Source organism: Triticum aestivum, chromosome 5D, assembly GCF_018294505.1.
Source record: "Triticum aestivum cultivar Chinese Spring chromosome 5D, IWGSC CS RefSeq v2.1, whole genome shotgun sequence".
In the NCBI taxonomy this organism is placed as follows: domain Eukaryota; kingdom Viridiplantae; phylum Streptophyta; class Magnoliopsida; order Poales; family Poaceae; genus Triticum; species Triticum aestivum.
In genome coordinates, this window is record NC_057808.1 from 397,740,965 (window position 1) to 397,813,053 (window position 72,089).

General features: G+C 45.8%; 1 protein-coding gene across 1 annotated transcript; it reads left to right on the top strand.

Moving 5' to 3' along the window:
* Positions 1 to 16,787: 16,787 nt before the first annotated feature.
* LOC123122093 (endonuclease 2) lies at positions 16,788 to 21,299 on the top strand. Its single transcript, XM_044542229.1, has 4 exons — positions 16,788 to 19,188; positions 19,334 to 19,505; positions 20,841 to 20,906; positions 21,050 to 21,299. Exons 1-3 carry the CDS (start codon positions 19,057 to 19,059, stop codon positions 20,858 to 20,860), a joined length of 324 nt encoding a protein of 107 aa, XP_044398164.1. The 5' UTR covers positions 16,788 to 19,056; the 3' UTR covers positions 20,861 to 20,906; positions 21,050 to 21,299.
* The last annotated feature ends 50,790 nt before the right edge of the window (positions 21,300 to 72,089 follow it).

The window sequence follows — 72,089 nt, forward strand, 5'->3', positions numbered from 1 at the left end:
AAAATTGATTCAAATTTAGTCCATATGGTAGATGACAATATATATGTTCACATGGTGGACTAAAATATTCATATATGACGGAAGATCAAAATGTACGACTACATCAATTATAAACCGCAAGGTCATCTAACGATATATTCGAATTCAACATAACCTGGATTCAAAAATTGAAATTCGAGATCATGGCATCTGTAATCATATAAAAAGGGACATTACTCTTTCTTTGGTGGGAATTGATTTATTTTTTGTTGTTGTTGAGGGAAGTGCGAATCGATTTGGTACTATGCAGGGTAATCTTGTTCTCCCGATTTTTTACATTTTTCTTGTAGTTTTTTCAATGGCATCTATAGCAATATAGTAAAAGGGGACATGACTCTCTTGTGTCTTGTATGAATTCGTACACCGAGGCCACCAAAACCAGTGAAACCCCACGCTCCTCCGTCGGCCTCCCGACCGCCGCCCAGCCGGAGACTCTTCCCCGACTACGTCGTCCACCGCAATAGCTCGCCGTCCCTCATCCACCGCACCGGATGAGGATCCGTTGTCGATCTCGTCGTCCCCCCGGATCAGCCACCCCGTCCTCCAGCTCCAAGGAGCTGCCCCGACATTCGCCTCGTCTATCGCGCCACCTTAATCCCCACAGCGCCGTCTTGACCTGCCCCACCGGAACCGCAACACCCTCACTAATTCCTCCGATGAAGCCGAGGCCAACTCGGCGCCACCAAGGAGGTTCTGCACTCACCGCTGCATTTTATCTTTTATTCGATCTCACGGGGCTGCCGGTGCTCGATACCGAGCAGACATGGCGTGTCTCCATCGGCGGCGCCGTCGCCGGCCACATCATCCACGGCGTCTCTCCCCCATGTTGTTGCTTCCTCGGCGGCGACTCCCACAACGGCACTAGCTGCAGCTGCTCCGGCTCTCGCTCGCGCTGCGGCTCTGTTCTTGCTGTCGGTCGCGCTGCTGCACTGCTCCTGCTTTCGTTCATGCTGCTGCTCTGCTCTTGCCCTCACTTGCGCTGCTACTGCTGCTGCACGACCTCCGGCAGCTACAGGAGTTGCTGCTTTAGCACTCGCTCGCGGTGCTACTGCACGACTTGCTCTCTGCTAGTGTGTTCCCTGCTCGAGCGTCTGCTGATTTAGATCACTTCTTCTCTGCTACTAGTGCTCGAACGCCCTAAACATCTATTGCAATGCTCTGTTACTAGTTCAGTCAGTTTCGACAGTAAAATTCAGTTTCGACTGTAAAGTTCATTTTCTTCAGTTAAGTTCAGAGTGAACAGTACTTACAGCATCTGTCGGAGCGGCCGTGGCGCGGCTGATGCGTTTTACATCTAGCACTTTTTGGTGATGTATTTTACATCATCTATTGCAGATGATATTAGGGTCCCACTTCAGATTAACGTTGTCTGTCTTGTCATGCTTCAGCCTCGTCGCCGTACACTCTAGCGGAGCTGCTCCAACGACGGAACCGTCCATCACAGCGGAGCAGTACCCTCAGCGCCGTTTCCAGAGGCCTCGGGTCTTCTTCCCCGCCTCCGACAGTCACACCAGCATCATCACCATCCTCCACGTCCAACCCAATGATGCTGAGGTCCACAAGGCTATGCCAAAGAGGTTGTACACTCGCCGCATCACTTTGTTTCTCCATTCATGTGTTCTTCCCATTCATGTGAGCCAAACACCCAGGTTGACTGAAATCCTATGTTTCCAAATGCTCTGTTTTGCACGTGCATTCCTATCCTATTCCTGTGTTTTTCCTGTCCCTGCGTTTATAGAATCCTCCAATTCTAAGAGCCCTTACAGATTTACTTCATTTTCAGATAGGCGTCAAAGAAAACTCTGGGTGTTATGTCCTGCTCCTGCCGTGCCGTCATCCACCCCACCTGAGGTGCACCATCAACAGAAGCGTTCACTGCAGCAGAGATCCCCCCTGCAGACTTTCTTTCGCCACCTCAGATCATCTTCCCCGTTGCCAGCAGCCACGCCAACTACATTACCATCATCGACTGAGCAGATGAACCTGAGGACTACACAGTTCCGGAAGAGAGGTCGCAGTCTTTCGTGTTTGCTTACGTTATACATAGGTTATTATTACCTGCTACTTTATCGTTCAATCTTGAGTTTTGAATTGCCCATGGGTCTCATATCGAGCCAGCAACGAATAGTATCTGTCTACTATCTGGTTCATTTGGGGTCTTCTATGTGGTTCATGTTGGGTGGGCAACAAACAATAGATGATCCATTGTCTATCTTTTTAAACTGGAGCTACAATCTACCTGCTATCATTAGTTTTGGATCCATCTACTCGTTTGCTACCATCAGTCTTGATTTTTGCATGCACCCCTTAGGCCTTACAAAATCTAACTATTTTTTTATTATGCATGTCAGATATTGTACACAATCGTACTGAACATGTAGAGAAAAAGAGAAGACCGTTGCGTGGGAATATAATGTCATGCTGACGCCGCTCCATGGTGGGCGAAGTGCCCCCCCCCCTCCTGCATTTCCAGATTGTATTCCAGAGGAAGATAACTGTTCAGATGGAGATTCAGAAGGAGCCGACCACGCCTGTTTACCACCTGAGGTGTTTGCTCTAACCTGGCATGCTGATGTTGGTCATATCATGCAGATTTTTGGAGTGAAAACAAGGTCTTCTAAGCAGTCAGTGCTACCTGTCGATGCAGATTTCTTGTTGGTTACAGATAGCTCCTCAGAGGAGGATTCAGAGACAGATGACCAGTCGTATTCCCCCCCCCCCGAGGTGCATGCTCTAACTTGGCTGGGTTATATTGCTCATATCATGCATATGGTGTCTTGCATTGCCATGCCATCTGCTTAGATTAGACATGCTTTGTGTGAATGCCTCCTGTTTGCTTTCTATATCAGATATGTGAATTATGCAATGCCATGTTTTTCAGCCAGTTATCATATATGTGAATTATGCACCGCCATGGAGCCAGGCATCATATATGTGAATTATCTCATGCCATCTTTTTTTCATTACGTATTCCATTTGTCGACAATCTGTGTATATTGAACTACTCTTCATGTGTATCAGCCATTTGAGCCGGTTATGGAAAAATCTGGAGTGAAAACAAGGTCTTCAGAGCAGGCAATGGTACCTGTTGAAGCATATATCTCGATGGTTACAGGGAGCTCCTTAGAGGAGGATTCAGAGACAGATGACCAGTCCTATATCCCACCTGAGGTGTATGCTCTAAGTTGCAATGTTTATATTTCTCATATGATGCATATGGTGTCTTGCATTGCTTAGTTTAGACATCATATGCACAATATTGAATTCTATCTGCTTAGTTTAGAGATCATACATGCGAGTGCCAGCTGCTTAGTATATGAATCAATTATGTCAATTATATCATGCCATCCTGTATACTTAGACAACATGTATGTGAATTATTTCATCCCAACCTATTTTAGAAAGACATCATATAGTTTTGTCATGTCATCCTGTTTAGGTACTCATCATATGTTGAATTATGCCATTATATCCTGTTAAGTTATCCATCATATATCTGAAACTGTGTCATGATATCCTGTTTAGTTAGGCATCATATATGTGAAATTGTGTCATGCTGTCCTATTTGGTTAGACAACATATATGTGAATTACCACATCTGTCTATCATACAATGTCTGTACGTTCAATTTCTTTTCTTGTTTATTAGCCATTTGAATTGGAGGGGGTGATGGCAGTATCTAAGGGAGCAAAAACCCATTCTTCACAAAAGACAGTGCTACCCGTCGATGCAGATAGAACCATGGTTGTACTGGCCCACAAACTAGCCCCACCACACATAATTGAGACTCTTCCAGATTGCACACATACACCGTTGGGCAGAGAACCAGCTACAACCCATCTAACCACAACCCAGCGGATAGTAACCCACTTCTAGTTGACAAAGCACCATGTCCACCACAGAGTACCCCCACACGAGCAGTTTGTAAAGCTACTGCAGTGCCCAAAGCACGAAGACCACCACAGCTAACCCAAACTCCATGTTTAAAGCAGAAGAGCAACTGTTCTCAGGTCAGATTCCGTAGCTATGGTCCATACTCCTTTGCTGTTGCATCACTGTATTTACTCATACCAACTACTTTCGAATTTGAAGGATCCAATTGAAACTCCAATGGCGCAACATGTATGTTTTAAACCTATTTCTTTAACTAGATTGTTGTTCTAACTTCTTGCTCTATGTTGATTTCAGTTTAAGTTGTATAAACAGTTATGTTCTCATGTGATGCACATTACAAGTGCTGCCAATGCTGTGTAATTTCTCACACTTACATTCGGTCTATGCTGTTGTGTCTTAAAAATATATGAGTTGAACTGTGTCTCTATCTTGATTAGGGAACATAAACTAGAATGATATGGACAATATAGTGACCATAGTACATAGATATATGTTTGTTTCATGCTGTTATCCTGTCCACCTTACTACTGAACCGGTTTACCAAAATGAGTTTCGTATACTACAAGCTAAACCTGTGATGTGTCTGCTTGTTTCTCTTGTAGTATGCAAAAAAAATATTGGAGAAGAGCACCCCACTATGCAATGGTAGAGAAAGTAATGCAGATAAGGTTCAAGATAGTGAGACAACCCTGTTGGTCTCCAAGAAAGGTGATAAAAACGATCTTGTAGATAGTGAGAAAACCCCACAGTCCTGCGTTGATGTAGTGTTCGAGTTACTGGCCAGTACCGCTGGCACAAGCTCTTCGAACTCGATGCCTGAATCACTTCAGCTTCTTCAGTCTCAGCTACAAGCTGAAAGGCATCAGTCAGCTGTGCTGCGGCAAGAAGTCGAAGGACTGAGGAAGTCCCTGCAGAATTCAGATGCGTACTTTCTTGTGCAATAGCAAGCGCTGGAGGATTTAAGCGCCAAACAAGAGAAAGTTAATAAGCTTGCTAAGCATCTTGCCAGCATTATGGGTACCCAGGATATTGTTTCTTGAACTCTTCTGAAGTGGTTTCAGTTCTGGACTTGTTTTGCTGCGGCGTTTATATGCTGCTTTGTTCCCTATATTTGCACTGGTGGCGAACTTTGATGCCCAGTGGATGTAATATGTGTAATAGCCGTGATAGCCTAGCATAAGTTGCTTGCTTATTTATTTCCTTGTTGTCTTGTTTATTTGTTTGCTTGTAGTTAGTGCAGTTCTTTTTCCGCGGTTTGGTAGTGGCTGCAATAACCTATTTTTTAAAACTAGGCCACAATAACCATGGGCTAATATTTACTGTAGTGACACTGGGCCTCCTACGGGCCGTAGAAACAGTGGGCCTTCTACGGGCTGTAGAAACACTAGGCCTTCTATGGGCCGTAGAAACAATGGGCCTTCTACGGGCCATAGAAACAATGGGCCTTCTACGGGCCGTATCATCAATGGGCCTTATACGGGCCGTATGATCGATTGGCCAAACATGGGCCAATAACAGGCCGCATTATGGCCGTAAACGGGCTAGAGTTGGAATCGTCCGTTCATGGGCTGACCATAACGGGCCATCGTTAATAGGCCGTATTTGATGACGCTATGAAAACGGCCCAACGTATTAACGGACCACAAACGGGCCGACTGTAACCACGGGCTGAATTTGGCCCACAAGCAGAAAATGACAGTAATGGGCCGTAATTAAACGAATGCTGGAAATCAGCCCAAGAATAAATGGGCTCTGAGAAGGCCGAAAGATAACATGGGCTGGAAACGGCCCAACGGAATAACGGGCCGTTAATGGGTATAAAGTGATACACTGTTCATTACAGGCCAGTTTCACCACGGGCCGTTAATGGGTGTAAAGTGATACACTGTTCATTACGGGCCAGTTTCACCACGGGCCGTTAATAGGCCAAGAGTTACATAGGGCCTCATATGGGCCGAAAGACATCATGGGCCATACATGGGCTAGAAGTGAAAACGGGCTGGAATCATATTGGATGGCCCAGATGAAGCTACTGGGCCTAATTCGGATAGGGCGTAACGGGCCTTGGGTTAGCGGGCTATAAATGGGCTATATGCGAACAGGCCGTTAACAGGCTTTCCATGGGCCGGCCCGCCACCTTTTGACCAAGTCAAACGGGCCGGCCTTTTCACAGGAATGGGCCTCTGTTGGGCCGTGCCACGTGTCGACGTATCATAGGCGCCTTCTGTCCAATGAGTGGATGACATCTGTCCCAACGATGAGCCGACACGTGTTTCCTCCAGCCAATGGTGATTTTACATGTGGAAAATCCCCATTGGTCGGGGCTGTTAACGGGTTATTGGATTTGAAACCTGACCCGGTAGCTTAACGGTGTTCCGTTACGGTGGATGCCACGTGTCGGTCACCCTTGACGAAAGCACTTCTGTGACGTGCGATTTATCGTCATGGAAGTGGACACTTCCGTGACGATAATTTTGGTAATGTCATGGGACACTTTTACGACAGCACAAGTATGACTATCTTGATTCTGTCATAAAATCGTCATGGATGTACATGCATGACAAAAAACGTGACCTACTGTGACAAACACGTATCATCACGGAAGTGTATTTTTTTTGTAGTGAGTGTGGTCTACAAAAAGTTATTTTGGACCTCCTATCGCATGTCTGCGCCGCCCGTCCTGAGGGGGGATCCATAACGGAAGTAGCCCCTTAGGTGAGTGTATGGATCTGAACTCCGATAGAGTCCGTTGTAGATGCTGTCCTTTTCGTCACCTGTTTCTTAAGAGATAATAAAGAAAGAAAAACAGAAAACAGATAAAAAACGTTACGGGAATGCTTGCAGGGTTGTCCGTATTGTGCTTCCGTCGACGCCCATGGTATCTTGAGTGCGTAGTGATGTACGCGCGGTGTAAATCTTGCCGGTATAAGAGGTGGGTGGCGGAAGCCGAACTGCTATTTCCGTTCCGGGAGTGGTCGAACTTCAGAGGGAAATTGTTTCTGGCCCCTGCTATTTGCCTGGTGAGCCTCTCTATCGTCTTTATCGCCTGGAGGCCTCCTCCCCTTGTGTTCGGCGTTGAGCTTGCCTGCCCGCTTGAAGACCCAACAATTTCTGTTGGTATGATTAGCTGGCTTATCAGGATGGCCGTGAATCTGGCAAGGTCGGTCCAATATCCTGTCAAGGGTGGATGGTCTGTCTTGGTTTGCCTTCAGTGGCTTCTTCCGTTGACCGGGTTTTGGATTGTTAAATCCGGCGTTGACCGCTGTGTCGCGTGATCTTTCGTTGTTATTGCGACTGTTGTGTTCGGTTCGTCGTGGCTTGCCGTTGCCGTCTCGGATTTCGGAAGTGCCCGGGTAGCTGGCGTTATTGCTTTTACGAGCGAGTCAGTTGTCTTCTCCCGCACAAAAGCGAGTTATTAGAGCGGTAAGGGCTGTCATGGATTTGGGTCCTTCCTGGCCGAGGTGACATGCTAGCCATTCATCCCGGACGCTATGTTTGAAGGCCGTGAGGGCTTCGCGTCCGGACAGTCGACAATTTGGTTCTTTTTGACTAAGAACCTAGTCCAGAGCTCCCTGGCTGACTCGCCAGGCTACTGGACGATATGACTTAAGTCATCGGCATCTAGTGGTCGGACATATGTTCCTTGGAAGTTGTCTCAAAAGGCGCCTTCGAAATCTTCCCAGCTACTGATAGAATTTTCTGGCAAACTGTTTAGCCAGTACCGCGCTGTCCCTTTGAGCTTGAGAGGTAGGTATTTGATGGCGTGAAGGTCGTCTCCTCGAGCCATGTGAATATGGAGGAGGAAATCCTCAATCATATCGCGGGATCTGTTGTTCCATCGTATGATTCGATGTTAATGGGTTTGAACCCGTCTGGAAATTCATGCTCCATTACCTCGTCGGTGAAGCAGAGAGGGTGTGCGGCTCCTCTATGTTGGGCCACACTGTGGAGCACCTCCGGTGGATTCCGTTTGCGGTATTCGGACCGGGCGTGGTCGGGTCTGTGGCGTCCGAATAGGTAACCATCATCACCAGTCGGGGCATGTCCCTGCGATCTGTACATCGATCTTGTGTGTCCTGCTCTGCCCTCCAGGTTTTGTTGGATGTCGCGAGTGTGCCCCCGAGCTGTTTTGTTCTTTCCTTGACGGCCGAGTGGGGTGGTATGGTGTTCTACTTGGGCTGCTGCTTGATCCAGACCGAGCTATGGTCGGCCTGCCGCATTGTGCGATGGTGGTGCGGGCTCCAGCGCCTCGCCTTCGTATTGAGGGAGCCACCTACACTTGGGGTGGCTTTTGTCTGGGCCGCTAAGGTCGTATTCTTCGGTGGCCAAAACCTTGGTCCATCTATTATTGAGCAAATCTTGGCTCGCTTGAAGCTGCAGCTGCTTCTTTCTTAGGCTCCTTGCAGTGGTTATTAGCCGGTGTTTAAAGCGCTCCTGCTCGAGAGGTTCCTCAGGCACGATGAAATCCTCGTTGCCGAGGCTCTCCTCTTCCCCGGAGAGTGGAAGATAATTACTATCCTCCGAGTCTCCATATATGGCCTGTTCATCAGGGCTATCTTGCCCACTTTCCTGTTCCTCCTTTTCAGACCCTACCTCAACAGGGTCTTCAATGTCCGGAGTGTTCTCTTCTTCGGTGCTAGTATTGTTTTGTCTTGGGAGACGCGACTTGGAGCGGCGCCGGGGGCGCCGGTGTTCAGACTGTGTACCAGGAGGTTTATCCTCAACTGGATCCTCCTTGTCATCGTCGGGAGTGTCGTTGGGTGTCTCTACCATAAACACGTCATACCAGGAAGTGGTCGTCCCGCGTCTAGTGGATAGCGAGTTCTGGCCTTGCCCCTCATCGTCGTCCATGCCGTCGATGTCTTCGGAGCCGGGGTCAAGCGTGTTGGTTGGGTCTTCAACAGTGGCTATGAAGTGGGTGGCGGGTGGGAAGAAAAATTCTCCTTCATCCGCCGCAAGTTCGAACCGGGCATAGTTCGGCGGCGAGTCACCTGCCAGGGATAGGCCTTTTAGTGAGTTTAGTACGTCGCCCATGGGCGAGTGTTGGAAGACGTCTGCGGCGCTGAACTTGAAGATCGATAACCGATCGAGTTCGGTATCGGCGGACTCGCAGGGTTCGGAGCTTGTCGCCAGAGGCGAGTCCGGGGTTCCGTTGATGCAGATATCATGCGAAGTAGAATCTATGTGCGGCTCCAACGCCGTGGAATCGATAGCCTCCGTGATGGGTTGAGCTTCCCATCTTTGGATGACTCGATCTGCTCCAGATCTAAGGCCAGAGTTGTTGCAGGAGCTATCTCCTGGATGCGGCCCGATGGCAAGTTTAAGCCATGCTTATCGGGGCGAAGGGGAGCGGTTGCCGCGGTCTCAAATTCGTCGAAGATCAAGTCTCCACGGATGTCCGCGACATAGTTCAAGCTTCCAAATCTGACCTGATGGCCAGGGGCGTAGCTATCAATCTGCTCCAGATGGCCAAGCGAGTTGGCCCACAGTACGAAGCCGCCGAATACGAAGATCTGTCCGGGGAGGAAGGTTTCTCCCTGGACAACATCATTATAGACGATTGAAGGGGCCATCGAGCCCTTTGCCGACGGCACAGTGGAACTCTCAATGAAAGAACCAATGTCGGTGTCAAAACCGTCGGATCTCGGGTAGGGGGTCCCGAACTATGCGTCTAAGGTCGATGGTAACAGGAGACGGGGGACACGATGCTTACCCGGGTTCAGGCCCTCTCTATGGAGGTAATACCCTACTTCCTTCTTGATTGATCTTGATGAATATGAGTGTTACAAGAGTTGATCTACCACGAGATCGTAATGGCTAAACCCTAGAGGCCTAGCCTGTATGGCTATGATAATGAGTATCCGCCTATCCGGACTACGCTCTCCGGTTTATATAGACACCGGAGAGATCTAGGGTTACATGGAGTCGGTTATATACAAAGGAATCTGCACGATTGATCGCCAAGCTTGCCTTCCACGCCAAGGAGAGTCCTGTGCAGACACGAGTGTGGTCTTCGGTCTTCACATCTTCACGGCCCATCAGTCCGGCCCATGGCTAACAGGCCGGACGCCCGAGGACCCCTTAGTCCAGGACTCCCTTACCCCTACCTTGATATCTCCGCTCCTCGGGAGCCAGCCTAGCGAGGCCGCTCCCAGGGTCTTGAGCAGTTGCTGATGAAGCTGGGCCGTACCAGGCCGTTGGTGGAGCCATGCCATGGGCCGCAGGCCGGCAAGTCTGGGTACCCCCATTCCCAGGACGCCGACACGAACGTATGACACCTCCGAGTTCTGCACACGTTCAGCTCGATGACGTCCCTCGAACTCTTGATCCAGTAAAGTGTCGAGGGAGAGTTCCGTCAGCACGACAGCGTGGTGATGGTGATTGTGAAGTAATGCGTGCAGGGCTTCGCCTAAGCACTACGTGAATATGACCGGAGGCGTAAACTGTGGAGGGGGGCACCGCACACGGCTAACAATTGTTGGTGTGTGTTCTAGGTTCCCACTCCCCATGTATATATAGGTGGGAGAGGGAGGGGAGCAGCCTTGGGGCGCCGCAAGCAGGAAGAATCCTACTTGGGGGCCTCCTCCAATTCGGCTTCCCCCTTTCCTTATCTCCGGAGGGGGAAGGAAAGAGGGGAAAGGGGAAAGGAAGGGGGAATCCTATTCCCTCTATTTCCTTTCCTCCTCCCCTTTTCCTTTCTCCACTTAGACCGGCCCATATGGGGGCGCACCAGCCCACTAGGGGCCGGTTTGTCCCGCCCTAGGCCCAATAAGGCCCATATCTTTGCCGGGAGGGGGTGCTCGGAACCCCTTCCGGTGACCCGATACGTACCCGGTACCCTCAGAACACTTCCGGTGTACAAATACTATCGTCCTATATATGAACCTGTACCTCTCGACCATTTTGAGACTCCTCGTCATGTCTGTGATCTCATCCGGGACTCAGAACAACCTTTGGTCACCAAATCACATATCTCATATAATACAAAATCATCATCGAACGTTAAGCGTGCAGACCCTACGAGTTTGAGAACTATGTAGACATGACCGAGACACCTCTCCGGTCAATAACCAACAACGGAACCTGGATGCTCATATTGGTTCCCACATATTCTACGAAGGTCTTTATCGGTCGTACCGTAATGACAACATACGTTATTCCCTTTCTCATCGGTATGTTACTTGTCCGAGATTCGATCGTCGGTATCTTCATACCTAGTTCAATCTCTTTACAGGCAAGTCTCTTTACTCGTTCCGTAATGCATCATCCCACACCTAAATCATTAGTCACATTGCTTGCAAGGCTTATTATGATGTGCATTACCGAGAGGGCCCAGAGATACCTCTCCGATACTCGGAGTGACAAATCCTAATCTCGATCTATGCCAACCCAACAAACACCTTCGGAGATACCTGTAGACTATCTTTATAATCACCTAGTTACATTGTGACGTTTCATAGCACACAAGGCATTCCTCCGGTATCCGGGAGTTGCATAATCTCATAGTCAAAGGAATATGTATCTGACATGAAGAAAGCTATAGCAATAAAACTAAACGATCATTATGCTCAGCTAACGGATGGGTCTTGTCCATACCATCATTCTCCTAATGATGTGATCCCGTTCATCAAATGACAACACATGTCTATGGTTAGGAAACTTTAACCATCTTTGATTACTGAGCTGGTCTAGTAGAGGCTTACTAGGGACATAGTGTTTTGTCTATGTATCGACACATGTATCAAGTTTCTGGTTAATACAATTATAGCATGAATAATAAACATTTATCATGATATAAGGAAATATAAAATAACAACTTTATTATTGCCTCTAAGGCATATTTCCTTCAGTCTCCCACTTGCGCTAGAGTCAATAATCTAGATCACATCGCCATGTGATTTAACACCAATAGTTAACATCACCATGTGATTAACACCCATAGTTCACATCGCCATGTGACCAACACCCAAATGGTTTACTAGAGTCAGTAATCTAGTTCACATCACCATGTGATTAACACCGAAAGAGTACTAAGGTGTGATCATGTTTTGCCTGTGAGAGAGGTTTAGTAAACGGGTCTGCCACATTCAGATCCGTATGTATTCTGCAAATTTATATGTCTACAATGCTCTGCATGGAGCTACTCTAGCTAATTGCTCCCACTTTCAATATGTATCTAGATTAAGACTCAGAGTCATCCGGATCAGTGTTAAAGCTTGCATCGATGTTACCCTTTACGACGAACTCTTTGTCACTTCCATAACCGAGAAACATTTCCTTAGTCCTCTTTAGGTACCTAAGGATAATTTTGACAGCTGTCTAGTGATCTACTCCTGGATCACTATTGTATCCCCTTGCCAAACTCATGGCAAGGTACACAATAGGTCTGGTATACAGCATGGCATACTTTATAGAACCTATGGCTGAGGCATAGGGAATGACTTTCATTTTTCCTTCTATCATCTGCCATGGTCGGGTTTTGAGTCTTACTCAACTTTATACCTTGCAATACAGGCAAGAACTCCTTCTTTGACTATTCCATTTTGAACTACTTCAAAATCTTGTCAAGGTATGTACTCATTGAAAAATCTTATGAAGCGTCTGGATCTATCTCTATAGATCTTGATGCCCAATATGTAAGCAGCTTCACCGAGGTCTTTCTTTGAAAAACTCCTTTCGAACACTCCTTTATGTTTTCCAGAAAATTCTACATCATTTCTGATCAACAATATGTCATTCACATATACTTATCAGAAAGGCTGTAGTGCTCCCACTCACTTTCTCGTAAATACAGGCTTTACCGCAAGTCTGTATAAAACTATATGCTTTGATCAACTCATCAAAGCGTATATTCCAACTCTGAGATGCTTGCACCAGTCCATAGATGGATCGCTGGAGCTTGCACACTTTGTTAGCACCTTTAGGATCGACAAAACCTTCTGGTTGCATTATATATAATTCTTCTTTAATAAATCCATAAAGGAATGCAGTTTTGACATCCATTTGCCAGATTTCATAAAATGTGGCAATTGCTAACATGATTCGGACATACTTAAGCATCGATACGAGTGAGAAAATCTCATTGTAGTCAATGATGGTAGCTAGAACTACGTCGGTATTTCCCAGGAGAGGGAGGGATGATGTAGGACAGCGATGGTAGGTATTTCCCTCAGTTATGAAACCAAGGTATCGAACCAGTAGGAGAACCAAGCAACGCAACATAAGCAGCACCTGCACACAAACAACAACACCTCACAACCCGACGTGTTAAAGGGGTTGTCAATCCCTTTCGGGGTACGACGCCTCAAGATAGGCAAACGGACCTGAGGTAAATTATAGTAGATTGATAGATTGAATGCCAAATAAAATAAATAAAGATAAAACGCAGCAAGGTATTTTTGTATTTTTGGATTAATATATCTGAATAAAAATGCAAAGGAAAAGTAGATTGCAAGGCAAATATATGAGGAAGAAGACCCGGGGGCCATAGGTTTCACTAGTGGATTCTCTCGAGAAAAATGGCAAACGGTGGGTAAACAAATTACTGTTAGGCAATTGATAGAACTTCAAATAATCATGACGATATCCAGGCAATGATCATTACATAGGCATCACGTCCAATATTAGTAGACCGACTCCTGCCTGCATCTACTACTATTACTCCACACATCGACCGCTATCCAGCATGCATCTAGTGTATTAAGTTCATGGAAAAACGGAGTAATGCAATAAGAATGATGACATGATGACAAGATCCGTTTATCTATATGGCGGTAGATATAGATCTCATCATTTTATCCTTAGTAGCAATAATACATACGTGTCGGTTCCCCTTCTGTCACTGGGATCAAGCACCGTAAGATCGAACCCACTACTGGGCACCTCTTCCCATTGCAAGATAAATAGATCAAGTTGGCCAAACAAAACCCAAATATCGGAGAAGAAATACGAGGCTATAAGAGATCATGCATATAAGAGATCAAAGAAAATCAAATAACTTTCATGGATATAAAAAGATATAACTGATCATAAACTCGAAGTTCATCAGATCCCAACAAACACATCGCAAAAGAATTACATCATATGGATCTCCAACAGACCATTGTATTGAGAATTCAGCGAGAGAGAGAAAGCCATCTAGCTACTAACTACGGACCCGAAGGTCTACAAGGAACTACTCACGCATCATCGGAGAGGCACCAATGGAAGTGGTGAACCCCTCCGTGATGGTGTCTAGATTGGATCTGGTGGTTCTGGACTCTGCGGCGGCTGGATGAATATTTCGTCGACGCTTCTAGGGTTATGGGATTTTTGGGATATTTATAGAGCAAAGAGGCGGTCCATGGGGCACCCGCGGTGGGCACAACCCACCAGGGCGCGCCTGGGCCTCCTAGCACGCCCTGGTGGGTTGTGCTCACCTCGGGGCACCCCCAGGTGCAACCAGGGCCCATTGCCTTCCTTCTGGCCCATAAAAAATCATCGTGGAGTTTCGTGGCATTTGGACTCCGTTTGATATTGATTTCATGCGATGTAAAAAACATGGAAAAACAGCAACTGACACTTGGCAGTATGTCAACAGGTTAGTACCAAAAAATGATATAAAATGACTATAAAATGATTATAAAACATCCAAGGTTGATAATAAAACATCATGGAACAATCAAAAATTATAGATACATTGGAGACGTATCAGCATCCCCAAGCTTAACTCCTGGTCGTCCTCGAGTAGGTAAGTGATAAAAACAGAATTTTTGATGTGGAGTGTTGTTCATCAAGTCATATCATATTCTTTTCTTTATAGCATGGACATTTGGCACTACTAGGGAAAAGCTTATAGACAGACGCTTACTAGTAACACACTATATTTCCCCACACTACTACTACTTACTATTAACGTGCTATATTGACCCGCGCTGCTAGTAAATATTTACCGGTAGCGTGTGCTCAAAAAAACACGCTACTAGTAAATATCTCCAACCGTGCCCCTCGAATAGACCATAGTAGTAGCGCAGTTTCTAGAACCTGCGCTACTACTATGTGGCTAGCTATAGCGCAGCTGAGCCGCCCACGCTAGTAGTATACTCCCACACCACCCACCCCCGATCCACCCCACCCCACCAACCGTCCCACTCCACCCACCCCCGTCTAACACCCCCGTCTAAAAAAACGGATTCTATAACTCCCGAACGTACCGTGTTTCTGGTGCTCGTCCCGAACGTGCCCGCAGTCGTTCGATGGTGGTACGAATCTTGAAGCAAGAGCAATCCGCCATGTCAGCGCAGGATTCCGTTCGAAAAATCATCGGGTCGTCGCGAACGCTTTTCATTTTCCCAAACGCATCTCCGCACCACACCGCCCACTCTCAGCCACACACACCAGTCCACTTCATCCCCCTCTCCTCGACGCGGGTCTCGTAAGGAAGTGCACCGGCGACGAGGCGGGATGCGCCGGCGACGAGGCAGGCGGCGGCCGGCGAGAGGAGGTGGTCGTCGGACACGAGGAGTGGAAGCCTCAAATAGCAGGCAGCGGTCGGTTTAGGAGGTGGAGCAGCGGCCGATTTGGGGGGCGGAGCGGCGGACGATTGGGAGGGGAGATCACTGGCAGTGTCCCCATGGGTGTACGAGGATCTGGCCTTCGTCGTCTGCTTCCATGCGTGACGCCGTAGGCGCGTAGCTTGGTCCAGAGCAACATTGCTCGGGGAGGAGCTGCAGCAGGAGCTGGCCATGGACGTGAGCTGCGTTCAGAACCTCACGGCGGTTGTAGAAGGGGGCGCGGGGTTCAGCGACAGCAGGGCCACCGACCACCATAGCTCTTCATGGCTGGGTGTGTGTGTCCTGCATGGTCAGGTGCTCCGCCCGCCGTGTTGCTTCGTCCCGTCCGATGGCTCTAGATCTGTACTCGAAGCAGGGGAAGAGCTCTGAACTCCAAGCAGACGGACAGGTGCCCAGATGAACTTCAAGCAGTCGACCAGGCTGCTGGCTCTGAACTCCAAGCTAGGAGAAGAGCTTGCTGATCCCATTTTCTCTGGGAGTTCAAGGTGATATTCTGGATAGTCCCCTTCGTCGCACCTGCTACTCCCGGCCACGCACGGCTAGTGCTGCTCTGTGAGCATAATTGTCACTTTTTTGCTTACCATGTAGAGGTCAAATGGCTTACCAAGTAGATGTAGTATGTGCACATGGTAAGATAACAATATACGTGCAATCCAAATTTCATGTGTTGCCATGGCAATTTAATTTCACACACCCTCGCAAATTATTCCCCCATGGGAAATAATTCATAAAAAGCATGGCAATTACATCATAGAATTAGAATAATCTTTGCCATGCTCAAAGTTTGTATCATGTACAAAGTTGCCATGCTGATTTCTATGCAGATAAAAACAGTCAAACATTTTTAGATAAAAATTTGCCATGCTATTTTACATAACACACAAATATTTGCAGCCTTCATATATAACTGAATATTTGTACAGTAAGTTCAGTTCTCATTTGGAGCTATCACAACATTTTTTTTTGTCACCGGTAGTGTGTCTCAAGCAGGTTGTTAGGGGGTGTTCAACCTCTGGTGAACGAATCGTGCTTTCTTTGCATGGTTACTTTTGTGGCTCTAGGATGGCAAATTTTAAGGCGTATCATTTTTGTGGTTGATTGTGCTGCCAGTGTGGTGTTGGTAGGTCTATGTTCGACGTCGCTGGTCGTTTTGGGGTGGTGCACGTGTGACCGTTGCTCCACGAGTAGCTCGATGTGAGTCTAATTCCCCCCCCCCCCCCCCCCCCGCCGGAATGTTGCCATGTCTCCCATTTTGTACGCCATGGCAAAGTTGTCATGTTTTTAGCTTAAAAACATCTTGTATATTTTTTTCATAACTCAACATGTCCCATGTACCATCTTATTTACATATCTCCACAATTTTACACTTTGCCTTCTAAACCATTGCATTTGGCCATGGTAATTCTCTAAATTGTCAAAACAACACAAAAAGGGAAATAATGCCATGGCAATTTCTTCTATTTATTTGACAACATGGCGAATTTACCTAAACCCCCATGGCAATATTTAACTTTTATTGCCATGGCAAGTTTTACTATTTATCTGCCATGGCAAATTTACCTTTATTAACATGGCAATTTTACCTAAATCCCCATGGCAATGTTTAATTTTTATTGTCATGGAAAGTTTTAATATTTATTTCACCTTCATTAACATGACAAATTTACCTAAATCCCCATGGCAATATTTAACTTCTATTGCCATGGCAACTTTTATTATTTATTTCACCTTCATTAACATGACAAATTAACCTAAATTCCCATGGCAATATTTAACTTTTATTGCCATGGCAAGTTTTATTATTTATTTTCCATGGCTAATATACCTTCATTAACATGGCAAATTTACCTAAATCCCCATGGCAATATTTAACTTTTATTGCCATGGCAAGTTTTACTTTTTATTTGTCGATGGCAAATTGACCCTTATTAACATGGCTATTTTACCTGAATCCCCATAGCAATATTTAACTTTTGTTGCCATGGCTAGATCTACTATTTATTTGCCATGGCTAATGTACCTTCATTAATATGGCAAATTTTACCTAAATCCCCATGACAATATTTAACTTTTATTGCCATAACAAGTTTTACTTTTTATTTGCCATGGCTAATTTACCTTTATTAACATGGCAAATTTACCTAAATTCCCAAGGTAATTTTTACATTTTTTTTATTATTGAGCCTTTTATTCATCTTTTTGGGTTGTTAGGGGATGGGGAGGCGTTCAAGTTGGGGCTTTTTTCATCCCGAAGAGTCCATCGTTGCCCCACTTGTACCGAATGAAACGTTCGATCTGGGGTGCTACCAGACCAATCGTCAGCACCATATCGGGGTCCTAAATTTAAATTTTTTGCCATCGCATTTTTCCGTTAATTGGCATGGCAAATTTAAGCTAAATCTAATGGTAACTTTTAACTTTTATTGCTATGGCATTTTTTAATCTTTTATTTGTCATGGCAATTTTACAATTTTTCATGCCTAAATTACCTATATCTACATGGAAAATATTTAACTATTATTGCCATGGCAATTTTCACTCTTTTTGTTTTGCCATGGAACTTTCACATTTATTTGCGACGGCAAAATTACCAATATTGCCATGGAAAATTTACTTAAACCACCTTGGCAATTTTTAAATTTTATTGCCATGGCATTTTTTACTCTTTATTTTTGCCATGGCAATTTACATTTATTTTCCATGGCTAAATTATCTATATCAACATGGCAACATGGAAATTTTCACTTTCATCTTTTTTCAAGGGATTTTTACGTACAGTGCAAGTTGCCATGACTTTTTTTCCATGCCATTGCATAAAGAAAGATCTTTTTGTCCATGGCAAAATCTGTTTTGTTAAATACGAATGGCATTTTCTGGTTTGCATCACTGGGATTTTTTAGTTATCAATTTTTCCCTTTTCAATAGCAATTTTTTCATAGCATAGCAAAGTCTGGGCTTTCTTTCACAAGCTTAAAATTTGTCTTTTAGTCACAGTAGAAACTGGGCATACTGGGCTTTTCTTTTATTAGTCAACAGAAGGCAGCGATGCTGGGTGTTCGGGCGGGGGCTCCTCTGGTCCCGAACTACTTTGTTCGATCGATGCCCAGATTCCTCCCGAAAGAATCGCTCGGCCTGGGAGATCCCAGACCGAACGTTCGGCCGTTATCGGTGTCCAAAAAAAATCCACCCCCCCGATCCAGATCCCCTCCACCTCCGATCCAGATCCCCTCCTCCTCCTCCCGCGGCCGCACGGCGCGCCAGTCGCCCTTCTTCCGCGACCTCGCCTCCCCCATCCCGTCCCACCGCGGCGGCCCCCACTTCGCCTCTCCCGCGGCCGCCCTGCCCTCCGCCACGCCGCCGCTGTCGCCCGTCTTCACGCTCGACGACCGCTTCGCCGCCGCCGACTTCTTGCCCGACCCCACCGCCTCCGACCTGCTCCCCGTTGCCTCCTCCCCCTCGCCCCGCGCCGGGACAGGCACAGGCAGCCGCTCGCCCTCATGGGACCGCTCCCGCGGCAAGAAGCAGAGGAGGGCAAGGCGGCGGAGCAGAGCAGAGCAGAGGGAGAGAGGATATGGCGGCACCAGCACCTTCCCCGCAGCCGCTGCTGCTCCTGCTCCTCGTGGCGCTGCTGGCCGCCACCGCGCCCCGCCGCGCCGACGCGTGGGGCAAGGAGGGCCACATCATGGTCTGCAAGATCGTAGAGGTACGTACGTCCCCTGCTTCCCGCGCCGCCCCCCAAGATTACAACTCCGTCGAATCGAGCTGGCTGGCAGGTCGTCGGGTGGGGAGGATGGAGGAAGGAATGTGTGCGTGTGCTGAATTGGGTCTGTGCGTTGCGTGCGCTGCAGAGGTACCTGTCGGAGGATGCGGCGGCGGCGGTGCAGGACCTGCTGCCGGAGTCGGCCGGCGGGGAGCTGTCGACGATGTGCCCGTGGGCGGACACCATGCGCTTCCGCTACCACTGGGCCAGCCCGCTCCACTACGCCAACACCCCCAACGTCTGCAACTTCAACTTCTCACGTCAGTTCATCCTCCTCCCCCCTCTCTCCTGCCTTTCTAGTTCAATCAGTTATGGTTTCTGATGCAAACCGAACAGAGCTTAATTACCGCCATTACTAGTAGTTACAACAGCACTGCATGTTAAAAAAATACACATGTCCCTAACCCTAAACCAGCAGGAAAATGTTTATTTTCTACTACTTCGTCCCATAATGTAAGACGTTTTTGCAAGCTAGTTTAACTTAAAAAAACATCTTAGGCCTAGTTTGGCAAGACTGTTTTTGCAAAACCATAGTATTCCAAGACCTAAGTATTTCAATACATGGGCAGTAAATACTTCAGTTTCTAAAAATCATAGTTTTTCTCAGTATTGATAAAACTGCCGAGGCGTTTGGCAAGTGGCAGATTTGCTCAGTTTTATTTGGTTTGGATCGATTGTTATGTTGTTGCATGCATATTCAGCTATACTCACGGATCAGCTTGTACTAATAGCCACCGTATGCATTCAGCCTTGCACAAGCATGTTTTCTCCTACTCCGTAGATGCTATGATCTGTAGTAGAGTTATCTCTTGTAATCAATCAAAGACCGAGGTAGTTAAGACATGCACCGAAGGTCTACGTCCGCAGCTCGTGCGTCCATGAGTTTTCAGCCGGCGGCTAAGTAGTCATTTGTACGTGTACGCTCCGCCTCTAGCCGGACAGATCGATCGGCTAGCTATCGATGTATGTATCACAGGCGTTGATGGCTAGAAGTTGGACACAGAGAGAAATCAGCCAGTGTTTCTCGATTTTTAAAAAAGAAGTCGGGGCCTCTTTTTTATATACTACAAAAATACCACAGTTTTAGAGATACCATAGTTTGTTAAACTACAATATTTTTTTCATCCAAACGGCTCAAAGTATTGAATACCAAGGTTTTTTCAGAAACCACAATATTCCTAAAAAACTATAAAAATACTTTGGCTCCCAAACGCACCCTTACATTATGCGACGGAGGGAGTATTTTCTAACAACACATATAGTATTTTACAAAAATACACATTGTCCCTATAAAATCAATTATTTTCCTATTGAACAGTTGTCTAGAATTATTTTTTGTAAGTCAAACTATGTGCCTACCCTTTTCGTATAGAAATATTACCAGAAGCACAAATCATCACAAACATGATAAATATTATATCAAGGTCCAGAGCCACCGACACTTCGTTTCTAGAACCGGCTTGACCTTGTCGATGACGGTCAGCCAATCTTCGTGCACCTGCCCCTAAGGACCAGCACATCGGACCCGCATACGGCAGCGTTGAACCCTTGAATCAATATAAAGGTACAGTAACTTCCCCTCTTTTTTCGTGCAGATGCTAAGGAAGTTGGTTGAGACATCACTGTCTGCTTCAACCAAGAGATTTGAAGAGTTGCCAAAGGTAATTTTGGGGCAAATTTCAGTGCATATTCTCATTGTTTTATAATCTTAGTCCCGGTCTCCTATATCATCTGAGCTTATGCCTCCTCTCCATTTATTGGCTATATCTATATGCCTTGCTGATGCTCATTTCCATCGTTGCAGGGTAACGAGATGTTGAAGAGGCAGAGTGAGTTCATGACACTGCAGTGCAATTGCACCGTTCCATTGAACATTTTTCCTTTTCATTTTTCTTATTATTGGAGTGAGGATGTTAGAATGAGGAACTATATGATAGTAGATATGGCAACTGTGTAATAGTATAATCAGGAATAACGACATTTCCATCACTATTGTGTTTTCTTGAATTGTATGCATAAAATGGAATTTGTTGATTTTATATTCTTTTTAATTCCGAATTCGTTAGTAGTAGCGTGGGGACAAATTTGTGCGCTATTGGTATTTGGGATACTAGTAGCGTTGGTATTATAGACGCGCTACTACTATTTCGTTAGTAGTAGCGCCGGTTCATAATAGTAGTAGCGTGGGTGGAAACACGCTACTACCAACTTTGTTAGTAGTAGCGCGGGTTGCACCCACGCTACTACTAACTATTAGCTGTAGCACGATACTAGTAGCGTGGGTACCCGCGCTGCTAGTAGCCATTTTACCCACGCTGCTAGTAGCTTTTTTCCTAGTAGTGTGGACTTTTATATGATTCAGAGCAATAGTCTAGTTTTGACATAATAATTTAGATACTCAAGCATATCAACAAGCAACCATGTCTTTTAAAATATCAATGCTAAAACAAGTTATCCCTAGCTCATCATGCTCAAACATTGATCTATTCGTGAAACACACTCGAATATTAGCTACACCCAATACTTAAGTACGATCATATTGCCTTTTAGTTGGTTCTTTTGTAAGAGAAGATGGAGACTTAAAATAAAAATTACATAAAGTAAAAGAAAGGCCCTTCGTAGAGGGGAGTAGGGATTTGTAGAGGTGCCAGAGCTCAAAACGAAATATTTGAGATAAAAACATTTTGGGAGGTGTATCCATCCCACCAACGAAAATGACGTAGAGCTACGAACACTTTCCATGCTAGATATGCCATAGGCGGTTCCCAAACAGAAAATAAAGTTTGTTTCTTTTTCCATCATACTTTCACTTTCCATGGCTAGCCGTATCCACGGGTGTCTTTCATACCAACACTTTCCAAGAAATTTATGATTTGACAACATAAAGTAAATTCATTTTTGCATTTCGGGACTGGGAATCCCTAAAACCTTTGTCTTACTGTTGTGCAATGACAAGTGAATAAACACTCATCGTGAGAATAACACATCCAGCATGAAAAATGTTAGCCACCCGTTACCGTTCCGCGAGCGAAACAAACACACAAAAGAGAAGTTTATTTTGAAGATTAGAGATGGCATATACAAATTTGCTTAGACGGCAAAATAATACCGCATATAGGTAGATATAGTGGACTCATGTGGCAAAACTGGTTTAAAGCATTTTGGAAGCACAAGTAGAGGTCATACTTGGTGCAAAATGAAGGCTAGCAAAAAGATTGAGAAGCGACCAACCAAGAAACGAATAATCCCGTGAAGCAAACATTAAACATAAGTAACGCCGAATAATGCACCATAAGTAGGATATAATTTTCATTGCATGATTATTGACTTTCGTGCATGCATAGGGAATCACAAACCTTAACACCAATATTCTTACTAGAGCACAATTACTCATCAACATAACTCACATATCACATCATTATATCTCAAAACTATTACTAAGAATCAAGTTTATTTTGTCCAGTGATCTTCATGACATTTTTTTACTTTATCCTTCTTGGATATCTATCACTTTGGGACTAATTTTTATGTGTTGCTTTTCGTAAGCTCAAACAAATATAAGTGAAGATCATGAGCATAATCAATTTTCTTTCTCTCAAAATAATCTAAGTGAAGCAAGAGAGAATTTCTTTAAAATTTTACTAACTCTCAAACAAATCTAAGTGAAGCAAGAGAGCATTTCTTCAAAAATAACAAGCACACCATGCTCAAAAAGATACAAGTGAATCACTAGAGCAAGTCCTAGCTCATAAAAGATTTAAGTGAAGCACAGAGAGCAATTCTAACAAGTCATGACATAATTTTGGCTTTCTCAAATAGGTGTGTCCAGCAAGGATTGATGACTTAAAACACAAAATAAAACAAGCAAAGACACATATCATACAAGACGCTCCAAGAAAAACACATATCACGTGACGAATAAAAATATAGTCTCGAGTAAAATACCGATAGTTGTTGGAAGAAAGCGGGGATGCCACTCGGGGGCATCCTCAAGCTTAGTTGGTTGCTCATTCTTGGATACTAGCTTGGGATGCCGGGGCATCCCCAAGCTTAGGCTCTTACATCCTTCCTTCATCCATCGTAAGATAACCAAAAACTTGAAAACTTCAATCACACAAAACTCAACAAAACCTTCGTGAGATCTGTTAGTATAAGAAAGCAAACTACTACTATAAGTGTTGTATCAAACCAATTAATATTATGTTTTTGTATTATATCTACTGTATTACAACTTTTATATGGCAAAAACTCGTCAAAGAAAACCATAGAGCCATCAAAATAAGCACACAACACAAAGAAAACAGAATCTGTCAAAACAGAACAGTCTGTAGTAATCTGACTTTGGCGAATACTTCTGTAACTCCAAAAATTCTACCAAAATAGGACAACCTGGGTAATTTGTATATAAATCTTCTGCATAACGAATTGGCATTTTATCACGTTCTAGTGATTTTTAACAATTATTTTCGTGAGCACAAAGGTTCTATCTTTTTCAGCAAGATCAAACAACTATCACCCAAGAAGATCCTATAGGATTTACTTGGCACAAACACTAATTAAAACATAAAAAGCACAATCATACCAGTAGCATAATTGTTTAAACACACAAGAACAGAAAGCAAAAAGCAAAAATAAATTTTATTCATTGGGTTGCCTCCTAACAAGCGCTATAGTTTTACGCCCTTAGCTAGGCGTAAGGCAAGGATCTAAGTTTTGTCTTCCGAAGTTTTGGCAACTTTTGTAAGGGTTTTCTCAAACCCGGGAGGCTCTTTACGCTTCCCTAAGTTCTCCAGAAAATAAACCATCTTAAGATCCAAAATATCCAGTCGCTTGTTGCAAAGAGTAATCAAAGTATTCATGCGATTGATACTACCATTGAGGTGTTTGAGGGGTTCATTATATTTCTGTATTTCAACCATATGTTTATGCAAATCACCAAGTTTATCCACCATTTGAACTCCCTCAGGGGTAAAAGAAAACCCCTTCTTTTGAGGAGGAATTCCCAAAATTCCTTCCAAAATTTCATAGGCAGCACTTGCATCAAGCTCAATAAAATTCCCTTTAGCGGCAAAATCTAGAAGTTTTCTATGATGCAAAGCCAATCCTATGTAAAAATTAAGAAGAAAAACTTTAGCATCCCCCTTTAGATTGGAAATATGATACGATTCGATAAGCCTATACCAGGCATCTTTCAGATTTTCTCCTTGTCTTTGCTTGAAGTAAAGAACTTCAAAATCTGGTGACAAAGGAGGAGTAGGGACGCTATCCATCGGGACTAGAGACAAGAGATCCATGAAAAAGAGGGGTGAATAAAACGGCAAATTTTTGTGAAGTGAGGGATAGGAAAACGAGAGGTAAATGGAAAATAATGTAAATTGCGAGGAGATGAGATTTGTGATTAGGAACCTAGTTATGTTGAAGATCCTCCCCGGCAACAGCGCCAGAAATTCTCCTTGATGGTAGCTAGAACTACGTCGGTATTGTTGGAAATATGCCCTAGAGGCAATAATAAAATGGTTATTATTATATTTCCTTGTTCATGATAATTGTCTGTTGTTCATGCTATAATTGTATTGACCGGAAACCGTAATACATGTGTGAATACATAGACCACAACAAGTCCCTAGTGAGCCTCTAGTTGACTACCTCGTTGATCAACAGATGGTCATGGTTTCCTGACTATGGACATTGGATGTCGTTGATAACGGGATCACATCATTAGGAGAATGATGTGATGGAGAAGACCTAATCCTAAGCATAGCACAAGATCGTGTAGTTCGTCTGCTAGAGCTTTTCTTATGTCAAGTATCATTTCCTTAGACCATGAGATTGTGTAACTCCCGGATACCGTAGGAATGCTTTGGGTGTACCAAACGTCACAACGTAACTGGGTGGCTATAAAGGTGCACTACAGGTATCTCCGAAAGTGTCTGTTGGGTTGGCACGGATCGAGACTGGGATTTGTCACTCCGTATGACGGAGAGGTATCTCTGGGCCCACTCGGTAATGCATCATCATAATGAGCTCAATGTGACTAAGTAGTTGGTCACGGGATTATGCATTACGGAACGAGTAAAGTGACTTGCCAGTAACGAGATTGAACGAGGTATTGGGATACCGACGATCGCATCTCGGGCAAGTAACGTACCGATTGACAAAGGGAATTGTATACGGGATTACTTGAATCCTCGACATCGTGGTTCATCCGATGAGATCATGGTGGAACATGTGGGAGCCAACATGGGTATCCAGATCCCGCTGTTGGTTATTGGCTAGAGAGCTGTCTCGGTCATGTCTGCGTGATTCCCGAACCCGTAGGGTCTACACACTTAAGGTTCGATGACGCTAGGGTTATAAGGAAGATTTGTATGTCATTACCGAATGTTGTTCGGAGTCCCGGATGAGATCCCAGACGTCACGAGGAGTTCCGGAATGGTCCGGAGGTGAAGATTTATATATGGGAAGTCATCATACGGTCATCGGAAATATTCGGGGGTATACCGGTATTGTACCGGGACAACCGGAGGGGTTCCGGGGCTCCACCTGCCCCGGAGGGCCTTATGGGCTGTAGGTGGAAGGGAACCAGCCCCTAAGTGGGCTGGGCGCCATCCCCCCTAGGGCCGATGCGCCTAGGGTTGGGGGGGGGGGAACCCTAAAGGGGGCGCCCCCCTTGCTTGGGGGGCAAGCCCCTCCCCTTTGGCCTCCGCCCCCCCTCTAGATCTCATCTAGAGGGACCGGCCCCCTTCCCCCTTCTCCCTATAAATAGAGGGGTGGAGGGAGGGCTGCAGCACCACATCCAAGGCGCAGCCCCTCCCCTCCCCAACACCTCTCCTCCTCCGCGTGAGCTTGGCGAAGCCCTACCGGAGAACTGCCACTCCATCACCACCACACCGTCGTGCTGCTGTTGGAGCCTTCTTCCTCAACCTCTCCATCCTCCTTGCTGGATCAAGACGCGGGAGACGTCACCGGGCTGCACGTGTGTTGAACGCGGAGGCACCGTTGTTCGGTGCTTGGATCGGATTCTGCCGCGATCTGAATCGCTACGTGTACGACTCCTCCAACCGTGTCCTTGCAACGCTTCCGTCTCGCGATCTTCAAGGGTACGAAGATGCACTCCCCTCTCTCTCGTTGCTAGTTACTCCATAGATTGATCTTGGTGATGCGTAGAAATTTTTTAATTTCTGCAACGATCCACGACAGGTATTTCCCTGGAGAGCGAGGGATGATGTAGCACATCGACGGTAGGTATTTCCCTTAGTTATGAAACAAAGGTATCGAACCAGTAGGAGAACCAAGCAACGCAACGTAAGCAGCACTTGCACACAAACAACAACACCTCACAACCCGACGTGTTAAAGGGGTTGTCAATCCCTTCCGGGGTACGGCGCCTCAAGATAGGCAAACGGACGTGAGGTAAATTGTAGTAGATTGATAGATCGAATCTCAAACAAAATAAATAAAGATAAAACGCAGCAAGGTATTTTTTGTATTTTTGGATTAATAGATCTGAATAAAAACGCAAAGGAAAAGTAGATCGCCAGGCAAATATATGAGGAAGAAGACCCGGGGGCCGTAGGTTTCACTAGTGGCTTCTCTCGAGAAAAATAGCAAACGGTGGGTAAACAAATTACTGTTGGGCAATTGATAGAACTTCAAATAATCATAACGATATCCAGGCAATGATCATTACATAGGCATCACGTCCAAGATTAGTAGACCGACTCCTGCCTTCATCTACTACTATTACTCCACACATCGACCGCTATCCAACATGAATCTAGTGTATCAAGTTCATGAAAAACGGAGTGATACGTCTCCAACGTATCTATAATTTTTGATTGCTCCATGCTATATTATCTATTGTTTTGGACTATATTGGGCTTTATTTTCCACTTTTATATTACTTTTGGGACTAACCTATTAACCGGAGGCCCAGCCCAGAATTGCTGTTTTTTTTGCCTATTTCAGTGTTTCGAAGAAACGGAATATCAAACGAAGTCCAAACGGAATAAAACCTTGGGGAACGTGATTTTCTCATCAGATAAGATCCAGGAGACTTGGACCCTCGGCCAAGAAAGGAGGGAGGCGGCCACGAGGGTGGAGGGCGCCCCCCTAGGGCGCGCCCCCTGCCTCGTGGGCCCCCCGAAGCTCCACCGACGTACTCCTTCCTCCTATATATACCTACGTACCCCCGATAGATCAGATACGGAGCCAAAAACCTAATTCCACCACCGCAACTTTCTGTATCCACGAGATCCCATCTTGGGGCCTGTTCCGGAGCTCCGCCGGAAGGGGATTCCACCACGGAGGGCTACTACATCATCACCATAGCCTCTCCGATGAAGTGTGAGTAGTTTACTTCAGACCTTCGGGTCCATAGCTAGTAGCTAGATGGCTTCTTCTCTCTTTTTGGATCTCAATACAATGTTCTCCCCCTCTCTCGTGGAGATCTATTCGATGTAATCTTCTTTTTGCGGTGTGTTTGTTGAGACCGATGAATTGTGGGTTTATGATCAAGATTATCTATGAACAATATTTGAATCTTCTCTGAATTCTTTTATGTATGATTGAGTTATCTTTGCAAGTCTCTTCGAATTATCCATTTGGTTTGGCCAACTAGATTGGTAGTTCTTGCAATGGGAGAAGTGCTTAGCTTTGGGTTCGATCTTGCGGTGTCCTTACCCAGTGACAGAAAGGGTTGCAAGGCACGTATTGTATTGTTGCCATCGAGGATAACAAGATGGGGTATTTATCACATTGCATGAATTTATTCCTCTACATCATGTCATCTTGCTTAAGGCGTTACTCTGTTTTCATTAACTTAATACTCTAGATGCATGTTGCATAGCGGTCGATGAGTGGAGTAATAGTAGTAGATGCAGGCAGGAGTCGGTCTACTTGTCTCGGACGTGATGCCTATATACATGATCATACCTAGATATTCTCATAACTATGCTCAATTCTGTCAATTGCTCAACAGTAATTCGTTCACCCACCGTAAAATACTTATGCTCTTGAGAGAAGCCACTAGTGAAATCTATGGCCCCCGGGTCTATTTTCATCATATTAATCTTCCTACGCTTTATTATTGCTTTGCTCTTTACTTTGCCTTTTATTTTAGTTTGCATCTTTATACCAAAAATTACCAAAAATATTATCTATCATCTCTATCAGATCTCACTCTCGTAGGTGACCGTGAAGGGATTGACAACCCCTATTCGCGTTGGTTGCGAGGAGTTATTTGCTTGTGTAGGTACGAGGGACTTGTGCGTGGCCTCCTACTGGATTGATACCTTGGTTCTCAAAAACTGAGGGAAATACTTACGCTACTCTGCTGCATCATCCTCTCCTCTTCGGGGAAAACCAACGCAAGCTCAAGACGTAGCAAGAAGGATTTCTGGCGCCGTTGCCGGGGAGTCTACGCAAAAGTCAACATACCAAGTACCCATCATAATCCCTTATCTCTCGCATTACATTATTTGCCATTTGCCTCTCGTTTTCCTCTCCCCCACTTCACCCTTGCCGTTTTATTCTCCCTCTCTTTTTCGTTCGCCTTCTTCCCGTATGTATCTTTGCTTGTGTTTCCACGTGCCTTCTATTTGCTTGCATCTTTGCTTGCTAAAAATCTATTGGTATGGATCCACTTAAAGTGTTCTATTTGGATCATCTTCGATCCTTATGCGCTCGTGCTGAAACCCCAACTAGCCTAGCTGATGGGAAATCTTTAGATGAGCATGCTCATTTTGTGCGTCATCGTTTTTCTGAAAAAGGGAGACTCTTACGGTATCATATAAATAGTTTGCTATGCTATGCTTGGAATCTTTGTGAAATGTGTGATTTTACTTGTTGCTCTAAGAACCGTAAAAAACACCTTCCCTACCTATGTGAGTTAAATGATAATGAAATCTTATCTTCTTATGCAAAGGGTGTTTATAGTTACTATGATATCAAACAAATTGAAGAATTTGTCGTTTTTAAGGGTGCTCATGAAGTTGCTTCTTTGATTGAAAAATATGATTTTACTCTCAACAAATTTGAAAATTCCGTCATACTTAAATATTGCAATGAAAACATTGCTCATAATGTCTATGTCCAAGAATTTATTGAAAGAATGACCGTTGCTTTGGAAGAAAATAATGATACGCATGAATCTATAGATAATGATGATTCCGATGATTTGGTTGAAATATCCCTTGATGAACATGATGCTTGCTATTCTTGTGGCCATGATGCCAATATTTATGAAGACGAATTTGCTATAGTTCCTTATGTTAAAAATGAGATTGTTGCTATTGCACCCATGCTTGATAGCTCCCTCGATGAAAAGCATGATTTCAATGATTTTACTATAAATTCTCTTGATGTCAATTGTGCTAATAATATGCAAAACCCTAAGCTTGGGGATGCTAGTTTTGCTATGTTTACTACTTGTTGCAATGATCATGATTGGGGTGACAATGTTTCTTATGATCTTGAAAATTTATTTAAGCCCCATGATGAATATGAGATTGATAAAAGTGTTTGCAATATTATCGAAAGTGGGTTTGGAAGAGTGTCAACTTTAGATCCCACGATTTTGAAAGAGTGTCAACTTTGCATGCATGTGGATTGTGTTGAGAATATGTTATGTGATAGCTATTTTGTTGAATTTTCCTATGATCCTACATGTAATTATTATGAGAGAGGAAAATATGATTGTAGAAATTTTTATCTTACTAAATTACCTCTCGTCATGCTGAGATTGCTACCGTCTCTTTCTTTTTCCTTGCATATGCTAGCTTTTGCTTGCCTTGAAAAATTGTTTGCTTATAATACGCCTATGCATAGGAAGTATGTTAGACTTAGATGTGTTTTGTCACATGTTTCATGATGCTTTCTTTGCGCTTCAATTCTTGTCTTTCATGTGAGCATCATCAAAATTATCAATGCCTAGCTAAAAGGCTTTAAAGAAAAGCGCTTGTTGGGAGACAACCCAATATTTTTCCTTTCTGTTATTTAATAAATAATCCATCTACCTTCTGTTTAGATGTGGTTTTATGTTTTAATTAGTGTTTGTGCCAGGTTAAACCTATAGGATCTTCTTGGATAATAGTTATTTGATCTTGCTGTAATTTCCAGAAACTTTCTGTTCACGAAAACAATTGTTAAAAATCACCAGAACATGATAAAATAGTGATTCCAATTGCTGCTGATCAATAAACAAATTTCCTAGGTCGTCCTATTTTGTCTGAAGTTTTTGAGTTCCAAAAGTTTGCATTAGTTACAGATTACTACAGACTGTTCTGTTTTTGACAGATTCTGTTTTTCGTGTGTTGTTTGCTTATTTTGATGAATCTATGGCTAGTAAAATAGTTTATAATCCATAGAGAAGTTGGAATACAGTAGGTTTAACACCAATATAAATAAATAATGAGTTCATTACAGTACATTGAAGTGGTCTTTTGTTTTCTTTCGCTAACGGAGCTCACGAGATTTCTGTTGAGTTTTGTGTTGTGAAGTTTTCAAGTTTTGGGTGAAATTCTTTTGATGGATTATGGAACAAGGAGTGGCAAGAGCCTAAGATTGGGGATGCCCATGGCACCCACAAGATAATCCAAGGACACCAAAAAGTCAAAGCTTGGGGATGCCCCGGAAGGCATCCCCTCTTCCGTCCACTTCCATCGGTAACTTTACTTGGAGCTATATTTTTATTCACCACATGATATGTGTTTTGCTTGGAGTGTCTTGTATTATTTGCGTCTTTGCTTTTTAGTTTACCACAATCATCCTTGCTGTACACACCTTTTGAGAGAGCCATACATGAATTGGAATTTGTTAGAATACTCTATGTGCTTCACTTATATCTTTTGAGCTTTATAGTTTTGCTCTATGTGCTTCACTTATATCTTTTGAGCTATATAGTTTTGCTCTAGTGCTTCACTTATATATTTTAGAGCACGGTGGTGGATTTGTTTTAAAGAAACCTTTGATCTCTCATGCTTCACTTAGATTATTTTGAGGGTCTTAAATAGCATGGTAATTTGCTAAAAATAATAATATGCTTGGTATTCAAGATTTGTAAAACTTTCTTTTGAGTGCGTTGAATACTAAGAAAAGTTTGATGCCTGATAATTGTTTTGAGATATGGAGGTAGTAATATTAGAGTCATGCTAGTTGAGTAGTTGTGAATTTGAGAAATACTTGTGTTAAAGTTTGTGATTCCCGTAGCATGCACGTATGGTGAACCGTTATGTGATGAAGTCGGAGCATGATTTATTTATTGATTGTCTTCCTTATGAGTGGCGGTCGGGGACGAGCGATGGTCTTTTCCTACCAATATATCCCCCTAGGAGCATGCGCGTAATACTTTGCTTTGATAACTTGTAGATTTTTGCAATAAGTATATGAGTTCTTTATGACTAATGTTGAGTCCATGGATTATACGCACTTTTCTCACCCTTCCACCATTGCTAGCCTTTCTAATACCGCGCACTTTTTGCCGGTATCATACACCCACCATATACCTTCCTCAAAACAGCCACCATACCTACCTATTATGGAATTTCCATAGCCATTCCGAGATATATTGCCATGCAACTTTCCACCGTTCCGTTTATTATGACACGCTCATCATTGTCATATTGCTTAGCATGATCATGTAGTTGACATCGTATTTGTGGCAAAGCCACCGTTCATAATTCTTTCATACATGTCACTCATGGATCATTGCATATCCCGGTACACCGCCGGAGGCATACACATAGAGTCATATTTTGTTCTAAGTATCGAGTTGTAATTGTTGACTTGTAAGTAAATAAAAGTGTGGTGATCATCATTATTAGAGCATTGTCCCAGTGAGGAAAGGATGATGGAGACTATGATTCCCCCACAAGTCGGGATGAGACTCCGGACGAAAAATAAAAAAATATAAAAAAAGAGGCCATAAAAAAAAGAGAAAATGCCCAAATAAAAAAAATGAGAGAAAAAGAGAGAAGGGACAATGTTACTATCCTTTTACCACACTTGTGCTTCAAAGTAGCACCATGATCTTCATAATAGAGAGTCTCTCATTTTGTCACTTTCATATACTAGTGGGAATTTTTCATTATAGAACTTGGCTTGTATATTCCAATGATGGGCTTCCTCAAATGCCCTAGGTCTTCGTGAGCAAGCGAGTTGGATGCACACCCACTTAGTTTCTTTTGTTGAGCTTTCATATACTTATAGCTCTAGTGCATCCGTTGCATGGCAATCCCTACTCACTCACATTGATATCTATTAATGGGCATCTCCATAGCCCATTGATACGCCTAGTTGATGTGAGACTATCTTCTCCTCTTTTTGTCTTCTCCACAATCACCATTCTATTCCACATATAGTGCTATGTCCATGGCTCACGCTCATGTATTGCGTGAAGATTGAAAAAGTTTTGAGAATGTCAAAAGTATGAAACAATTGCTTGGCTTGTCATCGGGGTTGTGCATGATTTAAATACTTTGTGTGGTGAAGATAGAGCATAGCCAGACCATATGATTTTGTAGGGATAACTTTCTTTGGCCATGTCATTTTGAGAAGACATAATTGCTTAGTTAGTATGCTTGAAGTATTATTATTTTTATGTCAATATGAACTTTTGTCTTGAATCTTTCGGCTCTGAATATTCATACCACAATTAAGAAGAGTTACATTGAAATTATGCCAAGTAGCACTCCGCATCAAAAATTCTTTTTTATCATTTACCTACTCGAGGACGAGCAGGAATTAAGCTTGGGGATGCCTGATACGTCTCCAACGTATCTATAATTTTTGATTGCTCCATGCTATATTATTTATTGTTTTGGACTATATTGGGCTTTATTTTCCACTTTTATATTACTTTTGGGACTAATCTATTAACCGGAGGCCCAGCCCAGAATTGCTGTTTTTTGCCTATTTCAGTTTTTGGAAGAAACAGAATATCAAACGGAGTCCAAACGGAATAAAACCTTCGGGAACGTGATTTTCTCATCAGATAAGATACAGGAGACTTGGACCCTCGGCCAAGAAAGAAGGGAGGCGGCCACGAGGGTGGAGGGCGCCCCCCTAGGGCGCGCCCCTGCCTCGTGGGCCCCCCGAAGCTCCACCGACGTACTCCTTCCTCCTATATATACCTACATACCCCCGATAGATCAGATACGGAGCCAAAAACCTAATTCCACCGCCGCAACTTTCCGTATCCATGAGATCCCATCTTGGGGCCTGTTCCGGAGCTCCGCCGGAAGGGGATTCCACCACGGAGGGCTACTACATCATCACCATAGCCTCTCTGATGAAGTGTGAGTAGTTTACTTCAGACCTTCGGGTCCATAGCTAGTAGCTAGATGGCTTCTTCTCTCTTTTTGGATCTCAATACAATATTCTCCCCCTCTCTCGTGGAGATCTATTCGATGTAATCTTGTTTTTGCGGTGTGTTTGTTGAGACCGATGAATTCTGGGTTTATGATCAAGATTATCTATGAACAATATTTGAATCTTCTCTGAATTCTTTTATGTATGATTGAGTTATCTTTGCAAGTCTCTTCGAATTATCCATTTGGTTTGGCCAACTAGATTGGTAGTTCTTGCAATGGGAGAAGTGCTTAGCTTTGGGTTCGATCTTGCGATGTCCTTACCCAGTGACAGAAATGGTTGCAAGGCACGTATTGTATTGTTGCCATCGAGGATAACAAGATGGGGTATTTATCATACTGCATGAATTTATTCCTCTACATCATGTCATCTTGCTTAAGGCGTTACTCTGTTTTCATTAACTTAATACTCTAGATGCATGCTGGATAGCGGTCGATGAGTGGAGTAATAGTAGTAGATGCAGGCAGGAGTCGGTCTACTTGTCTCGGACGTGATGCCTATATACATGATCATACCTAGATATTCTCATAACTATGCTCAATTCTGTCAATTGCTCAACAGTAATTCGTTCACCCACCGTAAAATACTGATGCTCTTGAGAGAAGCCACTAGTGAAATCTATGGCCCCCGGGTCTATTTTCATCATATTAATCTTCCTACGCTTTATTATTGCTTTGCTCTTTAATTTGCCTTTTATTTTACTTTGCATCTTTATACCAAAAATTACCAAAAATATTATCTATCATCTCTATCAGATCAAACTCTCGTAAGTGACCGTGAAGGGATTGACAACCCCTATTCGCGTTGGTTGGGAGGAGTTCTTTGCTTGTGTAGGTACGAGGGACTTGTGCGTGGCCTCCTACTGGATTGATACCTTGGTTCTCAAAAACTGAGGGAAATACTTACGCTACTCTGCTGCATCATCCTCTCCTCTTCGGGGAAAACCAATGCAAGCTCAAGACGTAGCACGGAGTAATGCAATAAGAACGATGACATGATGTAGACAAGATCCGTTTATCTATATGGCAGTAGATATAGATCTCATATTTTTATCCTTAGTAGCAATGATACATACATGTCGGTTCCCCTTCTGTCACTGGGATCAAGCACCGTAAGATCGAACCCACTACCGGGCACCTCTTCCCATTGCAAGATAAATAGATCAAGTTGGCCAAACAAAACCCAAATATCAGAGAAGAAATACGAGGCTATAAGAGATCAAATAAACTCAAATAACTTTCATGGATATAAAAAGATATAACTGATCATAAACTCAAAGTTCATCAGATCCCAACAAACACATCGCAAAAGAGTTACATCATATGGATCTCCAAGAGACCATTGTATTGAGAATTCAGCGAGAGAGAGAGAAAGCCATCTAGCTACTAACTACGGACCCGAAGGTCTACAATGAACTACTCATGCATCATCAGAGAGGCACCAATGGAAGTGGTGAACCCCTCCGCGATGGTGTCTAGATTGGATCTGGTGGTTCTGGACTCAGCGGCGGCTGGATGAATATTTCGTCGATGCTTCTAGGGTTCTGGGATTTTTGGGGTATTTATAGAGCAAAGAGGCGGTCCGGGGGGCACCCGAGGTGGGCACAACCCACCAGGGCGCGCCTGCGCCTCCTGGCGCGCCCTGGTGGGTTGTGCCTGTTGGGGATCGTAGCAGAATTTTAAAATTTCCTACGCATCACCAAGATCCATCTATGGAGTATACTAGCAACGAGGGGAAAGGAGTGTATCTACATACCCTTGTAGATCACGAGCAGAAGCGTTCCAATGAACGGGGTTGATGGAGTCGTACTCGCCGTGATCCAAATCACCGATGACCGAGTGCCGATCGGACGGCACCTCCGCGTTCAACACACGTATGGAGCAGCGACGTCTCCTCCTTCTTGATCCAGCAAGGGGGGAGGAGAGGTTGATGGAGATCCAGCAGCACGACGGCGTGGTGGTGGAAGTAGCGGGATCTCGGCAGGGCTTCGCCAAGCTTCTGCGAGAGGGACAGGTGTTGCAGGGGGAGAGGGAGGCGCCAGGGGCTGTTGTGTTGCTGCCCTCCCTCCCCCCCACTATATATAGGACCCCTGGGGGGGGGCGCCGGCCCTGGAGACCCATCTCCAAGGGGGGGCGGCGGCCAAGGGGAAGGGGGGTGGCTTCCCCCCCAAGCCAAGTGGGGCGCCCCCCACCCCTAGGGTTTCCAACCCTAGGCGCAGGGGGAGGCCCAAGGGGGGCGCCCCAGCCCACTAAGGGCTGGTTCCCTTCCCACTTCAGCCCATGGGGCCCTCCGGGATAGGTGGCCCCACCCGGTGGACCCCCGGGACCCTTCCGGTGGTCCCGGTACAATACCGATAACCCCGAAACTTTCCCGGTGGCCGAAACTGGACTTCCTATATATAATTCTTCACCTCCGGACCATTCCGGAACTCCTCGTGATGTCCGGGATCTCATCCGGGACTCCGAACAACTTTCGGGTTTCCGCATACTAATATCTCTACAACCCTAGCGTCACCGAACCTTAAGTGTGTAGACCCTACGGGTTCGGGAGACATGCAGACATGACCGAGACGCCTCTCCGGTCAATAACCAACAGCGGGATCTGGATACCCATGTTGGCTCCCACATGTTCCACGATGATCTCATCGGATGAACCACGATGTCGAGGATTCAATCAATCCCGTATACAATTCCCTTTGTCAATCGGTATGTTACTTGCCCGAGATTCGATCGTCGGTATCCCAATACCTTGTTCAATCTCGTTACCGGCAAGTCTCTTTACTCGTACCGTAATGCATGATCCCGTGGCTAACTCCTTAGTCACATTGAGCTCATTATGATGATGCATTACCGAGTGGGCCCAGAGATACCTCTCCGTCATACGGAGTGACAAATCCCAGTCTCGATCCATGCCAACTCAACAGACACTTTCGGAGATACCCGTAGTGCACCTTTATAGTCACCCAGTTACGTTGTGACGTTTGGCACACCCAAAGCACTCCTACGGTATCCGGGAGTTGCACGATCTCATGGTCTAAGGAAAAGATACTTGACATTGGAAAAGCTCTAGCAAACGAACTACACGATCTTTGAGCTATGCTTAGGATTGGGTCTTGTCCATCACATCATTCTCCTAATGATGTGATCCCGTTATCAATGACATCCAATGTGCATAGTCAGGAAACCATGACTATCTGTTGATCAACGAGCTAGTCAACTAGAGGCTTACTAGGGACACGTTGTGGTCTATGTATTCACACATGTATTACGATTTCCGGATAACACAATTATAGCATGAACAATAGACAATTATCATGAACAAAGAAATATAATAATAACCATTTATTATTGCCTCTAGGGCATATTTCCAACAGTCTCCCACTTGCACTAGAGTCAATAATCTAGTTACATTGTGATGAATTGAACACCCATATCGTTCTGGTGTTGATCATGTTTTGCTCTAGGGAGAGGTTTAGTCAACGGATCTGCTACATTCAGGTCCGTATGTACTTTACAAATATCTATGTCTCCATTTTGAACACTTTCACGAATGGAGTTGAAGCGACACTTGATATGCCTGGTCTTCCTGTGAAACCTGGGCTCCTTCGTAAGGGCAATAGCTCCAGTGTTGTCACAGAAGAGAGTCATCGGGCCTGACGCATTGGGAATCACCCCTAGGTCGGTAATGAACTCCTTCATCCAGATTGCTTCTTGCGCTGCCTCCGAGGCTGCCATGTACTCCGCTTCACATGTAGATCCCGCCACGACGCTTTGCTTGCAACTGCACCAGCTTACTGCCCCTCCATTCAAAATATACACGTATCTGGTTTGTGACTTCGAGTCATCCAGATCTGTGTCGAAGCTAGCATCGACGTAACCCTTTACGACGAGCTCTTCGTCACCTCCATAAACGAGAAACATATCCTTAGTCCTCTTCAGGTACTTCAGGATATTCTTGACCGCTGTCCAGTGTTCCATGCCGGGATTACTTTGGTACCTTCCTACCAAACTTACGGCAAGGTTTACATCAGGTCTGGTACACAGCATGGCATACATAATAGACCCTATGGCCGAGGCATAGGGGATGACACTCATCTTTTCTCTATCTTCTGCCGTGGTCGGGCATTGAGCCGTGCTCAATTGCACACCTTGCAATACAGGCAAGAACCCCTTCTTGGACTGATCCATATTGAACTTCTTCAATATCTTGTCAAGGTACGTACTCTGTGAAAGACCAATGAGGCGTCTTGATCTATCTCTATAGATCTTGATGCCTAATATATAAGCAGCTTCTCCAAGGTCCTTCATTGAAAAAACACTTATTCAAATAGGCCTTTATACTTTCCAAGAATTCTATATCATTTCCCATCAATAGTATGTCATCCACATATAATAAGAGAAATGCTACAGAGCTCCCACTCACTTTCTTGTAAACACAGGCTTCTCCATAAGTCTGTGTAAACCCAAACGCTTTGATCATCTCATCAAAACGAATGTTCCAACTCCGAGGTGCTTGCACCAGTCCATAAATGGAGCGCTGGAGCTTGCATACCTTGTTAGCATTCTTAGGATCGACAAAACCTTCCGGCTGCATCATATACAATTCTTCCTTAAGAAAGCCGTTAAGGAATGCCGTTTTGACGTCCATCTGCCATATCTCATAATCATAGTATGCGGCAATTCCTAACATGATTCGGACGGACTTCAGCTTCACTACGGGTGAGAAAGTCTCATCGTAGTCAACCCCTTGAACTTGTCGATAATCCCTAGCGACAAGTCGAGCCTTATAGATGGTCACATTACCATCCGCGTCTGTCTTCTTCTTAAAGATCCATTTATTTTCTATGGCTCGCCGATCATCGGGCAAGTTAGTCAAAGTCCATACTTCGTTTTCATAGATGGATCCTATCTCGGATTTCATGGCTTCTAGCCATTTGTCGGAATCCGGGCCCGCCATCGCTTCTTCATAGTTCGAGGGTTCACCGTTGTCTAACAACATGATTTCCAGGACAGGGTTGCCGTACCACTCTGGTGCGGAATGTGTCCTTGTGGACCTACGAAGTTCAGCAGTAACTTGATCTGAAGCTTCATGATCATCATCATTAACTTCCTCCCCAGTCGGTGTAGGCACCACAGGATCATCTTCCCGCGCTGCGCTACTTTCCGGTTCGGAAGGGGTGACTATCACCTCATCAAGTTCCACTTTCCTCCCACTTAATTCTTTCGAGAGAAACTCTTTCTCCAGAAAGGACCCATTCTTGGCAACAAAGATCTTGCCTTCGGATCTGAGGTAGAAGGTATACCCAATGCTTTCCTTAGGGTATCCTATGAAGACGCATTTTTCCGACTTGGGTTCGAGCTTTTCAGGTTGAAGTTTCTTGACATAAGCATCGCATCCCCAAACTTTTAGAAACGACAGCTTAGGTTTCTTCCCAAACCATAATTCATACGGTGTCGTCTCAACGGATTTCGACGGAGCCCTATTTAAAGTGAATGTGGCAGTCTCTAAAGCATAACCCCAAAATGAGAGCGGTAGATCGGTTAGAGACATCATAGATCGCACCATATCCAATAGAGTGCGATTACGACGTTCGGACACACCGTTTCGCTGAGGTGTTCCAGGCGGCGTGAGTTGTGAAACGATTCCACATTTCCTTAAGTGCGTACCAAATTCGTGACTTAAATATTCTCCACCACGATCTGATCGTAAGAATTTTATTTTCCTGTCACGTTGATTCTCAACCTCACTCTGAAATTCCTTGAACTTTTCAAAGGTTTCAGACTTGTGTTTCATTAGGTAGACATACCCATATCTACTGAAGTCATCAATGAGAGTGAGAACATAACGATATCCTCCGCGAGCCTCCACACTCATTGGACCGCACACATCGGTATGTATGATTTCCAACAAGTTGGTTGCTCGCTCCATTGTTCCGGAGAACGAAGTCTTGGTCATCTTACCCATGAGGCATGGTTCACACATGTCAAATGATTCGTAATCAAGAGACTCCAAAAGTCCATCTGCATGGAGCTTCTTCATGCGCTTGACACTAATGTGACCAAGGCGGCAGTGCCACAAGTATGTGGGACTATCGTTATCAACTTTACATCTTTTGGTATTCACACTATGAATATGTGTAACATCACGTTCGAGATTCATCAAGAATAAACCATTGACGAGCGGGGCATGACCATAAAACATATCTCTCATATAAATAGAACAACCATTATTCTCGGATTTAAATGAGTAGCCATCTCGAATTAAACGAGATCCAGATACAATGTTCATGCTCAAAGCTGGCACTAAATAACAATTATTGAGGTTTAAAACTAATCCCGTAGGTAGATGCAGAGGTAGCGTGCCGACGGCGATCACATCGACCTTGGAACCATTCCCGACGCGCATCGTCACCTCGTCCTTCGTCAGTCTCTGCTTATTCCGCAGTTCCTATTTTGAGTTACAAATATGAGCAACCGCACCGGTATCAAATACCCAGGAGCTACTACGAGTACTGGTAAGGTACACATCAATTACATGTATATCACATATACCTTTGGTGTTGCCGGCCTTCTTGTCCGCTAAGTATTTGGGGCAGTTCCGCTTCCAGTGACCACTTCCCTTGCAATAAAAGCACCCAGTTTCAGGCTTGGGTCCATTCCTTGACTTCTTCCCAGTAACTGGCTTACCGGGTGCGGCAACTCCCTTGCCGTCCTAATTGAAGTTCTTCTTGCCCTTGCCTTTCTTGAACTTAGTGGTTTTATTCACCATCAACACTTGATGTTCCTTTTTGATCTCCACCTCCGCTGATTTCAGCATCGAATATACCTCAGGAATGGTCTTTTCCATCCCCTGCATATTGAAGTTCATCACAAAGCTCTTGTAGCTTGGTGGAAGCGACTGAAGGATTCTGTCAATGACCGCGTCATCCGGGAGATTAACTCCCAGCTGAGACAAGCGGTTGTGTAACCCAGACATTCTGAGTATGTGTTCACTAACAGAACTGTTTTCCTCTATTTTACAGCTGAAGAACTTGTCGGAGACTTCATATCTCTCGACCCGGGCATGAGCTTGGAAAACCATTTTCAGCTCTTCGAACATCTCATATGCTCCATGTTTCTCAAAACGCTTTTGGAGACCCGGTTCTAAGCTGTAAAGCATGCCGCACTGAACGAGGGAGTAATCATCAGCACGTGATTGCCAAGCGTTCATAACGTCTTGGTTCTCTGGGATTGGTGCTTCACCTAGCGGTGCTTCTAGGACATAATCTTTCTTGGTAGCTATGAGGATGATCCTCAGGTTCCGGACCCAGTCCGTATAGTTGCTGCCATCATCTTTCAGCTTGGTTTTCTCTAGGAACGCGTTGAAGTTGAGGACAACGTGGGCCATTTGATCTACAAGACATATTGTAAAGATTTTAGACTAAGTTCATGATAATTAAGTTCATCTAATCAAATTACTCAATGAAGTCCCACTCAGATAGACATCCCTCTAGTCATCTAAGTGAAACATGATCCGAGTTAACTAGGCCGTGTCCGATCATCACGTGAGACGGACTAGTCAAGATCGGTGAACATCTCCATGTTGATCGTATCTTCTATACGACTCATGCTCGACCTTTCGGTCCTCCGTGTTCCGAGGCCATGTCTGTACATGCTAGGCTCGTCAAGTCAACCTAAGTGTATTGCATGTGTTCCGAGGCCATGTCTGTACATGCTAGGCTCGTCAACACCCGTTGTATGCGAACGTTAGAATCTATCACACCCGATCATCACGTGGTGCTTCGAAACAACGAACCTTCGCAACGGTGCATAGTTAGGGGGAACACTTTCTTGAAATTATTATAAGGGATCATTTTACTTACTACCGTCATTCTAAGCAAATAAGATGCAAAACATGATAAACATCACATGCAATCAAATAGTGACATGATATGGCCAATATCTTTTTGCTCCTTTGATCTCCATCTTCGGGGCACCATGATCATCTTCGTCACCGGCATGACACCATAATCTCTATCATCATGATCTCCATCATTGTGTCTTCATGAAGTTGTCACGCCAATGATTACTTCTACTTCTATGGCTAACGCGTTTAGCAACAAAGTAAAGTAATTTACATGGCGTTATTCAATGACACGCAGGTCATAAAAAAAATAAAGACAACTCCTATGGCTCCTGCCGGTTGTCATACTCATCGACATGCAAGTCGTGATTCCTATTACAACAATATGATCAATCTCATACATCACATATATCATTCATCACATCTTCTGGCCATATCACATCACATAGCACATGCTGCAAAAACAAGTTAGACGTCCTCTAATTGTTGTTGCAAGTTTTTACGTGGCTTGTATAGGTTTCTAGCAAGAACGTTTCTTACCTACGTAAAACCACAACGTGATATGCCAATTTCTATTTACCCTTCATAAGGACCCTTTTCATCGAATCCGTTCCGACTAAAGTGGGAGAGACAGACACCCGCTAGCCACCTTATGCAACTAGTGCATGTCAGTCGGTGGAACCTGTCTCACGTAAGCGTACGTGTAAGGTCGGTCCGGGCCGCTTCATCCCACAATACCGTCGAAACAAGATAAGACTAGTAGCGGCAAGAAGAATTGGCAACATCTACGCCCACAACTGCTTTGTGTTCTACTCGTGCATCGTAACTACGCATAAACCTGGCTCTGATACCACTGTTGGGGATCGTAGCAGAATTTTAAAATTTCCTACGCATCACCAAGATCCATCTATGGAGTATACTAGCAACGAGGGAAAAGGAGTGCATCTACATACCCTTGTAGATCACGAGCGGAAGCGTTCCAATGAACGGGGTTGATGGAGTCGTACTCGCCGTGATCCAAATCACCGATGACCGAGTGCCGAACGGACGGCACCTCCGCGTTCAACACACGTACGGAGCAGCGACGTCTCCTCCTTCTTGATCCAGCAAGGGGGAAGGAGAGGTTGATGGAGATCCAGCAGCACGACGGCGTGGTGGTGGAAGTAGCGGGATCTCGGCAGGGCTTCGCCAAGCTTCTGCGAGAGGGAGAGGTGTTGCAGGGGGAGAGGGAGGCGCCAGGGGCTGTTCTGTTGCTGCCCTCCCACCCCCCACTATATATAGCACCCCTGGGGGGGGGGGGGCGGCCAAGGGGAAAGGGGGGTGGCCTCCCCCCAAGCCAAGTGGGGCGCCCCCCACCCCTAGGGTTTCCAACCCTAGGCGCAGGGGGAGGCCCAAGGGGGGCGCCCCAGCCCACTAAGGGCTGGTTCCCTTCCCACTTCATCCCATGGGGCCCTCCGGGATAGGTGGCCCCACCCGGTGGACCCCCGGGACCCTTCCGGTGGTCCCGGTACAATACCGATAACCCCCGAAACTTTCCCGGTGGCCGAAACTGGACTTCCTATATATAATTCTTCACCTCCGGACCATTCTGGAACTCCTCGTGACGTCCGAGATCTCATCCGGGACTCCGAACAGCGGGATCTGGATACCCATGTTGGCTCCCACATGTTCCACGATGATCTCATCGGTTGAACCACGATGTCGAGGATTCAATCAATCCCGTATACAATTCCCTTTGTCAATCGGTATGTTACTTGCCCGAGATTCGATCGTCGGTATCCCAATACCTTGTTCAATCTTGTTACCGGCAAGTCTCTTTACTCGTACCATAATGCATGATCCCGTGGCTAACTCCTGAGTCACATTGAGCTCATTATGACGATGCATTACCGAGTGAGCCCAGAGATACCTCTCCGTCATACGGAGTGACAAATCCCAGTCTCGATCCGTGCCAACTCAACAGACACTTTCGGAGATACCCGTAGTGTACCTGTATAGTCACCCAGTTACGTTGTGACGTTTAGCACACCCAAAGTACTCCTACGGTATCCGGGAGTTGCACAATCTCATGGTCTAAGGAAAAGATACTTGACATTGGAAAAGCTCTAGCAAACGAACTACACGATCTTTGAGCTATGCTTAGGATTGGGTCTTGTCCATCACATCATTCTCCTAATGATGTGATCCCGTTATCAATGACATCCAATGTCCATAGTCAGGAAACCATGACTATCTGTTGATCAACGAGCTAGTCAACTAGAGGCTTACTAGGGACACGTTGTGGTCTATGTATTCACACATGTATTACGATTTCCGGATAACACAATTATAGCATGAACAATAGACAATTATCATGAACAAAGAAATATAATAATAACCATTTATTATTGCCTCTAGGGCATATTTCCAACAGTGCCCCCCTGGGGGCACCCCCCCAGGTGCAACCAAGGCCCATTACCTTCCTTGGGGCTCATAAAAAATCATCGTGGAGTTTCGTGGCATTTGGACTCCGTTTGATATTGATTTCCTGCGATGTAAAAAACATGGAAAAAACAGCAACTGGCACTTGGCACTATGTCAATAGTTTAGTACCAAAAAATGATATAAAATGACTATAAAATGATTATAAAACATCCAAGATTGATAATGAAATAGCATGGAACAATCAAAAATTATAGATACGTTGGAGACGTATCAGTCAACAAGTTGAACTTGTCGAAAAACCTTTTTGCGACAATTCGAGCTTTGTAGATAGTAACACTACCATAAGCGTCCGTCTTCCTCTTGAAAATCCACTTATTCTCAATGGCTTGCCGATCATCGGGCAAGTCAACCAATGTCCATACTTTGTTCTCATACATGGATCCTATCTCAGATTTCATGGCCTCAAGCCATTTTGCGGAATCTGGGCTCATCATCGCTTCCTCATAGTTCGTAGGTTCGTCATGGTATAGTAACATGACTTCCAGAACAGGATTACCATACCACTCTGGTGCGGAATGTGCTCTGGTTGACCTACGAGGTTTGGTAGTAACTTGATCTAAAGTTTCATGATCATTATCATTAGCTTCCTCTCTAGTTGGTGTAGGCATCACGAGAACGGATTTCTCTGATGAGCTACTTTCTAATTCGAGAGAAGGTACAATTATCTCATCAAGTTCTACTTTCCTCCCACTCACTTCTTTCGAGCGAAACTCCTTCTCTAGAAAGGATCCATTCTTAGCAACAAAGATGTTGCCTTCGGATCTGTGATAGAAGGTGTACCCAACAGTTTCTTTTGGGTATCCTATGAAGACACACTTCTCCGACTTGGGTTCCAGCTTATCAGGCTGAAACTTTTTCACATAAGCATCGCAACCCCAAACTTTAAGAAACGACATCTTTAGTTTCTTGCCAAACCACATCTCATATGGTGTCATCTCAATGGATTTAGATGGCGTCCTATTTAACGTGAATGTAGGTGTCTCTAATGCATAACCCCAAAACGATAGCAGTAAATCGGTAGAGACATCATAGATTGCACCATCTTTACCTGATAATAAAGCAAATTGGGTTTCTTTCGTCCGTCATGGCATTTTTTCAGAAAAGTCCCTCTATTTCAGAGAATTCAACCCGCAGTCCCGTTTTAAGTTAAAACGAAGCGTTATTTTCGTATTTTACACAAAAGTCCCTATCTTTCTTGAAATCAACCCGCCGTCCGGATTTAAGTCACACCCGAACCGTTATTTTACATTTTTCGAAAAACCCCCTGATGTTTTAGGTAATTCATCCGCGGATCATATTTAAGTCAAACAAATGCTTTTTAAAATCATCCATATCTTTTAAACCGTAACTCCGGTTCGAACATGTTATATATGAAATTTGATTAGAAAAATATGTAGAATATGAATATGAGATTATTTTTACCTGTTAAGTATTTTTAAATATTATTTTGGAATATATTTGAGTCAAACCAAATGATTTTCTAAATTATCTGTATCTTTTAAACCGTAACTTCGATTTTAACATATTATATATGAAATTTGATTAGAAAAATATGTAGAATATGAATATGAGATTATTTTTACCTGCTAAGTATTTTTAAATATTATTTTGGAATATATTTGAGTCAAACCAAATGATTTTCTAAATTATCTGTATCTTTTAAACCGTAACTTCGGTTTTAACATATTATATATGAAATTTTATGAGAAAAATATGTGGAATCTAAATATGATGTTAATTTTACCTGTTAAATATTTTTAAAATATTGTTATGGAAGCAAACTTATAATTTATAGCGCAAGATCCATTTTTTCATACCGGTGGCGATCCGGATTGCAAATAAATACCCCACTATAACCATACACGGAAAAGAAAACATCGGTAACTACACGTGCATACCTCTGAAAAATGTCGCAAGGGAAAACAACAGATTTCTCATCGCGAGAGTGAGAGAAAGCGAGCGAGAGAGAGAGGGGAGAGAGAGAGAGAGAGGGAGAGAGAGATGCCTCAGGATTAACCATATTCAACACACATTTTTTGTTGTTTTGTGTGAACACCGAGGCCATCGCCGGCGAGGGTGAGAAGGAGGATAAGCGGCAACACAAATATGATGCCTCACAAAAATAAAAGAGATGGACCTATTGTGGTCTTGTGTGATGGTTGTTGAGTTAAGAGTGTGTGTTATGTTTTCCCTCCCGTTGCAACGCACGGGCTCTTTTGCTAGTATCTAATAAAGTACGGTTACGATGTTCGGACACACCATTACGCTATGGTGTTCTAGGTGGCGTGAGTTGTGAAACTATTCCACATTGTTTTAAATGAAGGCCAAACTCGTAACTCAAATATTCGCCTCTGCGATCAGATCATAGAAACTTTATTTTCTTTTACGATGATTCTCCACTTCACTCTGAAGTTCTTTGAACTTTTAAAATGTTTCAGACTTGTGTTTCATTAAGTAGATATACCCATATCTGCTCAAATCATTTGTGAAGGTCAGAAAACAACGATACCCGTCGTGAGCCTCAACACTCATCGGACAACGTACATCAGTATGTATTATTTCCAATAAGTCAGTGGCTCGCTCGATTGTTCCAGAGAACGGAGTCTTAGTCATCTTGCCCATGAGGCATGGTTCGCAAGCATCAAATGATTCATAATCAAGTGATTCCAAAAATCCATCCGCATGGAGTTTCTTCATGTGCTTTACACCAATATGACCTAAACAGCAGCGCCACAAATATGTTGCACTATCATTATCAACTTTGCATCTTTTGGCACCAATATTATGAATATGTGTATCACTACGATCAGGATTCAATAAACCATTTACATTGGGTGTATGACCATAGAAGGTTTTATTCATGTAAACAGAACGAAAATTATTCTCTGACTTAAATGAATAACCGTATTGCAATAAACATGATCCAATTATATTCATGTTTAACGCAAACACCAAATACATTTATTTAGATTCAACACTAATCACGAAGGTAGAGGGAGTGTGGGATGCTGATCTTATCAACCTTGGAATCACTTCCAACACACATCGTCACCTCGCCCTTAACTAGTCTCTGTTCATTTTGTAATTCCTGTTTCGAGTTACTAAGCTTAGCAACTGAACTAGTATCAAATACCCAGGGGTTACTACGAACACTAGTAAGGTACACAATAATCTGTATATCAAATATACCTTTGTTCACTTTGTCATCCTTCTTATCCGCCAAATGTTTGGGGTAGTTCCATTTCCAGTGACCATTTCCTTTGCAGTATAAGCACTCAGTTTCAGGCTTGGGTCTAGCTTTGGGCTTCTTCACGGGAGTGGCAACTTGCTTGCCATTCTTCTTGAAGTTCCCTTTTCTTTCCCTTACCCTTTTACTTGAAACTAGTGGTCTTGTCAACCGCCAACACTTCATGCTCTTTCTTGATTTCTACCTTCGCCGATTTCAGCATCACAAAGAGCTCGGGAATTGTTTTCATCATCCCCTTGCATATTATAGTTCATCACAAAGTTCTAGTAGCTTGGTGATAATGACTAGAGAACTTTGTCAATCACTATCTTACCTGGAAGATTAACTTCCACTTGATTCAAGCGATTGTACTACCCAGATATTCTGAGTACATGCTCACTGGCTGAGCCATTCTCCTCCATCTTGTAGGCAAAGTACTTGTCAGAGGTCTCATACCTCTTGACATGGGCATGAGTCTGAAATACCATTTTCAACTCTTGGAACATCTCATATGCTCCGTGGCGTTCAAAACGTTTTTGAAGTCCCAGTTCTAAGCCGTAAAGCATGGTGCACTAAACTATCAAGTAGTCATCATGTCGAGCTTGTCAAACGTTCATAACGTCTGCATCAGCTCCTGCAATAGGTCTGACACCTAGCGGTGCATTGTGGCACCACGGCTCAGAGCAACTGGTTTAACTTGCATTGCCAGCCCAGAGATCAAGTCTTCTGGCAATACACAACAACATGGTATAGAAACAACCGCTTTATTGATGCTAGTGGATTACATAAGTCGGATATTACATCGAGATACGAGGCCAAGTGGCACACTCGGTGCGACTGAATAGTATGTACATTATTTAATGAACATGACGAGGGCCTCGAATACACGAACTACGCGACAGCGGAAGAACGATGAAGTGGAAACTCCATGGCACAGGGACACCGACGTGGACACGGCCTAGACGCGAGATGCGCTCCGATGCGAACCGACTTGCCTGAAAGCTGGCATGACACGCCAGGTCAGTACATTGAATGTACTTGCAAGCTCACAACAAACATAAGCACGATGACAGATAATATCATGACAATTAATCAAATTAATGCAAATCAAGAACTACTAAGGATGCAATGAAACCAATACGCGCACCAAGTCTCATAGACTCGCTTTGAGACGGTTACCTCGTAACCAAATGTTGACCATACCGGGGTCACAACTCACAACTGAAACCAACCACTCATGAACAACTCGAGAGTTCATGAATCACCACGAAACACAATGCATCGCAACAATCATTTAGTTTGCAAGATTAATTATAAAAGTTGATCCATGGTGTGACTTACTCTCGAGCTATGCCCATAACCGAGGACGCGACTATCGATAGATTAAATACACTCTGCAGAGGTAGCGCACTTTACCCACACTATGGAACCCCTGGCCTCGCACTCCCATTCGGGTGGACCAAAGCGTTCCGACGAAACCCTCCCTTTGTTATGGCACTCTCCCGGCCACTCCGACCAACTCCCTCTCAGGGCTAGGTCTTGGGTGGCCCCGTGCCTACCAAAGGCACCAACGGCCACCGTCATGGCAAAACGGTCCCAAACGGGGACAAGGAACCATAAAAACAAAAACGAGCACACAAGGTTATGTCTGCTTACCGGGCCAGGGTATGTACGCCCATAACCTTCCCTCGCGGGAGGCACCGGTGAGAGGCACAACAAAGGACCGAATTAAGACATTCCCACAAGGTAAATGTGGTCGCACTGAATAAAAACCCGATTCAATGGCACCATGATGTGATCAACATCATATTCAAGTTGAACTTAATCAAGTTTAACTTTGACAAAAACTTTTTATAAATAGCAATGATACTTTGACATAATCAAGCAACTAATCGACATGCAAAGAAAACAACACATGGATATGGATCAAACTTATCAACATAATTATCTTGCAATACTCAGGATCAAAAACTTCACTGGTCCTAATTCATTTTTATTATCAAGCAATATTTTTATTAGCTCATCATTTATATGAAAATATCACTTAATAAAAGAACTATCATTATCTACCATAGCAATAGAAGTAATGCAAAATTTTATTCTACTTGAGCAAACAAGTTCATGCAATTTACCAGTAACTAAAACAAGCATATCAAGCATGATAAAGTAACTAGCAATTAACAAAATTTATTTATCAAATTTTAAATGCAAATAAAAACTCATATGCAAGTAGAAAATCATAGACATTGAAATAACACCATCCAAATGCTGGTGTGGCTTGCCTTAGTGTAGAGGAGGATCACACCCCTCTTGGTTTGCTTCAAGACAAGCTTCTCCTTCTGAAAATAATTAAAAACCACAAAAACAAATATCAAAAACCTCTCTGAATAGCACCAGAAATTCTAGGAAGCAAGGAAAAATCCACCTTTTGGTGTGCTGCTAGAGCTTTCTGAAACAAAGACAATGCAAAAAGAATCAAATCATTTGGACTTATGGTTTAGAAATGGTGGCTGGTCAAACTTTGGGTCAATTTCTGATTAAATTTGAATTAAACAGAAATTCCTGGGGGGGTGATGTTAAAGGCGTAAAGGAGAAATACGCCTCCACTCGTACCGCTTCGGGCACGAGTGGTGAGGCTGACGTATGGGACCCACCCGTCAGAAGAGAGAGGGGGGGAGTGAGATCCGAGCGCGACGGCGCTTCGCCGGAGCTCACGCTGGCGAGGAGGGGGTTTGGGGCTAGATGAGAGGGATAGAAATGAAGCTAGGTTCATGGAGCACCTGCCCGTACCCGTGGCTTGCCGTGGGATGGCCGGAGCTGCTTGCGGTCAAGCTCGCAAGCTGCGGTGGCGGACGGGGTTCGCCGGAGAGGAAGAAGGCGACAACGAGAGGCGACTCCAGGGGCTTAGCAGCGTGCAGGCAGCACCCGAGGACCCCCGATGCCACGCCCGAGCAGTTGGCCGAGCTCGAGAGGCACCGGAGCGAGGTGGCCGAGCTGCGGAGGTTGCCAGAGTTCTCTGATCAGGGCAGACGGCCAGAGGCCTGCTCGACCGGGTTGTGCCGCTTCTACGTGTTCGTGGAGGTGGTGAGGAGAGGTGCGTGGCTAGGAATCGAGGAGGGAGGCCCTATTTATAGCCGGAGTGAGGGGGTATCGTGTCGCCGTCGGAGTTCTCTGGAAGCCGGCGAACGGCAACGAAACGCTCCAGTGCGAGGGGGCAAGCGTGCAGCGTCAATGCGGGAGCTGTCCACGCTCGTGGACGAGCACAGGACGCAGGGGGAAGAGGACAAGGGCACACGTGCACTGTGGCTTTTGGCCACGACGTGCCTGTCCTCACTGCGGCGTCTCAGGCGTCGGCGAGCGCCAGGGAGAGGTCAAGGGCGATGGGTCGGGGCTGTAGGTGCGGCGCGCCAGTCATCGGCGAGCGCTGGCTCGAGCACGCGCCGAACAGAGGCGTTGGCGCTACCCAGAGCGCGTCGAATGCATGCCAGGTGCCGTGTCCTCATGCGGTCACCGCCCTGGCATGGTCAAGACGACATCCAAGCGCTGCCAAACCTTGTCTACGCTCTAGTCCCCGCAGTATTTAGTCTAGGAACGTTGAGAACACATAGCCAGGCTGACCAGACTTGACGCAACCAAGTTGGCAAGTTTCTGACCAAAAACTTGGTCGCCAAGTTAAGCTAGCTTCTAGATGGCCATTTGGGCTGATCTCCTGGGGTTTAGGTTTTCTTAGGAGGGTAATTAAGCTCAAGAAAGATCAGGGCCAAAAGATCAAGGAAAAATGCACTTGCTGTACAAAGTGCATTTCTGGTCCAGAATAGAAATGATTTTCTATAGCAAAAATATTACAAAAAGTCATGCAATATTTTTGCTTGGGAAGGTGTGCCAAGGTCAAAAGAAAATTCAGGAATTATTTGAGAATTTTAGGAGCAATAAAACTTGGGGTTGCCTTGGAGCAATAGTTTCTTAAAAGAGTTTCAGAGAGGAAAATGAATATTTTTCTTTTATGAAAACTATTCATTTGATTATTTTGGGGATTTATTAGAGAAATAATGTTGAATGAGGAGTAGATAGGTCACTTGGGTGAAAGTCAAGGGTATGCCCAAGTGACAAGTCCATTTGAAATGATTCCAAAATCCAAATCAATGCAAGGCGAAGACCAAGTCCAGAAACAGAGAGAAGGCAAGTCCGGAAAAAGAGAGAAGGCAAAATCCAGGATGTCACATGCATCAAGGACATAATTCTTCTGTGCAGCAATGAGGATAATCCTCAGATCACGGACCCAGTCCGCATCACTGCTACTATCATCTTTCAACTTATTTTTCTCTAGGAACATATAAAAAATAAACAGGGAGCTACATCGCAAGCTATTGATCTAAAACATGTTGGAAATATGCCCTAGAGGCAATAATAAATGGTTATTATTATATTTCTTTGTTCATGGTAATTGTCTATTATTCATGCTATAATTGTATTGTCCGGAAATCGTAATACATGTGTGAATACATAGACCACAACAGGTCCCTAGTAAGCCTCTAGTTGACTAGCTCGTTGATCAACAGATAGTCATGGTTTCCTGACTATGGACATTGGATGTCATTGATAACGGGATCACATCATTAGGAGAATGATGTGATGGACAAGACCCAATCCTAAGCATAGCATAAAAGATCGTGTAGTTTCGTTTAGTAGAGCTTTTCCAATGTCAAGTATCTTTTCCTTAGACCATGAGATCGTGCAACTCCCGGATACCGTAGGAGTGCTTTGGGTGTGCCAAACGTCACAACGTAACTGGGTGACTATAAAGGTGCACTACGGGTATCTCCGAAAGTGTCTGTTGGGTTGGCACGGATCGAGACTGGGATTTGTCACTCCGTGTGACGGAGAGGTATCTCTGGGCCCACTCGGTAATGCATCATCATAATGAGCTCAATGTGACTAAGGCGTTAGTCACGGGATCATGCATTGCGGTACGAGTAAAGAGACTTGCCGGTAACGAGATTGAACAAGGTATTGGGATACCGACGATCGAATCTCGGGCAAGTAACATACCGATTGACAAAGGGAATTGCATACGGATTGATTGAATCCTCGACACCGTGGTTCATCCGATGAGATCATCGTGGAACATGTGGGAGCCAACATGGGTATCCAGATCCCGCTGTTGGTTATTGACCGGAGAGACGTCTCGGTCATGTCTGCATGTCTCCCGAACCCGTAGGGTCTACACACTTAAGGTTCGGTGACGCTAGGGTTGTAGAGATATATGTATGCGGAAACCCGAAAGTTGTTCGGAGTCCCGGATGAGATCCCGGACGTCACGAGAGGTTCCGGAATGGTCCGGAGGTGAAGAATTATATATAGGGAGTCCAGTTTCGGCTATCGGGAAAGTTTCGGGGGTTACCGGTATTGTACCGGGACCACCGGAAGAGTCCCGGGGGTCCACCGGGTGGGGCCACCTATCCCGGAGGGCCCCGTGGGCTGAAAGTGGAAGGGAACCAGCCCTTAGTGGGCTGGGGCGCCCCCCTTGGGCCTCCCCCCATGCGCCTAGGGTTGGGAACCCTAGGGGGGGGGGAGTTCCCCCTTGCCTTGGGGGGCAAGGCAACCCCTTCCCCCCTTGTGGCCGCCGCCCCCCCTTTGGATCTCATCTCCAGGGCCGGCGCCCCCCCAGGGGGCCTATATAAAGGGGGGGGGGAGGGAGGGCAGCAACCTACAGCCTTGGGCGCCTCCCTCCTCCCCTGCAACACCTCTGTCTCTCTCGCAGAAGCTTGGCGAAGCCCTGCCGGAGACCCGCTACATCCACCACCACGCCGTCGTGCTGCTGGATCTCCATCAACCTCTCCTTCCCCCTTGCTGGATCAAGAAGGAGGAGACGTCGCTGCACCGTACGTGTGTTGAACGCGGAGGTGCCATCCGTTCGGCACTCGGTCATCGGTGATTTGGATCACGACGAGTACGACTCCGTCATCCACGTTCATTGGAACGCTTCCGCTCGCGATCTACAAGGGTATGTAGATGCACTCCCTTCCCCTCGTTGCTAGTACACTCCATAGATGCATCTTGGTAAGCGTAGGAAAATTTTAAAATTATGCTACGATTCCCAACAAAACATAGATATGCAAATACTATCAGGACTAAATTCATGATAAATTAAGTTCAATTAATCATATTACATAAGAACTCCCACTTAGATAGGCATCACTCGAGTCATGTAAATGATCACGTGATCCAGATCAACTAAACCATGTCCGCTCATCACGTGCACTACAAAAAAAAGACACATCCGTGACATTTTGGGCCGAACGAAATTTGTTTCTGTCATACATATGACACTTCTATGACGATAATTGTGACAAAACCCGATATCATCATAGATGTGGTGGGCTCCTACTTCTATGACAAAAAATCATGACAGAAAATGGGCTTTTCGTCCTGGGCGGGCCAGAGACGCAGCTGCATGACATTCTTTGGGCCGTCCATGACGGAAAAAACCGTGGTAGAAGCGAGGGGGAGGAAAATTTTGGGGAGTTCCCGGTTCCGGTGGGAGGTCGGGGGCCGAGCGATGCGCGTTTCTCTCGTACACGTACGCGCGTGTGTGCGAGGCGTTGGCTCTAACTGAACCCGAGCGAGGCGTTGGGCTCTAACTGAACCCGAGCGATTGCACTGCAGGCTACGCGTTACTGAACCCGAGCGATCGATCGATGGCTGTTAACTGAACCCGATCGAGCGATTCCTTCGCTACTGCTGCTAACTGAAGCCGAGCGATGCTGCCTCTGAGATGAACAGTGAGCATTGCAGGGGGGGGGGGGTTGGATGAACAGTGAGCGGTGGCGTTGCCTCTGGATGAACATGACCCCGTGGTGTGGTGGAGGGCTGGATGAATAGTAGACGGTGGAGGGGTGGCCGTGGAGGGGTGGTTGAACAGGACCCCGTGGTGTGGAGGGCTGGATGAACAGTAGACGGTGGAGGGGTGCCCGTGGAGGGGTGGTTGAACAGGAGCCGGTGGAGTAGCGCGCGGTGGAGGCTGGATGAACAGGAGCCCGTGGAGGCTGGAGGAGGTCAACGGTAGCCCGTGGAGGATGGAGGAGGTCAACGGTGAAGATGAACAGTATCCCGTGGAGTCCCGTTTTGCGGTAAGCCACACCCCTCCCGATGAACGGGACCCCCGTTTCGACCGTAGCACTCCAACACAAGTCCGTTTCGTCCGTTTTGCGGTACGCCACACCCCTCCCGATCAACAGGACCCCCGTTTCGACCGTAGGAGGTCCGTTTCGTCCGTTTTGCGGTACGCCACACCCCTCCCGATCAACAGGACCCCCGTTTCGACCGTAGGAGGTCTGTTTCCTCCGTTTTGCGGTATGCCAGGCCCCTCCCGATCAACAGGATCCCGTTTCGAACATGGCCGGTCGAACACAAGGCCGTTTCCTCCGTTGTGCGGTACGCCAGGCCTCGTTTCCATCGCCTGTTCCGTCCAAGCCCTCCCGATGAACTCGACCACGCATTCCGTTCCGACCCAGCCGGTTGGCTCCCCATGAACACGACGACGATGTTGTTTCTCCGTTCCGACCCAGCAATGTACGTATGCACGATAGGCGTTCGAGACCCTGCCCGTATGTACGTACGTGGCCGTATTTTCTTTCTTGCACCCTCGCCGATGTACGTACGTGTACATGCTACGTGCGCGCCTGTACTACGACACGTGCGCGCCTCTACTACGACACGTGCGCGCCTCTACATCGACCAGTATGTACGTACACGTTCGCGACCAGAATGACAACGCTACATACGCTTCGACCAGGTGGGTCCCGACTGCCAGGCACTTCCTTGCATGCGAAGATGTAGCTGGTGGGTCCCAGCAGTCAGGGGGGCGAATCGTTTTTTTTGCCTGGACACTCTTCCTTGCGTGCGAAGATGTAGCTGGTGGGTCCCAGCTGTCAGGGGGCGAATCATTTTTTTTGCCCGGACGCACTTCCTTGCGTGCGAAGATGTAGCCGGTGGGTCCCAGCAGTCAGGGGGGCGAATCGTTTTTTTGCCCGGACGCACTTCCTTGCGTGCGAAGATGTAGCTGGTGGGTCCCAGCAGTCAGGGGGGTGAATCGTTTTGGTTTTTTTTGCCCGGACGCACTTCCTTGCGTGCGAAGGTGTAGCTGGTGGGTCCTAGCAGTCAGGGGGGCGAATCGTTTTTTTTTCGGACGCACTTCCTTGCGTGCGAAGATGAAGCTGGTGGGTCCCAGCAGTCAGGGCAAAACGTTTTTTCCGTGAAATACAGTGGCCCGTCCGGTGGGTCCCAGCTGTCAGGTGGAGGAATCATTATTTTCCGCGTAATAAGGAGGCACTTCCTTGCTGCGGCCGTGGACCTAGCTATCAGCCTCTCCACGTACAGTCCACGTCCGATAGAAGCCATTCCTTGACCACGCCGTGCCGAGAGCACCAGGGCGGTGGACGACGGCGAGGCCTAGGAAGGGGATGACGCAGAGCCGGGGAAGACACGGCAGTGGATGCCCACGCGTAGAGGAGTATGAGGGTTCACTCGTTAGGCTGCGGTGTGAGGCTGCCGCCGCCGCAGAATAACAGGGGGTGTGGGTGCATAGAGGGATGGCCTGGCCAGCGGTGAGAGTAGTAGGGGGCGGTGAGGCCTCCGTGGCATCACAGCCGGCCACGGGCGGCAGGAGCAGGCGACACGACCGGCACTGCTTTGGGCGGCTGGAGCAAGAAGACCAGAGGTTGAAGAAGCACTACGGCCGTTGGATAGACATCGTACGGTCACTGGAGCTAGAATCATTCATATATTGACTAAAGTTGACAAAGGCATCCGTCCCAGTCAACTTAGTAGCCCCACAAGTCAGCCTCCCACCAAGGTGGGTCCCAGCTAGTAGGGGGTATTCATTTTTTGTGCGTAATAAGGAGGCACTTCCGGTGGGTCCGAGCTGACAGCGGGGGGAACGTTTTTTTCGCGAAATACGGTGGCCTGTCCTGTGGGTCCCAACAGTCAGGGGCAAACGTTTTTTCGCGAAATACTGGTGGCCCGTTTGGTGGGTCCCTGCTGTCAGGTGGAGGAATAATTATTTTCCGCGTGATAAGGAGGCACTTCCTTGTGGCTGCTGTGGACCCAGCTGTCAGCCTCTCCACGTACAGTACTCTTCGGATGGAAGTCGGTCGTTGACCACATTGACCACGCCATGCCGAGAGCACCACGGCGGTGGACGACGGCGAGGCCTAGGAAGGGGACGACGCGGAGCCGGGGAAGACGCGACAGTGGAAGCACGCGCGGAGAGGAGTACGAGGGTTCACCGGTTCGGCTGCGGTGTGAGGATGCCGTCGCCGCAGAATAACAGGGGGTGTGGGTGAGTAGAGGGATGCCCTGGCCAGCGGTGGGAGTAGTAGGGGGCGCTGAGGCCAGCGCGGCAGCACAGCCGACCACGGGAGGCGGGAGCAGGCGGTCCCGCTGGCGCTGCTTTGGCGGCTGGAGCAAGAAGATCAGAGATTGAAGAAACACGACGGCCGTTGGATTGACATCCAACGGTTACGTCTGCTAGAATCGTTTGTTGACGTATATAATAACTAAAAAAATCTTGCATACGCGTCAACTAAACAGGCCCACAAGTCAGACCACTCCCTCTTTTTTTTAATAATTTATATATAGCTCATGGCAACTTCTTATGCAATTTATTGCAGTCGTTTTTTTTGGTTGGCCAGGGCCAATTTCGCATATTTCTGTGGGTTCCAAACTATTTTTAATACTGAAATGTCGAGCCAGATTTAAAGTACTTTGAAGATATATTTAAATTAGGTTAATGCCCAGTGAAATAGGAATCTGAAAATGTGAAAAAAAATCAGAAATTATAATGTAAGTGCCAATTTGTTATCTGTTTTTATATTTACAACCCATTTCATATTACTTTCAAGATTTGCAGGCATCTTGAAAGAGTTGCAGCCCATCAGGGATAGAAAAATAAGTAGGCCTGGATTGGGTATTCTTTAGAAAAAATAAACTGGGCTCATTTTCAGAAAGAAAAAATAGCTGGGCTGGTCACATGGTGAACATAAAATATAAGCCTGGGCTAGACGGGCCACAGCCCAGTTCAAACCCTGCTCCGTCTCAACAATACTAAACAAAAAAAATACTGCTCGAGTAGCTACGTCCCAGGTGTCAGCCGATCTTGTGCTGTTCTCTTGTCTATTGACTATATACGCTCACAATGTCGTGGGTCCCAGATGTCAGGAAAACACTAGGAGGAAGCATTTTATTTTTCCATACGCTGACGTGGTGGGCCCCTACTGTCATCCTCTCCACGTACTTCTGCCGATTCCTGTTGTTTGTTGACCATGTTGACAACGTGAGAGGGCGGCGCCGCGGCGAGCGCACCAAAGCGCGCGGAGGACGTCGGCGTTAACGATTTAGGAGACGGTGGGGGCGGCGATGCGTGCGCTGAGGCGCAGCCAGCCGTGGGAGGCGGAAGCAGGCGGCCCCGTCGGCGCTGGTTTGGTTTTGGCGGCTGGAGAAAGACACTGAAGAAACACGACAGACTGTAAAAGCAGCAGGAGTACTTAACAACCTTAACTGAAACCAGCAGGGGCACTTAACAACCAAAGCTGAAAGCAGTATGAGTACTTATACAGGTTCAACCGTACAAATCACGCCTCGAACAGTGCTACTTTGCCTACAGTTAACCAAGGGTGAGGCCGCCAAGCCCCAGGACAAGGCCCAGGCGCCACCCCGTGCATCCACAACCTTCTGAAAGCGGCTTCATCTCGCAACGTGGTCAATAAACAGGATATTCACTTTAGAGCCATGGAAAAGCATGAACATAATCTTCTGTCCTATTCTCCAAGATGGACGGGCCTTCATTATTTGAGACCACCCATGAATAAGTATCTTTTCACCTCCAAGGGGAATTGAGTAGGTCGACATAAACATCATGTTGTGACCAAGCGCAAGTCTGACCCGACCATGGTCAGGCATCTGTATAGGAACAATAGAACTCGGCAGTTCCTGTTTCAAGAAGATCACAGCTGTAAAACTGTGTATAGCAATAGTTTATGAACAACATATATAACAGAAAACAGCTCGTACCATAAGTTTCTCGACACAGTTGGACCTGTTCAACGAGTGCAGCAGTGGCACACATATCCCACGTGGCCTTCCACCATTTAAACGCCCCACAAGGACCTCAAGACGATCAATAAAGTGTAGGAACTTGTGGATGTCGATCCAGTCAACTTCAGTGCCATTAGTAACAGCCGAGTTATTACAGAGTAACAAACGAGCAGACTGCTTAACTCTGAAAAAACCTACACGTGCCACCAATTATAAGAAAATATTAATTAGAAGTAGCATCTTCGTGAGAGATTCGTTGCTACTTCTAAAGTTAAATTGTGATTAGTTAGACAGAATAGGTGGATTAAGAAGTAATCGAGGCAACAAGCAAGAACCAGATACAAAACTAACATGGATGAACAATTGGAACGACGTCGGGGTGGAAGATCGCAGTGAAGATGAGACCAGGTTCTGTTATTTCCATCAACATTCGTGCGCCAACTTTCAGTCCGTAACACTTGAGAAAGTTTATCCAAGTTCGGCCATAAAAAAGCAGCGATCTTCTTGGTTCATGAACCCAACTCAGAACTTATATCCATGGCTTGTCTTCACTGTGACCATTAAACTAGTGTATTCAGTTATGGCAAGGCCGAGCATCTTGAGTACATGTGTTCTGGCAGAGCAAATAATACACTGCAGGAAAAATAATATGAGAACACAGCATGTTCAAAAAAACCCCACCCTCCCGGATAGAAAAGAGGATTCTAGGAACATACTGTGCGTGTTTCAAAATGCTGTGTTAGGATGAGAAGGAATAAGTGTGGCGTCTCGCCGAGGGCGCAGAAACCTGTAGGGTACTCGCACTTTGGGCACTGCTAATGAAACACACTAGATTCAGTAGGAAGAAAAATGCATCAACGGCGGCGGCTGCCATCCTAGGATTACCTGCGACCAAGGGACTTGGATTTATCAGGGATGGATGAAGAATTCGTACCTGGTTCTCCATGAGAAAACCCTATGCAATCGCCGAGAGGGGGTTTTCTCTGAACAAGCAGACGAGGGAGAAGGGGATTCAGGCCCAGTGAAATATTGCCGCTTCGTCCGTCCAGCTTACTGCTTAAGCTGGAAAGGGGGGTTGTGATTTGACGGCTCATTGGGCATTACTGCGGCGCTATGACCGGGGTGTGTCTACCATGAAGTTGTGCACTCTAATTTGTGCATATGGCACGTGGACCCCGTTGCCGGTTGCCCCACATATCAGCGAAAGGAAGTAGAAAGACAGGAGTAACTAGTTACACATAAATATATTTTTTGACAGAGAGATACTCCCTCTGTAAAGAAATATACAAATCTTTTATATCACAGGCTCACCTTGCCGAGAAATATACTCCCTCTGCAACGCACGGGCATTATGGGGGTTCAGCTTTTTTATGGGGGTTCAGCTGAGAATATAATACTCAGATAGGCTCACGGTTTTGGACTTTGGGCCGCAGGCCGACCCTGCATGTTTGGGGGCCCATGTGTTCTACCTCAGCGCTTTTCATATTGCAAGCGATCGGTACGGCGCTGGTTTTAGATGCTGTCGCAAGGCGAATACACAAAATTGAATAAAGCACGGCAGCTATTGGAATGAAATCGAACGACAGTTCCTAACCAGCAATCAGAGTTGCAATTCTATCAACGATATACCATGTGATAAATAATACTATCGTACTACTTATACACACAGGACACTTGTTTCACCATGCCAGATTATTACATCAAAATCTCTCGGAGGATAGATCAGTTCGGCAGTTGCGTGCTGCTACTGAAGAATTTCAAAGTTGATTTGGACCAGCTCTCCTTGCTGAGAAAGTTCGATTTTGACATCATCCCCTACCGCAAGATATGATTTAGATTTGAACCTTGACCATCCTTTAGCATCAATCATCATGCGACCATCCTTTGTACTTATGGTATATTGAGCAGGTTCATTCACACCAAGGCTGCGCATGGTAAGAGAAACTTGGCCGCGGTCGCCCGGATTGTTGAACGACTCCCTCATTGCTCTAGGAATTCTCTGTTTGCAAACAAGAAGACATACCCAAACAGTTAGATCAACACAGTGAATCATGTGACACAACATGGAAAGAAAAAAGAACGAAGCACTTGGGCGGCCAATGCTTACCAAGAAGGTGGACATGTCGGTTTTTGTAAGGACTTTGGTATAAAAAGTGCGAACTGCAGCCCAGTCTGTTGCCGGTGCAACTGCACGGGCTGGAGCAGATGCAAGTGCAAGTGTTGGTGCAGGTGCCGAAGCCGCCGCTGCTGCCGGAGATGGTGCTCCTTGTAGAGCTGGTGCCGGTGTCGGAGTAGGTGCCGGTGTCGATGCCCGATCCTCCGGTAGATCAGACTGATCCGCTGATGCGGTCGGTGCCCAATCCTCAGCTGGATCACACTGAGCTGCTGCCGCTGTCAGTGCTAGAGCAACTGCCGGTGCTCGATCCGTTGCTGAAGGTGGTACCGATGTGCGAGACAACGGCGATCGTGTCTGTTCTGCTATGATCAGCTTTCTAACTTGACTAGGATCCGTGACTGTGATCCAGTTTTTTTCTTCATTTCTTTTAAACGCGAGAAGGACTAATTGTGGCATTTTTGTTAAACCAAACTGCAGTTCATCATAGGGATTCAGCTTTTACTCAGACAACAGACTGATCCAATTGTTTCTAGTAATATAAGTGATGGACAGTGCCTTCGTTACTGACACGACATAAGAAGTGAAACCTGCAAAAATAGCCATCATAGAGCAAACCAAACGGTTTATTCTGTGATGAATGTCACATGGCAAAACCTGCATCGTAAAATTGCAGGAAAAGAAAGAAAACATGACATTAAATCAATAAGATTTAGATAGTAAATCAATAAGATTTACTTGATGTGACACGAGTGAATCCTTACCAGGAAATCACTATGTTGAAGTACTAAACAGAAGATTGATCGTCCAACTACGCGTGGCATGCAGGGGCCACGCCTACTCCCACAAGCAGGACAGTCCAAAGGTCGTGACAAATCGTATGGACCGAACATCCATGGGACTGGATATCCTGGTGGGTGCGATAAACCCTGCAATGCATACAGATATTGGAGTGTAACCATAATTGATAAACCGTCCTCCCAAAAAATATGATCTGGATACTTCAAAATATACAGACTGAATTGAGTGGACAGACATTAACATAGACCGTTCTCAGGACTGACCACGCACCAAAAGCGGCAGTACTAATAAACAATACAGGGTTCACAAACACAAATCAAGTACTAAAGAATAGTACTTACTACAGACAAGCAAAGTTGCACTAACTAAACTCTGCAGACTATTTCTTGCCACCGACCTACGGGATGAACCCCGCATAACTGACTAGGCCATGGACTACGTGTGAGATGTCTACATGCACCAGCACCATCTTGTCAACCTTGGAGAACCTAACAGAGTGGTCTTTCCACTCATAAACATGATGATGAAGACATGCCGCATCAGATTTGTTGGGAAGCTTTACAAGAACCACACCCTTCGTAATCGAAGGCACAGCCAGGAAATTGTTGTGGTCAAGTACAACCTTGAGAACACACCTGACAACAAAGCTATAGGAAAACACTAGTTCAGGACACGTGGCGACAAGGACACAGCAGCTGGATAGTTCAGCAGTAGAACCCATCATCAGGTCTTCCAGTTCACACGGCATGACTTTGAGAACTTCATCTCCACCGCGGACCTGGTCCTAATTCAAACAGAAACCATATTTTATTACTACCTCCGTTCAGAAATATAAGATGATTTTTGATATTATACTCCATATATGACTACATATACGCACATAAATGAGTGAACAAAGACACTAGAACATGTCTTCAAAGGCATGAGAGCAAAGGGATTACTTGCAATATCCATAACACAAGTTACTGAGGCAAATAGACCCTCTTCAAAGGTAGCATTGATGTTCATAAAGTACTCCCTCCGTCCCAAAATTCTTGTCTTAGATTTGTCTAGATACGGATGTATCAAGTCACATTTTAGTATTAGATACATCTGTATCTAGACAAATCTAAGACAAGAAATTTGGGACAGAGGGAGCAGTTGAAAGTAATCTATAAGAAATCAGTGTCAACCTCTCGCATGTTTTGGTCAAAAGAGGAATTTAGAACCGTCATTTGGCACACTAAAATCACATGCAAGATCACCCAGAAAGTTGTACTACCAGTACTAGTACTGCGTGTTAGATGAAAAAACACGATCAAGATCGAGAAAAAGATCGTCAACAAGAGACATTACCTGGACTTGCTTACTGAGGGATCCCGGAGAGGGGGGCTTCGACAGGGCGACGGCTTTGAGCTTGTCTGCAGTAGTCTCGGCGGGGTGCTTGCGCTTCTTCGTACCATGAGCCTCGACGGTTTTGGCCAGAGCCATAGACATCATGTCGGCCGGTGCTCCGGCATCCATGCAAGAGAGGAAGCTGAGAGAGAAGAGTGAAAGGAGGAACAAGACGAGGGAGAAGCGAAGCGAGTGGGGGTTTTCTTCAAGAGAGGAAGCTGAGAGAGAAGAGTGAAATGATGGTTGTTTCGTCCGTCCAACTTACTGCTGGAAAGGAGGGGGTTTTGTGATTTGACGGCTCATTGGGCATTACTGCGGCGGTTCGATCGGGGTAGTCTACCGTCACTCTACTACAGAGTAATTTAGTGCGTGGCTGGTGGACCCAGGTGCTGGCTGTCCCACACATCGGCGAAAGTGAGTAATTTAGTGCATGGCTGGAGGAGGATCCGCACGGTAGAGCGTGTCCACTGTTTTTCTGAAGAAAAAATGATTACAGCAAGCGTTTCCACTCTTACGACGGAGGAGTGCGAAACACGACAGCCACTTGAACATACACAGTGCTCCTACTACTAGGCATGTGCAGTGGTTCATACGTCAGTACTCCCTCCGATCCTATTTAGTCTGCGCCTAAGTTTTTCCAAAAAAACTGCAATAGTCTACGCGCTGAGATCTTTCACCCATTCTTTCCAACTGTACCCCTCCACTACCGCTTCAGCGAGTAACTCTCACATTAACTACGCCAGCTCGCATGCCTTTCTTTAAACCAGAACGAGGAGAAAAGGAAGGGCCAGCCAATCAGCGGATACAACGCATGAGATGGCGTGGGAATCAGCTGCATGCAGCATTTATAGCGATTGTGATCTCCCCGTGTAATCCATCCAAGTACAGGGGTAAAGTAGTCCAAAACATCACAACGGGAGCTCTCCTTGGTATCTGTGTTTGCTCTTAGGCGCAAACTAAATAGGATAGGAGGAAGTACTACACAATCTTGTTGCTAGTGTAGTAAGATATGACGATAACAAATGATGTTGTGCGCATGTCAACTACTCCTATATGTAACATAGTACCGCTTTTTTGACTGTCCGGTCGAGAATGAACGGTGAGATCAATGTTAACAGAACTAGGTCCATAGCGCACGGAGAGTACGGTGCTACAGTACTCCACGAAACATGAACCATATGAAGCACGAATAGTGTTAGGCAGGGTGTATGAAGGGTGCACGGGATGGGAGCAAAAGTTCCCTTCTCGACCCACTTTTGGGTGTTTGGCAGAGTGCATGAAGGGTGCATGAGTCCACACTAGTAGGTTCACAAAAATACACAAAGAGGAAACAACTATATTGAGATGTGAATGCAACCAAACACACCCACATGCTTTGTGCTACGTGACTGATCTGCACCCTCTGAGTTTGATCCAACGGTCATGTTGCGCCGAGACAAGGACATGCCCATGCAGAGGGCGCCTAAACACCACCGAAGTCCCTCTGCTTCTCGAGGCGCACGACGTTGGTGATGCAGGGTGCAACCGCCCGTAGAGCCCGCTCCCGGTCGACGGGAGCCAGCTCGTCAAAGACGGCGTCCAATGATACGAATGGATTCCGGTGATGGAGCCCTGAAAGGATTCGCCCGGCAACGGCGACGGCAGCCCGCAACCCCTCCTTGTCCAGCTCAGCCCCCACCATCACGCGGAGACGGCTCAGCTCCTCGGAGATATAGGTGAAGAAGGAGACCAGGTCAGGAAGCCGCAGCTCGTTGAAGTCGACCGGGTGGTCGAACGGGTTTAGCCCGACGACCGGCATCGTCGCGCTGGCACGACGTTAGGCATCGCGCAGCCGCAACACGTGCGTGGCAACTTGGTTCACCAAGTGGCTGAGGCGATCCCGGACCTCGTCACGATCGGCCCGCTCGCGCTCCAGCCGGCTCCCCTGACTGCCTATCGTATCTCCCGCTTTCTGCAGCAATGCCGCCGACGCCTCGAGCATCTTTGTGGTGGACGCCTGCCGCTTTTGAAGCTCCGTGAACTCCCGCACATAACGGAGGAGCATGGCACTCCTCTCCTCCTTGAGCTCACGGAGCTCCACATCCTTGGCCCTGAGCTCCGCATCCTTGGCATGGAGCTCCTGTGTTAGGCGCCTCACCTCAGATTCCGTGATCTGCTGCGCCGCCATGGCACCAGGTAGAAGCAATGGGGAGAGGAAGCAAAGGGGGCGAAACGGCTGAAAGGCAATGCAATCTACGGGAAGGCGGAGGGAGCCAGCCGAGGAGCAGGGAATCTTTTGGTTTTCACCACGGTAAAACACGAGTCGACGACTTCTCACATCAGGGAGCAGTGGGTTTTACAGGCGGAGTCATCGTGACTAATTACTGCCTCGCCTGCTCCCGTCAATCAAATAATTAAAAATCCTGCCGCACCTGCTCCCGTCAATCAAAAAATTAAAAATCCTGCCGCACCCAAACACCAGAGCAATGCCGCGGTGGATATTTATATTTACCTGCCGGCAAGTAGATAAAAAAGGGGTGAAAAAACAAATGTGGCGGCGGCCTAGCTAATCGGTCGAACTAGCCCAACTAGCTAGCCACCGTGCTTCACTGATGTACTCGGCGGGAAAGGTGGTCTTTCATGATTTGACGACTCATTTACTTGCTTCGGCGCTACGACCGAGGAGGACCCAGAAAACGCGCGGTAGGGCGTCCCACGTCAGGAAGAATATATGTGTGCACCACCCGGGAGGACCCCGAAACCGTGCGGTAGGGTGTGCCACGTCTCGGCACGGAGGAAAAATGTGCGTGTAAAAATATACTGTATCAGACGTAGTACCTATGGTTCGACCTCGGGACCCAGCCAGTCGGTCGAAAACACCCCACTAGCCACACAGCTTCATCATGCAAACGTGGCACGGAGGATAGATGTGGTTAGCTCCGTCTCGACAAGCCACAACGTCTCTTGTTCTAGGTGATTCTTCTATTTTCCAAGTTTTTTTAGTTGTAATAACACCATGGCAAGCTAGCGCCGCTCTTCGTGTGTGCCCGTGCAAAGGTTAGATGATGGAGAGAAGAGAGATTGAGATCGCAGACCTGGGACCCACCAGTAAGTGAGACAACGGTCATGCACATGTTGACGAGGCACTCCCTCTACTCTACTCAATGCAAGTACTGTATAAAATCAAGTTATGGGACAAAGCCAACAACCATTTGTTTTTTCAGGCTATCGACTTACGCTTTGTAGTCCAGGTTGCCAGTTCGAATCTCGTCTTTCAGATTTGTTAGTTTTAGGTCCAAATTTGATTAATGACAAGTGGGACCCCCGTGTGTTGTTCCGATATTTTAGTGTAGGATGGTTTTTTTGAACAAACACTTTGCGCGGTTAGACAAGTAACGGCACGAGTTACACGTATTTTGCAAGTTTACAAACAAAAATGACAGCGGCATAGAATATCACATCCACCCCGCAGCTTAGATACTGTGGTGATACGAGTTTTTACACCGTTGGAAGTGAGATCCAATGGCTTGGTAGTAGTCTTTGTAATTATGCGCAATTTCCAAACTCTCCAAAGGTTTTTTTGCAAATAAAACATTCAGGCCTCGTGTGTGCCGCTGCATCTTCGATCCAACGGCTCCCTGTTGCTCATATTAGGTGCTCCCCGTAGCTTAATTACCCGCTACGGTGATATGAGCATCTAGGTCGTATGATCAGTGATCAGATGGCACAAGCGTAGTACTTGTACTTTCTGCGCATTTCCCAAACTCTATCAGCCGTATATTGCAAAAAGCATTCAAACCTCCTACTGTGGGCCGTTAGATCTCAGTGAACTCGTATCACCATAGAATCTACGGTGCGGGAGCACCTCATATTCTCCCGTGCGAGAAAACATAAGGTGCTATCACTGCTTGGATGCTACGGTGATACGAGCTTGGAGGTCGTTTGATCTGGGATCCAATGGCATCTGAGCAGTCTTTGTGCTTGTAAGCAGTGGCCGAACTCTTTTGGGGCTTTTCTGCAAAAAAACCATTCGAACCACCGAGGAGGTGTTGGGTCACAAATCCAACGCCTCCGAAGAGCTTGTATCACCAAAGCATCTAAGGTGTGGTAGCACATGATATTCTTACATACAGGAGAATATGATGTCCTCCTTCATCTTAGATGCTACGGTGATACGAGCTTCGAGGTCGTTGGATATGGGATCAAAGGGCATCTGAGTAGTTTTTGTACAAATTGTGTGCAATTCTCAAACTCATCAAGGTTTCCTGCAAAAATATTAATACAGATCATGTGAGCTGCTATATCTCAGATCTACAAGTTCCAAGCAACTCGTATCGGCATATAGCATCTAAGGTATGGGGGCACATGATATTCTCCCGGGGAGGAGGGGTGGGGGGTGCACAACCAATCGGTGGTTGGGAGGGTGGGGACAAATATAATCTAAACAACCCTAAACACAGCTCCACAATTTTATCTAAGGTCGAGGGGTTGACCCCCGACAATCATAGCTCCGCCTAAACACAACATTTGCATGTACTGTAGTACTAGACTTAATATTCATGTTTCAGTTTCATGTTCACTTTAAATATTGAACTGCGGACCATGGATGTCTTACATTTTACTCCCTTCGTTCCTAAATATTAGTCTTTTTAGAGGTTTCAAATGGACTGGCACATACGGATGTATATAGACATATTTTAGAGTCTAGATTCACTCATTTTGCTCCGTATGTAGTCACTTGTTGAACTCTCTAAAAGACTAATATTTAGGAATAGAAGGAGTATTTTTGAATTCGTGTCATACATGCATGGTTTGGAAAAATAGATGCACTATACTTATTGGATTGTTGTTGTGTTCGTGCGTGTGTGTCTCTCTGTGTGTGTGTTGTCATATGCTTGATACATACAAAGTTTTCTCACCTCCATATTGTTCATCTTTTAAATTTGAATTTGCATTGGAAAACTTACTAGGGATACCATGAAATGTGAAATCCACGTTGAGATCACTATATCACAAACTCACTCTAATTCAACAACTCGTCATAAATCAATTACCACATTGAGATTAGTATTTGCAAGGAAAATAGGGGTATTGTAATACACATAGATTCGTTCGGCAATTTAAAAGGTTCCTTTCGTATTCTCGAATGGTAGGACCCAACGGCGTACCAACCAGACCTTGGCTCGTGTTGATCCTAAAAAAAATAACCGGGCTCGTGTCCTTCGGTGGCGTGTGTGGTACGCACATTAGGCAACCCCAACCAGTCGAGCCTCAGTGTTTCAAGTCGAAATATCTGGCGGCCAGAATTCCAGCCCTAGGAAATTCCCCTCATGTCCTCGGTCCATAATGAGTACCGATGAACAAGGGAGGGATGCTTTAGTAACTAGACAACGTTACCTACCGTGCCGAGCACGGTTCAATTCCCTCGGTCGCCGCTCGTCAAGGTCACCCGTCAACTGCATTGCCTAGTACTACTACTACTACTACTACACCAGGATGAGCACAGAATTGAGCCCGTTTGTTCGTGGCTAGTACTTGAGTTAATATATCAGGCAATGCACTGGTACGGAGGGATTATCCTTTTACTCTGCATATATAACTTGTCTGAAGTCTAACTAAGCAAAATGTTTGACCAAATCCTTTCTTAAGAAATACAACAGGACAGATGTACGGCTTGAAAATTTATTGCATGATGCAGGTTATGATATTGTTTCGAATCCTGGATCTTAAATTTCAGAAAATCCAAAAGTGAGCATAAATTCTTAAAACTGAGCATGGTCACGTGATATGGCACAGATATTACTTCGTAAGTTTTTTCTTCAATTTGAGACAAGCTGCTTATGACAAGTTGCACAAATGACGAGCCAAGGTATTTTGGATTAAAGACCTGTCACGTTAAGGCGAACGCTTTCACTATTGAAACCGTGGGCGTTTACGTGCCGCCACGAGTCCCCGCTTCTCATCGGCAGGTGCCGTCCGAGCAAGCGTGTGAGTCGACAGGAGGCGTGCGAGCAGACCGCTGCGCCGGCTGTCAGGGAGGCGTGCGAGCAGACCACTATGCAGGCTCACCGGGAGGCGAGCCCTTTGACCAGGCTCCGTTGCCCACCGTCGTCCCAACTGCTCCCACTTTTAATGTCGCCAGCACCGCAGTTTAAAATCAACCCCGCACTACCCGGTATCGCTACAATCTTCTCTCTTCCTCTCCGATTCTCCTATCGTCTACCTCCAACTAGCCTGACCTAAAGATATGCCATGCCGCATCATGATGGTCTGCCCTTAGTGTTCCAGTTTCCTGAGGAAGACACCCAGCCGGAGTCTCAAGAACATAAGGCGCTTTGGGATGAGCTTGAACTAGCCTTGCAGGAAGACGCCGCGCCTGTCCCCGCTCCCATTCCGTCTCCCGTTGCCCCGGCTGCGCTAGCGCCCATCCCCGTGGCATTGATGGGCTGGGAGCCGCACATTGTCGCCGAGCTTGACCCCATGGGGTTCCACGAGGTCCCCGCCGACTTTCACGCGCCCGTTCACCTGCCAGCGCATGCGCCTGCGCGTGCACTGACGCGCATGCCCGTGCCGGTGCCCGTGCACCTGCCAGCGCATGCGCCTGCGCGTGCACTAACGTGCGCGCCCGTGCCGGTGCCCGTGCACACGAATGTCTCCGCCGCACTGTTGATAGCGCATGTCCCCGCGCGGGTGCCAGTGCCCCCCTCAGCGGCATGGATGGCCGCCGTCGACCGCTTCCTTGCACCAACGCCAGTCGCCTCCTCCCGCCAGTTGACTCGCTCCGAAGTCCAGAACATTTTGGCCTTCCTTGAAGCTAGGCCAACGTCCAGGAGTACGCCAACAACGGTGCAAGACGCCGCCATCGCCATCGGTCAGTGGCCCGACGACACACAGGGCACGGCAGAGGAGCCGCTTCCCACCGCGAGACGCCCCCGCTGGCGCCGCGTAATCAAAATTTTCCATGAAAAACGTTCAAATTGCCATGCTTAAAATCCGAACGTTTATCAGTTCCGTTTATTTTATATCGATCGTCGTATAATTTAAAGTCGGAGTCAGACTGAACGAAATCTATGGTTTGATCGATTGAATGTTCTGCTAGAGCCATATCAAATTAAATATAAAATGTCATCAAGCCACATGTATTCCTTGTCATCCAACGACCTAAACTGCTTCAATGTCGAGCGCTTAACACGTTTAGCGTGCAGTTAATTTCATGCCAAAAATAGTGCTAATCACATAACAACACGCAAATAATATCCTAGTACTTAATATCCGCATGAACTTAATATACTTCCAAATTAACATGCATTGCACGTACACACTGACTAGTGCTGCTAGTACGTGAAACTGGTGCCATGACTTGTGAATGCGTCCAGATATGGTCAACGGCAACATCGCCCGCGAGTTCTTCCTGTTTGCCCGTGCGTCTAAACGCAGATGGGGAGGAGAGAGAGAGAGAGAGAGCACACATGGAACCCACCAGTAAGTGAAGGCAAATAGTACTAAAAATAATATTACATTATGTGAACAAAGGGGGGGGTACAACAAACATTGCTATTCTACGTATGTTGCCTATTGACGTGCGGCTTGAAGGCCCGGTCGCATGTTCGATCCTCGTCCTTTATTTTTTAATTTGTATATGGGTCCAAATTTGTTTCATGACATGTGGGCCCCTCAGTGTGTAGTTTGTAGCACTTTAATTTGTGGGTCGAAATTTGTTCCATTCCAAGTGGACTATCGGTGTGTAGTTTTGTAGCTTATTTATAATAATTAAAGAGAACATCATAGTTTTTTCAATAATACCATGTTGCGACATTGAAGGTGAGAAAGGACGTGCGAGAGAGCAATGATCGAGCCAGAGGGAAATCAACTAGGGGAGTTGCATGGGTTGCAACGGTGTCTGGAGTAGTTGTGGGCCGAATGCTATGAAAATATAATCTAAACCAACCGGAATAAATGCCTACACAAATTAATCCAAGGTTGGAGTGCCCCTCGCAATGTAAATAGTTCCGGCTTTGCGAGGGATGGAGAGGTAGTAGCTTCAACGCGTGGAAGATACAGTGTGAGAAAGCGAGGTCAACCGAGAGACATATAGATAGAGAGACAAAGTGAGTGCGGTCCGACATTCATTGAACAAATATATATGCTCTGGAGAGATATTGTCCGATTGAGCATTTGGCAAGGGTGAGGGCTGTAAGATAGAGCTTGAGAGATGATCCAGTCACAGACGTGTAGATATATTTTGTGCGTGGGAGGAAGCAAGGTCAACCGATCACATAGGGTCGCCGTGCGATCGAAAGAGTGAGACGGGTTGGAGAGAGTGACCTAGATAGACAATGTGCGTGAGAGAGTATACAATGTGAATAGGTCGAATTGGGCTCAAACATGGTGATATATCGTTTTTGTCCGAGAAAGAGCGAGGTCAATCGAGACATACAAAGAGAGAGAGAGAGAGAGAGATTGAGTGAGTGTGGCCCACCATGAGGTCGAAAGAGTGGCGACGGCTTGGATGGACTGACCTAGATAGACAATCTGCGTGAGAGAGTATAGAGTGTGTCGATCGAGGCCCGAACAGGGAGATATATCATTTGTGTGTGAAAGAAAACGAGGTTAAATGAGACTCAGATAAAGAGAGCGAGATTGAGCGAGTGTGGCCCTCCGTGCGGAAGAAAGAGTGAGACAGTCTCGAGGGAGTGACCTAGATATACAACGTGCGTGCGTGCGCACGAGAGGTTGGGGGGCTAGATAGGCAATGCATGTATTTAGCGCGAGAGGGTGAGAGGGAGAGGGGGGAGAGACAGAGAGCTCGGCATGTGGTGCAATGGCGGGTGTGTGAGGTAAATACATTTGGTAATAGAGTGGAAAAAGGGGTTGTGTAGTTGAGAGACTTAGAGATCGAAAAATGGAGAGAAAGAATGAACGTGTGTTGGAAACTGATAGCTTCCTAAGGTGGTTAGGAGAGGAAGATTGACCGATACAGGAAGTATGTAGCGTTTGTGTGGGGGGGGGGGGGGGGGGCTAAAAACAACATTTGAATGTACATAGTACGAGACTTAATATCGATGTTTCAATTCGGTGTACATTGTAAGATTTGAACCGAGGACCAGACATACGGGTAATTATTTCGAATTCGTGCCATACTAAGTTTCGAAAAGTTGACATTGACTCAATTTGTTGTGCTTTTTTGTAGGTCATATGTTTGAATCCATCCAAAAGTTTTCTCACTACCATGGTGTTCATCATATACATATGAATTTGTATTAAAAAAGTAGCATGGATACAGTGAAATGCGAAATCCACGTTAGAATTGGAGATCGCTACGTGACACACACTCTAATTCAAATAACTAACTACGTGACACACACTCTAATTCAAATAACTAATTATGTGACACACACACTAATCCACGTTAGCGTGGGTACCGTTTCATTTTTTTTCAAATAACTCCTCATTAATTAATTTATAGTACTCCCTCTGTTCACTTTTATAAGACCTTGAAGACATTTCAGACAATGTGCAAAACAGTTCATTTTAAGTTGTCTGAAACGACTTACAAAAGTGAAC

What these genes read in the sequence shown, in the direction of transcription:
- LOC123122093 (XM_044542229.1), top strand. Translation starts at nt 19,057, where the DNA reads ATGGCGGCACCAGCACCTTCCCCGCAGCCGCTGCTGCTCCTGCTCCTC. An exon ending in TGGTCTGCAAGATCGTAGAG is followed by an intron (nt 19,189 to 19,333) that starts GTACGTACGTCC and finishes CGTGCGCTGCAG; the next exon opens with AGGTACCTGTCGGAGGATGC. An exon ending in CTGCAACTTCAACTTCTCAC is followed by an intron (nt 19,506 to 20,840) that starts GTCAGTTCATCC and finishes TTTTTCGTGCAG; the next exon opens with ATGCTAAGGAAGTTGGTTGA.